This window comes from Amaranthus tricolor, chromosome 3 (assembly GCF_026212465.1).
Source record: "Amaranthus tricolor cultivar Red isolate AtriRed21 chromosome 3, ASM2621246v1, whole genome shotgun sequence".
Taxonomy (NCBI): domain Eukaryota; kingdom Viridiplantae; phylum Streptophyta; class Magnoliopsida; order Caryophyllales; family Amaranthaceae; genus Amaranthus; species Amaranthus tricolor.
Window position 1 is genome coordinate 31,666,876 of NC_080049.1, and position 70,395 is coordinate 31,737,270.

The 70,395-nt window shown below is 32.2% G+C and overlaps 8 protein-coding genes, 1 long non-coding RNA gene and 1 other non-coding gene across 18 annotated transcripts in view; 3 read left to right on the top strand and 7 right to left on the bottom strand.

Annotated features, from left to right (window-relative positions):
* Window positions 1–2,437: 2,437 nt before the first annotated feature.
* On the bottom strand, window positions 2,438–5,328 carry LOC130808928 (uncharacterized). Of its 2 annotated transcripts, XR_009040753.1 has the most exons (3): window positions 4,996–5,328; window positions 3,941–4,018; window positions 2,438–2,647 (listed from the first exon to the last, which is right to left on the bottom strand). It is a non-coding gene; the product is annotated as an uncharacterized LOC130808928 (long non-coding RNA). The 2 variants fall into 2 exon arrangements; XR_009040752.1 differs by lacking the exon at window positions 3,941–4,018.
* A 3,239-nt stretch (window positions 5,329–8,567) lies between these two features.
* LOC130808927 (uncharacterized) lies at window positions 8,568–9,206 on the bottom strand. The gene has a single exon (XM_057674489.1). It carries the CDS (start codon window positions 9,072–9,074, stop codon window positions 8,763–8,765), a length of 312 nt encoding a protein of 103 aa, XP_057530472.1. The 5' UTR covers window positions 9,075–9,206; the 3' UTR covers window positions 8,568–8,762.
* A 4,063-nt stretch (window positions 9,207–13,269) lies between these two features.
* LOC130808841 (alpha-ketoglutarate-dependent dioxygenase alkB) lies at window positions 13,270–17,443 on the top strand. Of its 2 annotated transcripts, none has more exons than XM_057674358.1 (8): window positions 13,270–13,456; window positions 14,268–14,385; window positions 14,912–15,063; window positions 15,883–16,229; window positions 16,331–16,469; window positions 16,574–16,640; window positions 16,730–16,851; window positions 16,955–17,443. In XM_057674358.1, exons 2-8 carry the CDS (start codon window positions 14,288–14,290, stop codon window positions 17,092–17,094), a joined length of 1,065 nt encoding a protein of 354 aa, XP_057530341.1. In that variant the 5' UTR covers window positions 13,270–13,456; window positions 14,268–14,287; the 3' UTR covers window positions 17,095–17,443. The 2 variants fall into 2 exon arrangements, with proteins under 2 accessions (XP_057530341.1, XP_057530340.1); XM_057674357.1 differs by having other exon boundaries at window positions 13,271–13,456; window positions 14,273–14,385.
* A 151-nt stretch (window positions 17,444–17,594) lies between these two features.
* On the bottom strand, window positions 17,595–17,675 carry TRNAL-AAG (transfer RNA leucine (anticodon AAG)). Its single transcript has one exon. It is a non-coding gene; the product is annotated as a tRNA-Leu (tRNA).
* A 1,609-nt stretch (window positions 17,676–19,284) lies between these two features.
* Window positions 19,285–31,586, top strand: LOC130807838 (uncharacterized). 3 transcript variants are annotated; one of them, XM_057673191.1, is made up of 5 exons: window positions 19,329–19,681; window positions 20,930–21,030; window positions 21,250–21,363; window positions 31,131–31,214; window positions 31,360–31,586. In XM_057673191.1, exons 1-5 carry the CDS (start codon window positions 19,459–19,461, stop codon window positions 31,414–31,416), a joined length of 579 nt encoding a protein of 192 aa, XP_057529174.1. In that variant the 5' UTR covers window positions 19,329–19,458; the 3' UTR covers window positions 31,417–31,586. The 3 variants fall into 3 exon arrangements, with proteins under 3 accessions (XP_057529175.1, XP_057529174.1, XP_057529173.1); XM_057673190.1 differs by having other exon boundaries at window positions 19,339–19,681; window positions 20,927–21,030; XM_057673192.1 differs by lacking the exons at window positions 31,131–31,214; window positions 31,360–31,586 and adding an exon at window positions 27,901–28,219 and having other exon boundaries at window positions 19,285–19,681; window positions 20,927–21,030.
* An 8,142-nt stretch (window positions 31,587–39,728) lies between these two features.
* Window positions 39,729–41,053, bottom strand: LOC130808889 (probable methyltransferase At1g27930). The gene has a single exon (XM_057674429.1). The coding sequence runs from the start codon at window positions 40,864–40,866 to the stop codon at window positions 39,970–39,972; it is 897 nt and encodes a 298-aa protein (XP_057530412.1). The 5' UTR covers window positions 40,867–41,053; the 3' UTR covers window positions 39,729–39,969.
* A 5,800-nt stretch (window positions 41,054–46,853) lies between these two features.
* Window positions 46,854–48,372, bottom strand: LOC130808144 (probable methyltransferase At1g27930). The gene has a single exon (XM_057673605.1). It carries the CDS (start codon window positions 48,281–48,283, stop codon window positions 47,441–47,443), a length of 843 nt encoding a protein of 280 aa, XP_057529588.1. The 5' UTR covers window positions 48,284–48,372; the 3' UTR covers window positions 46,854–47,440.
* Window positions 48,373–52,881: 4,509 nt separating this feature from the next.
* LOC130808137 (ranBP2-type zinc finger protein At1g67325-like) lies at window positions 52,882–60,296 on the top strand. 2 transcript variants are annotated; one of them, XM_057673596.1, is made up of 10 exons: window positions 52,882–53,041; window positions 53,300–53,345; window positions 54,449–54,564; window positions 55,002–55,266; window positions 56,289–56,365; window positions 56,468–56,513; window positions 56,617–56,726; window positions 56,896–56,920; window positions 57,005–57,156; window positions 57,401–60,296. In XM_057673596.1, the coding sequence occupies exons 1-10, from the start codon at window positions 53,033–53,035 to the stop codon at window positions 57,401–57,403; spliced, it is 849 nt and encodes a 282-aa protein (XP_057529579.1). In that variant the 5' UTR covers window positions 52,882–53,032; the 3' UTR covers window positions 57,404–60,296. The 2 variants fall into 2 exon arrangements, with proteins under 2 accessions (XP_057529579.1, XP_057529578.1); XM_057673595.1 differs by having other exon boundaries at window positions 57,005–60,296.
* A 1,023-nt stretch (window positions 60,297–61,319) lies between these two features.
* Window positions 61,320–66,278, bottom strand: LOC130808718 (squamosa promoter-binding-like protein 3). Of its 4 annotated transcripts, none has more exons than XM_057674186.1 (5): window positions 64,505–66,116; window positions 63,624–64,337; window positions 63,326–63,462; window positions 62,369–62,623; window positions 61,320–62,128 (listed from the first exon to the last, which is right to left on the bottom strand). In XM_057674186.1, exons 2-5 carry the CDS (start codon window positions 64,247–64,249, stop codon window positions 61,821–61,823), a joined length of 1,326 nt encoding a protein of 441 aa, XP_057530169.1. In that variant the 5' UTR covers window positions 64,250–64,337; window positions 64,505–66,116; the 3' UTR covers window positions 61,320–61,820. The 4 variants fall into 4 exon arrangements, with proteins under 4 accessions (XP_057530169.1, XP_057530168.1, XP_057530170.1 ...); XM_057674187.1 differs by lacking the exon at window positions 64,505–66,116 and adding an exon at window positions 66,142–66,278 and having other exon boundaries at window positions 61,402–62,128; XM_057674184.1 differs by having other exon boundaries at window positions 61,404–62,128; window positions 64,988–66,116.
* Window positions 66,279–69,543: 3,265 nt separating this feature from the next.
* LOC130808548 (uncharacterized) overlaps window positions 69,544–70,395 on the bottom strand; it is a 1,171-nt gene continuing 319 nt past the window's right edge. The window contains exons 2-5 of the mRNA XM_057674009.1: window positions 70,276–70,395; window positions 70,018–70,195; window positions 69,838–69,975; window positions 69,544–69,743 (exon numbers count right to left, since the gene is read on the bottom strand). The exon at window positions 70,276–70,395 is cut by the window's right edge and continues 79 nt beyond it. Coding sequence (XP_057529992.1) covers window positions 69,544–69,743; window positions 69,838–69,975; window positions 70,018–70,195; window positions 70,276–70,395 — 636 coding nt within the window. The remainder of the gene's footprint in view (window positions 69,744–69,837; window positions 69,976–70,017; window positions 70,196–70,275) is intronic.

The window sequence follows — 70,395 nt, forward strand, 5'->3', positions numbered from 1 at the left end:
AGAGTCTGGATAGGGGTTTTCTTCTTCCTGAAAAATGCGGACAAATCATACCCATTCCCCTAAGGAGAAAGTAAAGAGAGATCAGCGCAGTCAAGAAACCTTCCAATTGATACCTGCGCCCATTAGAGGTCGAACCCAAAACGTTCTACTTTACAAGTAGACGCTCTAAAAGATAAATATGTTTTCCCTTTATGCCATGTGACATTACTAACATTATTGTTAGTGAATCATATAAATTTACGTATGTTAATTTTTTTTACTGTTTTTATTTATGTTTTTTCACACTTCATTATAACATCACTTATTAAAATACAAAAAATAAACTTACGCAAAAATTCATATCTTTCTACACAAAATGACAATTAATTACATAATTAAAATCAATATGAACTTGTTTGTGCTCAAACTATGTTATCACATAGGCTTATGTGTGTAGGCTCCGTGACAAATTTGTCATACAATCCAACCATCAAACAAGATACTCAAATGGTGAAGTTTAAAAGATAATTCTCTTGACAATATCCTTTTTGATAACTAAATATATACATACTCAAATAATAAATGTAAGTGTTAGTTTGGTCGATTAATATAATTACATTGCAAATTTAATTTCTACCTTAATATTTCCAAAATACCCCTTTAGTAAAATGATTACTACTTGATTTAGTAGCTTATTTGATTTCTTTTTGATAATTTAGCATTTTTCATAATGTTAGTGGAAAGATTTAGTGATTAGGGCTATGGCCTATGGCTTTGCATAATAATATTATCTAAATTATGTGATTTGATTTTTAAAAATGGTATTTTTAATTGCATATTCGATTTTTGAATCGGATATAGAATTTGGTGTCAAATTATAGAGGAATCGAATATTTAAATATCCAATTTTTCAATTATTTTTTTATTTATTTTTGATAGAAAACTCAAATTAGCTTTTTGAACATGCTATTATTTTCAATTCTCAACTCCAACTAATTTTAGATAACTTATCAATTGTTAATTTATTTTGGCTTTTAAACATCTAACTATATTGCAAAAATGATTTATATTTCAAACTACAAAAATTAATTTTGATTAAAGAAAGAACGAAAAGTTGGCATGCAATCCAGAGTAAACCAGATATCAGACATGCGATTTGGAGTAAAACAGATATTCAGATTTCGAATATCTGATTTAATCGGATGGAAATCGTAACATGGTTTTCACTATCCGAAAATTCGAATTTTTGGATCTATTCAGTATCCATTTTGAACACCCCTAATTAGGGCCGATCGGGTAGTTCAAAAGAAATATATTCCATAAATTCGTTTTTAGATGGTTTTATCGTGAAACATATCTAAAAACGGTTAAATAGTTCAATCAAATAAACTAAAATATTTACTTTCAAACTTAAAATACTCTATTTTAAATTTTTAATATTATGCACATTATTTCAAATATCAAATTAATAATATGAATATTAAAATATTTATTAAGCTCTTTATATAAATTTATTTCATTGTGTCACATAAGAGTTGCTCTTAAAATTTAGGTGACTACGAAGAAGGGTGCAAATGAGTTGGGCTTCAGAGCCCAAATAAGGAAAAGTTGTTTTACTCAATTATACGATATAGCCAACATACGCAAGATTTAGTGTAATGCCACTGGTGAGTAGGCCCAAAAAGATGATGGGCTATAGTGAAGAAAGCCTAAACATAATGTCACTTAATACAAATTGTTGTATGATACTGTCTCACCAAAATACACGTCTTATACATAGGTTAAATAGCTCATTTAATATATATTATTGAGATTGTCTCATCGAGATCCGTTCTCTCACAAGTATATCGCTCACTTTAATCATTCACGAATTCTAATTTAGGATGATTTTTTGTTACACTGTGATAAATTGAATTGAATAACTCAACTAAATTGATAATAACATTTAAATTCTTTTTTTTTAAATGCTTATTTTTAAATTTCGGCTCCTCGTATATTATTTTATCGTTTAGTAAAAAGTAAAAATAGCAATCAAAATTACCACTTGTGTAGTGTTAAAAAGCTGAGATTACAATGTAACACCCCTGAATTTTCAACCCCTTAAACGAAATCAAAATCGTGAAGGACGGGAGGAAATTCGGGTGTTACATTAAAAAAAAGGAAAATAATTTAGATAAACGTTAAATATTAACTTTAAAAAGGTGAGTGGAAATTTCGGCAGCATCTCTACTAAAACTCGAACATGTGGTAGAGCAATTAGCACAATAAAAACATTAAACTAATCTAAGACATCATTGCCTTTAAAATCTCACGCCACGGCGGAATGATTCATCGCCGGCTTCTCAAATCAACATGCCAAGCATGGATCGCTGTTCTAATGTCAACGCTTGCGTTTTAAAATGACTTAACTCTTTAAAAACCATACAAAGTTCTAAACTACGCAGCAGAAAGACAAAGATACAAAGGAGTACACAAGGCCTCATAACAAAATGTATACAACCAAAGTTTACAAAAGATAAACAAGAGCTACAAAATCGAAAGATAACGGTATGACACGGGTTATGCTTCGCCCTCATCACTCTCCCCCAATGCAATGCAATGTGAAAGAAGCTCCAATACCTGCCACGCCTGTGTATGATCCTCCTGCTGCTCGACATCAGACCTAAGGCTAATGTGTCATAGCAGAACAATCATAGTAATTAAACGTAAACACAAACACGTACACGTCAGTAACTAGCATCAAATATAATAAGGCCAACTCATAGGTAACATTATGTTATACAACAACATAAGATGATTTCATAAGACACAAGCACAGATAGTAACCGTTTATTGTTCACCTATACTTCTTAATCTCATTACGTCCTTTCCAACCGGAACCATGTGTTCTTGGGTAGAATACAAGTCTTCACACTCCTCTTCTCAAAACATAAACTCTTGTAAAACACGCGTAGTATCAACTCAACTAAGGCATTAAGAGACTACCTAACACATGACCTTATAGGACTTGTCTATCTTAAAGTAAGTGTGATCATAGTTAATCTTTGGGACTGGTAACTCCCTTGAGGTAACTTAACTTAGGTGCACTTCTCATAGCATAAACTACTCTATCATTAAATAAATTTCCTATCAATGAGTAAACGTTCTATCAATGTGTAAGCTTTCTATCAATGAATGAACCTTCTATCATTAAATAACTTTTGATCAATGAATAAACTTTCTATCATTGAATAACTTCCTATCAGTGGATCTTTTCTTTACTTCATGGCATAGTGACACGGACAAGGGCGTTATCGGCCACCCGGCGCCCATGGCAAAGTACGAGCTCATACCCTCTCCAGCTGACCCTCTCGGATCCTACATTCGGGAAAAACTAACACATTGGGGTACTAATCCAGTGAAGAGGCCACCATATTGGGGTTTACAAGGCCCGCATGGTAACACCTCGGTCAAGGGGCGGTATCGGCCACCCGGCGCCCAATGACAAAAGTATGCTCATACCCCCCATACGGTGATCCTGTCGGATCTCACCTAGGGGACTATTAAATCAATCGGACATAATCTAGTTGAGTTACGCCAACTAATTATAATCTAATACTTTATCAAATGGGAATAACTCCCGCTTTTGACTATTAATGAGTGCCCTGAGATAGCAGAACGCCAGAACCTACTGAGTCACTCAAACAAAATATGAAGTTCACCTATAAAAGAAGTCATTCTAACTCCAAGTAAGGCATAATCCAATTCTTAAATAAATAAGGAGGTGCTCCTTGCCTTCTACTAACACTCTCATCTCTAAACTATTCTAAGCGCAAGGATTTCATAGTCAATAGCTCTTCATATAAAGTGTATTCACTAGTACCTCATAGTTTCGATACAATGCATATTATCACAATAAACAATAAACAATGATCTCTTAAAGGAAAATTGTATATAAGGGTTAATTACTGCGTATACGTACCTGTAAGCGTCACTGCACGACCAAAAGTTACAAAATTCACCCAACTAAGGTTCTACTTTCCTCTTATGAACTGAAAACCTAAACAAGTTAGGAATAAAACTAATAAATCCCCTCAACTACTTTGTCATACCAACTAAATACCAAATTAACCACTATCTCCTATTCAACATGAGTTTTTCGATTACTCTAGCACGTACACAACTCATTCAATACAAGTCAAAATCATTAACTCAACACAACATAAGTCTTTTCATCAATTTAAAAGTAAAATTATATGTGAATTGTTCCTTTTCATCAACTAATATTGAGTATATTGGTTTGCGTTACTAAAAATAACTAATCACAACTAAGTCTTACAACTTTTAATATAACACTAATATAACGATAAGGCAAATCTTAGAGTTATCAAATCTCGATAATCATTTGTTACATTCTCCAAGCTAGAGAGAACTATAATCAAAACAACATGACGAGTAAATTTGGCAACCCTCGACGATAAGTTGACATTATGCTCTTGGCTTTACTAAAATTATACATGTATAACTTCAATGACGACCTACTAAGAGTACTTGCAATTCACAACAATCAAGTCACAACAATTAGCAACTATTACTCCCAATTAACAACCTAAACCATAACTATAGTCAACTACAATTAAAATGATTACTAATTATCACAACCATAATCAACCAAGTCTTAAAACAACTTATCAGGTTATTCAATTAATCACCACACCACCAAAGTAGCATACAACACATACACAACTAGTAATCTCATTTCTAAATCAAACTCTAATTATTTTATGTTCAAAGATAACACTATTTCTGTTACCCATGATAAGATTAAACCAAACTAATACACAATCAACACACAACCCATAATTTCTAATCACACTTCAAATCCTAAATCATAAATATGTTTAATTCATCAATCAAACTCTTACCCACAAAAAATTCAATGAAAATAACACAAAAATCAACATCACACTCATAAACTTTATAAAACTTTTAATTGAAAACAAGAAGAATCAAATGGAAGAAGAGAAGATGGCTTACAAAATTAAAACTAGCAAAAAGGGGAAAGAGGTAAGTTAAGGTTGTGGTAGTGGTGGCACGAGACCAAATCGATTGGAGAGAGGACTCCAAAACTGGCCACTGTGGCTGGCGGCACGCGCAACAAATGCAACACCCTAAGCTACTGCTGCGGTGGCTGTTTGGAGGGGAAAGAAGCAGCTGCATCACAAGGAGGAGAGAGGGAAGACCAGTGGTGTTGTGGGAGACCGGTTGCTGCCGCAGCTGGGCTACTTGTTGGTGGTTTCGTGGCTCAGCAGTGAGGGAGAGGGGAGAGAAGAGATAAGAGAGAAGACAGGAGGAGGAGGCATGATGTTTTTGAATGGAACAAGGAGTAATACTCACTTAAATCCTAACCCATCCTATATATTTTATTTTTTTACTTACTTATTTATTTATTTCTCTAGATTCATCTTCTTGCGAGGCCCAACTAAGAACTCACCTTCGTATGCTCACACATATTTTAATAAAATTATAATTTTGATTCAAACCTCTTTATTTTAGAAGTTGTAACTATATTTTTAATATAAATATATGTTAACATAAAAAAAATTGAATATGAAAGAAATTTATTAAAACTAATTCAAAAATAATTTAATATAATTATAAAATCTCCAAAAGTTATTAAAATATTAAATAATGACGTGATAAAAATCTCGAGGTGTTACATACAACTAAATTGACACATGATGAATATGAATAAAGATAGATCAAATTACGATCATAAAGAATAATATTTTGAGTGGTAGGATCAAAACATAAATGACAATCATATAAACTAACGATTAGATTCAATAAACTTATTCTTAATTATAATTATTTTTTTCCCTTATACACATGTTTGAATATGTTTCATAACTGCTATTAATAAATTAAAATACTTTGATTAATATGGAATTTAAAACTAAATATTTAATTTTTTTTTCATTGTATTGCTTTTTAATGTTTTTATATTATTCATTTTAAGGAATTTTTTTTATGTTATAATTATTTTTTATTGCACACTATTTCACTTGTTTATAGTGTTAGAAAACTTTTATATTTTTCATTTTAAACTTTTGAAAATTGAGCAATCATAAATTGGGATAAAAAATTTTACTTTATTTGTATAATCGGATGTTCCTAATGATTTGATCCTACCCAGGAGGATTCCAAATAGGATTGTAATCCTAATAACCTTGTCTAGGATTGGTAATACATTGTAATCCTAATAAACTATTTTTCACTATTTTTTTTAACTTAAAATTTAGCTTTTTGGCTAGATTAATTATCATTTAACAAACATTTTGTATTATATTTGATCAACTAAAAAATTAAAAACTAAAAGTCAATTAAATGCTAATAAAAAAATAACTAATTGCCAATCAACCAAACAAATTGATTCTTTGGCAAACTTTGCAGTAATTTTATATTATTAGCTTATTCAATACACAATTATAATATTAATCAATAAGCAATTTTTTTTCTTGTTATTATAATGAATCTAGTTTTTTATTGGAAGTTTGTGTTGTCAGCAGCCTCAACTACGATCAATATTGGCTGAAGCCAAATTGTTAATAGACGTAAGACATTAGACACTCAATTTTAAGCATACAAAAATCCCTTTCTGGGTAGTCTAATTGAATTCACCCTACCTTAGAGGCTAGATTCAATAAACAATCTATTATGTTGATCTTCATGCTAGTTTAAATATATTTTATTATTTAAACTCTTCCTTATCTTAAAAAAAAACATATCTATAGCATTTTTAATAATGATTCATAATTAATAATCACAAAAAATTTTGTCTAAACTTCTATGAAAATTAGCATGTCATCTCACAAATATGTTTTTCTTACGAATTTCATTATCATTTAATATCACTCTTTAAAATAGTTAAGGGAAAATAATAAATTTTGCAAAAGAAAAAATTATGAACCGTGAGAAAGAACAATCTTTACAAGATATTTTCCATGCATCATACTATTAAAAATTTCATTACGTTTATCATTTTTGAATATTGTATATAAAACACATACTTGAGCTGTTTAAAATAAGTTTGATGATCCGATCTTGTAACTAAACCCGACTTTAAAATGAATTCAAAATTATGTAAAGTCAACATGAACACAAGAATCAATGTGAATCGACTCATAACACCTAAACTAAAATCGACCTAGTGACTTATACGAGTGATACTAGTAAGTAAGATTGTGGTTATATAAGGATTAGAAGTTTTAAGATTCAAAGCACTCCAAGTCTCCAAGTTTGAACACTTGAATTAAGTCAACCATAAGCAAGAATAGGTCCTCAAGATCAAAATTCACGAGCTATTCATACTACTCATTTCGACAAGAGTTGATTAAGTAAAACATGTTTAAACACAACACACATAATGACATAATAGAGGAGTAAGGGTCGAGACTCAAAATCTCAAGTCCAAAAGAAGGAGCTCTACCCAACAATTTCTTTAGAAGTTTCTTCAACTTTCCAAAAGTTCCCTTAAACTATGATCTAGAGAAACAATTCAATTTTAAATGTACTACTTTTTTTTAATTCGCACATCAACATCGAAATTTCAAAAAAAAAATAGAGGATTTTTGGTATATGAAAACAGAATTTAGGAAAAAGAAAGTGGAATTGAGATTGAGATTGTTCATTGAGAATTTATATAAATACTTCAAATCCCTTATTTGGTATGAAATTGTGAATATGTATTGAAAATAAAATATAAATTTATAATTTTACTCTTGTTAGAAATAAGAAAAGCTTACTAAATTCCAATTCCCATCTTCGAATACTTGTCCTCCTAGATATTAAATCTTTAGAAATTTATAGCATATAATTCAATTTCCAATCACTTAATTCGAATCCCAAACCCACTTACCAAATATGAGTTTTTATGAATTTCAGAATTAAATTCTCATTCTCATCTCATAATCACAATTTCCACATACCAAACGCCTTACAGCATACTTTATTTATTTCTATTATGATTGAAAATCTTTTAGACGTAATGTAGTTAATGCAAAGGAATAGAGAGAACATTAACATGCATTTGCAACATGTCAAAATATGTCGATTAACATTCCACGCTATTATTTATATTAGATTAGCACACAATATAAATATAATCAATTACGAGTTTAATTTCAATAACAATGCTAACAAATAAAAAAAGTACTTTAACACAATTGACAAATCCAATTAAGAATTCAAATCCAAATACACTTTTAATTATATTTGATACTCTGCCAAACAGCATTTTCCTCCTAAACAAGCATCCAAAATGTCTAATTGGTTACAATTAAACAAAAGGTACTATATGACATATGAATATGGATGGGTCTATACTCTATATTCATCATTTGTTATAAATGAACATGTAACATCTTTAACCTTATTATTTTCATCATTTTAATACATTTTTTAATTGAAAATTGATGAAAAAAAAATTAGGTGATAATCGAATTTAAGATTTTTTACGAATCAGTACAAAACCTGATTTTCTTTACATTAGTGGTTAAAATTAAGCTATGAATTGACATTTATAATTAATTAATTTCATCCTAATTAGATTAACAAACTAACAAATCTATAAAATTCCATTCTTAATTCTCTCTTTAAGTATGAGCAACATATATTACAAATTTAAGGAAAGACTATATATATCATGGAGCTAAATATGTACTTATATTATTAATTATTATATATAAATTACAAACTGGGAAAATTAATTCCAAATTTGTAGCAACAAAATGGAGTAAGTCTAATTAAAAGGAGCGGCCATTACTATTATTAGTAGGAGGAGGACGAGCTGTGACCCGAACCGGAAGAGGGCGACCCGTACCGGATCCACCACAACTAGAGCAAGCCATCCGACCCGACCCGGCACACGACCGACAACCGGAATCACCATCAGACCACCGTGAACAAAAGCAGGATACCCGACCCGAACCGTTGCAAGTTGGACACCTAGGGAAAGGGCCAGCCATGGGCTTCTGGTCCATTACCGACCTAACTATAGCCGCCCCGGCTAAGACACTTAGCCCGGTGGCTAATTGGGTTAGAACTAATGGGCCCATTTAGGTGGAGATTGAGGAATATGGGAATTGGGAAGGTAAGAGAGAAATGATATGGAGAATTGGAGATTGGAAGATTTTGTTAATCTTTTTTTGTGGGTATTATAGTTTGATTTTTTTTTGAGTGAAAGTGGTGAGAGAGTTGAACACGTAGACAAAGTTTAATATGTGAATGGAAATGCAAATAATCAACAAGAGATTGATTGAGAAATAGTCTATGATCAAATTTATAAAGCAAAATTGAGCTTTTTATGTATTTTCCCTGGTAGGAGTACTTTGATTTTGCTACAAAAGAATAAGGTTGTCTCTCTCAATTTTGCATTGTTATTATAGTATATATTATGCTTTTAAGTAATTTTAGTAATTTTTTTTTATTTTGGTAAAGTCATTTTAAATGTCTTTATTTTTCTTTTATTTTGGATTTTTGTATATATTTATTTTTTAATGACTCATTTTCTTTTGGTTAATTATATTTTTTGTAAAGTTATCATAAATGTCTTATTTTTCTTTAATATTTAAGTGTTCCTAATCACTTTCTTAATATTTATGCAAATTAAGAAAGAGTAATTAAAAAACAAAAAAATCATGAAGAAAATATAAGAATGTGATTTAAAGAAAAATAAAATTGTGAATATAAATAAGTATTTTTGACAAATGCTTTTTAAGCATTTTTAGTTTGTTGGTCTTTTCAAAATTCTAAAAAAAATAGTGTTGATAAATGAGTTTACAGAAAATGAAATTGTATCGGAGAATAAGATAAAAAAGTGAATAATAGAAATAAATGGTTAAAATTGAGAGAGCACATAAATTTGGGGATGAGATTAAAAGATAGAGTGAGATTATTGTTAGAAAAAGAAAGGGTGCAAAATGCTAAGGATAAACAAAAATAAAAAGTGTTGCAAATTGAGATTAACAGAAAAGGTTACTTTTAAGAGAAACTAAAAAAATTACTACACATAACTTTTCCGTTGTTATTTGTCTTTTTATGCTACTTTCTCTTTAATAAATAACTAAAAATCAAGAAGTAATTAATTTCTCAAATGTTTTTTTTATACAAATAGTTTAATAGCAAATAAAAAAGTCAATCCTATTAAGTGGTCAATTAAGTTATGAACGAGACAATTAATTACCATTTGTCAAATAATCTCTTTTATTTATATAAGAGTTAATGTAAAATCACCAACAAAAATACAACTATATATAATAACGTTAAAATGACAATCCTAACAAAATAAAAACAAATGAAAACATAAAAAATAAAGCAAAATAAACTAAAATAAAATAAATAAATAAAGTTGAGTATTTATTTTTAAGTCTATCTCTTGTTGAAATGTGATTGGAGAGATTACTTGGAAGGCTCCTACACCACTATATGGAAGATGTAACTATTTGTTTTTTTCATTGGCCATAATTTGTTGTCTTTTTTAGATGGACTTCACCTTATCCATCCAATTTGTATTTTTCTTTTTTGTTTGTTTTTATTTATTTATATTGATACATTATTTTAATGTGTGTGGGCGGTTTTATGTATGTCCATATGAACCAAATGAAGATTGTTTAGGTATGTTCTCTTACAAATTTTCTTAGGATTAGGATTTTCAAAGATATCATTCCCTCTTGTCCCCAACATGTTACCACACTAATAATTTATATAAGTATTATAATTTTGATGATATTAATTAAATTATGTGGATAAGATTAAAAGTAAGAGAAAATATATAGATAAGAATTAAAAAAAATCACGTATATACTATCTAAAATAAAAATGTTGCAAAGTTAAAAAAATAGATTAAAAATGAAATACTAATTCTTAAATAAGACGGTCTCACGGTGAGACCATCTCTATTGGGTTGGCCCAATATACATTTGTTGTCTTAAAATGATTACTTATAACGTTAAAGTGATTACTTATAATTTTAATATAATTACTTTTTATTAGAATATTTACTTATAACTATTATAAATATTACTATGTGGAAATTCATTAAAATATATCAACAATTTAAGCTAATTTTATTTTGTCAAGTACTCAGTGATTGAAAAAGCGTCATTTAAAATCAAGGGATCTTTCTTTAGTATATTGTATGATATGATATGATGAATTTACTATCTTTGTCTCACATAGTTTGTGCACATTTTCAAATATATTAGTCGATTTCCTAACGCATCTTATTGTACGTAATTAAAAATTATAAAAAGTTGATATTAATAAATTGCATTATAATGAATCAATTAAGATCACAATTGACTATGATTTAATTTATATATTTGAAAAATGATTTAAATTATGAGTGTTATGAATAATGTTAAAAACTAAACTGGGTAAATGAATGGAGTACATTATAAGTATAGTTGAATTTGAAGAATTAGAATTGTTAAAAACTAAATATGGTACAAGAGTTTAAGGTATCTTAAGGAGAAATTTTATTTAAAAGATAAGTTGAAAATTGAGAAGAAATTGATTTTATATTCGAACGTTGAAAGGAGAGAGAAGTTTTGTGTTTTGGGTTCTTCAATAATATATTTTTCTTATCTTACAAGTACTCTTTATTTTCTTTGTATAAGTTGTTTGATTTACAAAGCAAAATAAACATACACCTTGTGTATCTACTCCATTACATATGTTGGAGTATTTATAGTCTATTCAATTTTTGATAAAATAAATTTTTGTATCACGGATAATCAACTATTATTACATACATATATTTAACATATAATGATTATTAAATAGCTTATGCTTGGCACGAGTAATCAACAATTATGTTCTAATGATGTGTATATTGTTATTTATTATTTAATTTTCATTGTTATTCATAGTTTTCTTTCTTAACTTTTATTTAATTTGTTTGCAACGATTATATTATTCGTGCATAATAATTTCTAAATTATGTTTCATGCTTTAGCACGGGTAATCACCTAATTGAATGTTAATGAGTAATGGGTGAAGGTCATTGGTGACGGTATGAGATGCCAAACAATGCAATTTGAGCATTATTGCTTTGAGCGGCTCTCGAGGGACATTAATCGATTGCGTTTCCGTCACAACGTCGTTGTTACATTCATATGTAGTATTTCGTATCGTTTATGTTTGACGTTTTTGAATGTCTTTTGTTTACACGTAATTAAAAATTAAAATTTAATAATTACAATTGCACTTTTGATTTCAATACATTTTTTTTACACGTAGAAAATAAAAAGTAAAACAATTTTAAATGTAAATGTAACAATTAATTCTTATTAGAGGTAGTACATAAAAGTACATACTTAAATTTCATATAGTGATTCTTAGTGTGTTTGTTTGAAGTGGTTGATGATGATTTCATAACTAAAGTTGTTCAACAATTTAAATTTAAATCGAATTAAAAAGGAATTCGAAAAATTAATCTCTAAAGAATTAAGAGCAAATTGATTCTAATTTGGACCAAGATTATACTAGACTTCTTGTAATAATGATAGAAATTTGAACTAAATTAGGTGGACTTGTTTTAACAAAAATTGTTTATTAAAGATTTAATCAAAAAGTTTTTATATAATGGTTTAAATAAAGAAAACACTTAGCTTGAAATAACTACATTACTTATCAAAAATTACTTATTTTCAAGCATTTCACAGAAAAATGTCCAATTTAATTTGGTCAGAGATTAGTACGAAAATAGTAGGAAATGAAGGGTGTGAAATTTTTCTCCCTTTCCCATTTTGTATTTCACGAAAATTTTGACTAATATAATGATAGTTGACAATTTAGTCGGGAAAATTCCGACTATTTAAATGTGCAGTAAGAAAAGCAGTGGGACTTTTCGACTAACATGTTTAATAGGATTATAGTCAAAAATGCCTCATTTTTACATATTCCCAAACCATCTTCTCTTTATATTTTCCTAAATATTTACGAGTCCTAAATCCTTTCATATATCTTCGTTTCGAATTTTATAACTCGGGTTATGCTTACTCATCAATTGAAACATTCACATTTCTACTACCCTTGTCTTCCGATTATAATCATTCCTTAAATGTCAAATTCTAATCCATATTGTAAAATTAATTTAATAATCTGATATAACTTATAACACACCTTGATCACACAATATACACAATAACTGCTTTTCATTTTTTACCCCCCACACATTAGCTTTATGGATCTCATGTTATTAATTATTTCCACTACTCTAAAAATACGAACTCATGTATCTAATAGTATTTTTTTTATATTCTAAATTAACATATTAAACCATTGAAAACTCATTGAAAACTCACAAGTCACAATTAATTTTAACATAGACAATGCACTCGTAGTTTTTAGATTCGATTTTGGAGTGCAGAAAACAGTTTTCTGCACGCACCCTCACCGTGGTTACATATCTCTCGCTCAATTTGCTACTCCCAAGGTCAGTTACCATGTTTTTTACTTGTTTAATTCTTGATTTTGATGATTCGACTACTACATGGTTTTTGGGTTGGTTATCAAGGCATTTTAAAGAGTAATTGTTAGCTAAATTGGGGGACGACAAGTGATTTTTTCTGGTTAGGGTTTTAATTTTTCCCCAATTCAGGGTTTTTGATCATAACCATAGCTATCATCAAATTAGGTTGATGATTTTCGTTTTCAGTTAGTAAATTTGTTTGAATTTTGAGGATTTTGAGCAAGAACTAAATGAATTATTTCATGACATGCTTCAGGAAAATTGAAAAAAGGAAAACGTTGGGGTTTTATTAGTTAATTAGCAGTACAGATGAATATGATTATCTTGTTGATATCATATCAAAGATCAATAATTTCTGAATTAGTTAATGAATCATTGTGTTAGTATGTCAAATGAACCACATCGCGTGCTAATAAAGAATTTTTTTCTGAATGTTAAATCATACTACTTCACTTTTTGTAGAAGTATATTCTAATTGTGTAGATAACTAGATATGAACAGTGTCATACTTTGGAAAAGAGGGATGCAATAGGTTTTTATTGTCCTGCTATTTCCAAAGTATAATTTGATAACAGAACCTGATGTGCGGATACTTCCTCTGTTCCATTATACTAGCTGCATTTTACTTTTACGCAATTCAATGTATTATTTTGATCATTTATATATTGAACTGTGCACATCTAATAATTATAAAGCTAAGTATTTTAGAATGGAGGAAGTATATGCTATGTTCATAACTATATGATTTGAATATATGATATAACTTTCTTAAAAGTGTAGGCAATTTGGAATTAAATGTACGGCGGCGATGGAATCACTGACGATCCTGACAGAACTGCATTTAGAAGAGCAGAGAAGAAATACAAGCTCTATTATGATCAAAACACGAAAAGGTAATTTATCTTTTCTAAGATTGTCAAGGAACCGACTAAGCTAAAAGTTCTTGATAGTTTAAGCTCTGATGTATATTATATATTCTATTTGTCTCCCTCACATTAGTTTTTTTTAAGGCTAGAAGTATGAATGCAACAGATACCCTACTCATATTTATCGTGAAAATTTTCTATTGAAATTAAGGGTGGAAAAGTATTACACTTGTGATCTTTTGTCACTTTAGCTTCTAATACCATGTCAAGGAATCAATACATCCCAAGATATGCTATATACTTTATTAGACTCCTTACACGAGAGCCTCTTTGGGCTAAAAGTATCAATGCGACAGAGACCAACTCATATCTAATGCCAAAAATTCCACTTAAAATTAGGGGTTATGAAATATGAATTTGTGATCCTTAGTCATGTTAGCTTCTATACCTTGTCAAGGAATCAACACATCCCCAAGATATATTATTAACAGCTATGCGTATATTTTTTAGTGTTCGAAGAATTAATATTTACACTTCATTTTGTTTTGTCTAGGAGGAAGCAAATTAGACCTGTAGATTTGTCCGAGGTGGTCGATTTCAAGTCAATCCTGGAGACTTATAATCAAACAGGTGAAACCCCAAATTGTGTTCATGTACTCAAAGGGGAGTTTGATTGTCCAGTGATTCATGTTGACAATCGCCCAGGTAAAAATTGTGTCTTGTTTGTAAGATGGTGCAAGTTCTTGCTGATTTTTTTAATTTATTAGCGGTAAAGCAGTAGCATGTTAGCTAAATCTGAAGTTTAGAAGTTGTTGCAATGTACTGGAGTACTAGCATTAGTTAATTGTATAAAATTGTTATTGTTGAAGTTAATGGTGCTAAAATCATTAGTTCATTGTTTAAAATTGTTAATTTTGGCTTTAGGATTTTAGGATTGTTTGAAATTGGGTTTAGGTATATTGAAATCGGGTTTTGGGTTGAAGATGAAGATGATGGTGTATTGAAGTTGAAGATGAAGATGGACATGGGTTGAAGATGAAGGTGGTTTAATTTGAAGATAAAAATGGAGAAATAGAGGAGAGGATATAGAAGTTCTAATTTTTGTGGTATTTGGATGGTCAAAAGGAGGAATATGGCCACCTCGTAATGGTTTTATTGGAAGTGTTCTTTGGTCGTATTTAAAAGATGTTTGGTATTGGTTATGGATATGGTTAATGAAAAAACCCAACTTGATTAGGTAGTCAATGACTAAAAATCCTGTTTTGGAATATAGCATTTGAAACTTTGTTGCCTTTTCTGCTGTAGGCTTTTACTTCACTCTTGGAGCATTGAGTGTTGAGCAACAATGTCAATGTATTATATAGAATGTTTTCTTCTTTGGTGGTTGTATTTGAAAAAAGGTTTGGTATTGGTTATGAACTTATGATTTATGAAAAAACCCAACTTGGTTAAGGTTTTAGTCAATGACTAAAAATCCTATTTTGAGATATAGTACTTGAAACTTTGTTGCCTTTTCTGCTGTAGGCTTTTACTTCATTCCTGGAGCTTTAAGTGTTGAGCAACAATGTCGATGGATAAAGGAAAGCTTGGTGAGCTTTCCCCAGCCCCCCAACAGGACTAATCATAATGCTCATTATGGTCCTGTACAAGATTTGTTTACTGCAGCGGGAGAAGGAAAAATTCTTGTTCAAAAGGAGGATTCACTAAAAGAATCAGAGCCGTTAAGCAATGCAAACGAGCCACGATGGAAATTCTGTGATAAAACAGTAAATGTTTCGTTGAAGGGATATGGTGGCAATTCAATCTTGGCTTCAGTGCTGCTGAGAAAATTGCGGTGGAGTACGCTTGGGTTGCAGTTTGATTGGTCAAAGGTGATTCATACCATTCAATTTAGCTGACATGGCGCATTAGATGATCTTTTTTAGTTTAAATTTGCGAAGGGTTATGTTTAACGGATAATTTCATTGTCCAGCGAAATTATGACGTGTCTCTACCACATAACAAAATTCCTGATGCACTTTGTCAACTGGCTAAAAAGTTGGCATTGCCTGCTTTGCCTGCTGGAGATGAGTTTAAGCCAGAGGCTGCTATCGTAAACTATTTTGCATCAGGTATCAAGAAATACATTTGATGTTTTCCCATCTTGTTATTTACATGACTTGTTTCGTCAACTCATCATTTGTAAGACGTTCTTTTTTGATCTTCCACTTATCAGGTGATACCCTTGGCGGACATCTCGATGACATGGAATTAGATTGGACTAAGCCTATAGTAAGCATGAGGTCCAATGTCACATCCTTATTGCTTATATTTTTCTTATGAAAAGGCTTCATGATGGCAGCAAGTTGAATCACCATTTTGTGTTTTTCAGTTTGGGCTGTAAAGGAATTTTTCTTCTTGGTGGGAACTCTCGAGATGATGAACCCTTAGCAATGTTCCTACGTAGTGGTGATGTTGTACTAATGGCTGGAAAAGCTAGGGAATGCTTTCATGGTAAGCATGGAATAATATGTTCCCTTATATATACTGCTGTATGACTAATTTTTCATTCATTTTACTACGACAACTGAATCATTGTTCACTGTAAATATCACAGGGGTTCCCCGGATATTCACAGACATGGAACACTCTGAAATTTCACTCTTGGAGAAACATTTATCAACTGCAACCGATCAGTGTTTTTTGGATTACATTAGAACGTCAAGAATCAACATCAACATTAGACAAGTCTTTTAAGTTTAATCCAGGGATCACTGTCTATTCATCTCCGTTGAAGTAATTTTTTTATGCTCTCATCTTCGATCTTTATATATGGAAGATCTTTTTTGAACCAAAGACGTATACATCGAGAGTACATCAACTCGCTCATCTGCGTAAGCTTCATTGTAATAGTTTAGTGAGCGGCGTTTTTTCAGTCAAAGAGCTCATTAGCTGAGTGCAACACTTGCAAGATAGCAGTAGGCTTCACTTGCTTCTTGTTTTGGTACTTACATGTGCTAGTAATTTTATCTGGAAATTTTGTAAACAGAAGTTTGATTTTTGTTTAGTGATGAAAAGTTCATTAAATACAAGTATATTAATTTGATTCTTTTTGTGAGGGAAAGGGACAACAATGAGTCCTCATGTCTTTAAATTATGTTGCTGTAAAAAGTATGCTGTATATTTTCCTAATTCTTACATGTATTGAAAGAAGACAAAATCTGCATAGCAATTTAAAAAAAAAAAAACAAAAAATGTGTTGAGAGTGGGATTTGAACCCACGCCCTTTCGGACCAGAACCTTAATCTGGCGCCTTAGACCAACTCGGCCATCTCAACTTGTGATGCTTTTGGTTGGTTTTACATTTTAATAAATATAATTTTATTTTCATTTACCTTTTCTTTTAAAGAGAACAAAGAGAAGTAAAGGAGAAATAACATAATGGAAAGTTGCAATAGAATACGTTTAAAAAAATGAAATTAATTTTATTTTTATTGTGTTTTGAAGTACTTTATTATTTTTATTAATTATGTAAGATTTTTTTTTATAAAAAGATAATGTATTTGAAAATAAAGTATAAAGTAAGCGGTAAGTGCATAAGGGAGTGTATATTTTGATTTTCGTTTATTGGTCTCTCAAATTTCAAAAAAATTGTTAAGTCAAACAAGCATACTTAATTTTATGGGAAATTTCATATGGTAAGATCGAACTTTTATGAAACGCTAGTAGTAGCACTTTTGTAATATTTTCCCACATGGTAGCATCCAGTTTATGCCTTATCTAACTGCCGTAGTATTTTCCGTTAAATTCTTGTCAATTTTCATTTATCTCACCGTTTTGACGTTTTTGCCCTTATCAAGTATTGGTTGTTGTTTTTATAATTTGCCCTAAACTATTTTTCTGCTCTCAAATGTTTAATTTACTATTTTGATGTTTAATTTACCGTTTTATTCATTAGAGCTCTCAAATATTGTAACAATTTTATTTTCATTCAAATTATTGTCTTTATAATTTACCATAATGAAGTACATATGTATTAGTGCTAGAAATGTATCTTTTGAACTTTATAATCCTAGTTAAGTACATTAAGTGAACATTATGGCTTACGTAATATAGCTTAAGGCACCTTTGTTAAAAATGCCAATAATTTGAATGAAAACAAAAATTATTACATCATTTGAGAGCGTTAATGAATTAAACGGTGAATTAAATGTCAAAATGATGATTGAACATTTGAGAGCATAAAAATGGTATAGGTTATAAAGATAACAACCAACACTCAATAAGGGTAGAAACGTCAAAATAGTAAAATAAACGAAAATTGACAAGAATTTAACGAAAAATGCTACGGCGGTTAGATAAAACATAAATTAGATGCTACCATGTGCATAAAGTGGATGCTACCATGTAGAAAAATCTTACAAAAGTGCTACTACTGGCATTTCATGAAAGTTCGATGCTACCATATGAAATTACCCTAAGTTTATTAATTATTTTCGTAAACAACTAGCTTAAACAACCAATAAAAATAATTAATACTATAACTAATTAAACAAATTAACTAAAGAAGTCAAAAACCATGGCGAATTTGCAAATACCCCCAAGTAATAAAGTAAACTTTGTTTTATTAAAAAAACTCGCCAATTTAATAAAAAGTATTTTTTCCGTTCCAATTTACTTGCAATGTTTGCTATTTCACATAGTCTAATATACTAATTTAATTTTAAATATCTCTAATTATAAATAATAAAAAATTATAAAAATTTAATATTAATATTGTTTACATGAATCAAACAAGATCACTGTACTTTAATCTATAAATTAAAAACTAATCACAAATTAAAAGTGATAAATAATTAGTGTCTTTTTTATGAATTTTCCAACTAATTTGAAATAATCTATTCAAAAGTGACTTAATAAATTATAAGGAAAGTGGGGAATTGTCATTCTTATGTTTGGATAATCTGGGAGATATTTTTCAGCATTGCACATATAAATTTGTAAGAGAAAAGGAAATCCAGATTCAAGATCAGCCTCATAAAAAAAGCCAAAAAAAAAAAAAGTGAAGAGAAGCAAGCAAGAGAAAGAGAATATCACTGAAAGAGGCAAAACGTCGAATACATGGCGTGCAGGATAGTCTTACGAACGGTTTTCTCTACGGAACCATGGCTGCTACCATCTTCTTCGAACCGATTTCCTCCCATTAGGCCGTCCCAGGCTCATCATCAGCTGAAAATGGGTTCGGGTTTTCGGGATAACGAGACCCATTTCTTCCACAGGCTTAGTTGCTCTGCTCAGGATGACCAAGGTCCCCCGCAAGAAGCTGTTCTCAAAGCCATTTCTGGTATCAAAGTTATCTTTTTAATTTCTGGGTATTTGATTTCTTGAGGTTGGTAGTTAAAATTTTGATTTGATTATTTGTTTGTGAATTGTGATGGAATATAAAAGTTTGATGTTTATATGTTTGTGGGTTAAATTATGCCGGTATATATGGTAAATTTGATTGTTTTTCATGATACAGGTTGTTAATTGAAGAAATATGGAGAAATCCATGGATATTTTAAATGAAATAGTTGATTTAATCCTTGATTATATTCCTTGGTTTGACACTTATGTCTATGTTAAGGTAGCAAATCTTAAAAATCCCTTTGTAGTTACAAAATCATAGTAAGGTGATTATGTAAATGTAGTTTTTTATAGTGGTTTTATAGGGAAAGCCCCATCCTAATGTCCATGGGAACAGAACTTAATTCCAAACATGCCTTATAAATTTCGACTTCCACCTATTACTTCCTTTCCAAGTGGATACAAAGAGAATTAAATTTTATGAAGGAAAGGAGATGTTTGGGGTTGCACAAGCATACCATGGATATTTGACATGAAACATTCAAAACAAAACGAAAATGTATCTCGATTACCACCATTTATTATCCACTACAAAACGGGTTGTGAAGTTTTTGTGTGAAAAATCGATGCCATTAGGCCAAGTAATACAGTGATATTTTCTGGTATGATTGGGGCTAAATGGAATGCAAGACAATTCAATTAGTTTGAATTGTTTAAGTATGAAGCAAACTTGCCAATATGGTCTATCTGAAATCATTTGTGATGTCATTTAGAGTGTGTTTGGATTGAAAGAAATGAAGGGAAAGGAAGGGGAGGGATTTGGAGAGATGTGAAATCACTTGTTTGGATAACAAAATGGGAGGGAATGGAAGGGATTTGGAGGGGAGGTGTTTGGAGGGAAAATACGGAAAAGTTTTGTTAAGAATACAATCTCTCCAAAGGTGGAAAGATTTGGAGGGAAAACACTTGTTTTCCTTCCCTTTCCCTTCTAAACAAACAAGATACACTCCCTCCTTACCCCTCCCCTTCCTTTCCCGTCCTTCCCTTCCCCTTCCTTTCCTTTCTTCTTCTTCCAATTTTGCTATCCAAACATAGTGTTAGTTGGAGGGAACTGGTTTAATGATAGTATTGTGTGGTGTGGGAACTGGCTAGCTTTTCTCCATATTTGTCATATTTTATTTGTAAATTATTGATTGATTGCCTAAAACTTATTAGAGTATGTCTGTCTTCGTTTTTGTTTCAGAAGTTTCAAAGACGGAAGGAAGGGTCGGACAAACTACAAATGTTGTCATTGGAGGGACAGTAACTGATGACTCTACCAATGAATGGCTGGATTTGGACCAAAAGGCATGTTTTGTTTGTTTTTTCTTTGATTTCTTTTTTATTTCATCTGAATATTAAGAAAATTGGGGCCATCCGTTATCGTGAGTCGTGACCATTAATTGTTGTCATGATGAGGGTTGGAGTTGCTTGCTTTGTGTACTTGTTATGCTTGTGGAGTTGAAACATCCTCAGACCACGTTGGGGCTGACTTTGCAATAATATATTTTCTTTCTTTAACTATAGGTGAACTCATACCCTACAGTAAGAGGATTTACAGCTATTGGAACTGGTGGCGAGGATTTTGTTCATTCAATGGTCGTAGCTGTTGAGTCGGTCCTTCAGCAACCCATCCCCGAGGTAAGTCTTATGAATCAGTACCACACTTTTAGCTGTTAATTGACAGTTTAGTAGTTATGTGAGAACATTGTTGTCTTATAATACTTTATGCATTTTATGTCTCGTTCATGTACATCTAGAGTAATATGTAACAGTGTAGAATATGTGATATCATATTGAGGCTATCATATTGGTCCTCCTGAAGGTATAACCATATAATGAATCGATATATCTCATTTTCGTGCAATTGCCAAAGGTGGAGTTAGCATCATATATTCTGATAGGCTGCTTTTTTCTTGGTGATATTTGTTGAAACTGCACACACCCCATTCTAAAACCAAGGAGTAGTCCATCAAACTTATATATTTGTCAACCTCTCTTTATTAAGTTGATGTGGGATCGCATGTGAGTTATTATTCAATATTTAGAGTATGTGCCTTTTTTTAGGAGGCTTGATATTTTTGACCCATACAATGTCCGAGGGTCTGGCTTATTGGGATCTTTTTGAGCTTGCTAATATTTGCTCTTAGCGGTTTGAAAGTCTAGAGATATTAAACCATGTATTTTAATGAGAGCAAGGTTGAAGCCATTCTTGACTGGTGGTTCTTTTCGTGCTTCTCTTAGATGCTTGGATTTCATTGTATTCATAATTCGGAGAATTTTAGAGATGTTCAGCCATATGCTAAAAAACTCCTTCTTCCAGTCGTTTCTCATGTTAGGTAGTTCTGGAGCCAATCTATCAATTATTTTCATCTATCCAATGACTGAAGTATTATAAGCACAAAAGGTTCAACAACTTTAAACCAACCCTAAAAACCCGCATTTGGGGCTCTTATTGAAACTTAGATATGAAGACTTGATCTAGAATTTACCAATTAAAGCACGTTCACATGTTGAGACTTGATAAATGTCAAAATCCAAATCAATTGTAAGTAAATTAAGTTACTGGATATTCTTTAACTGAAAATTTCTGTCAGTGGTTTCCTGTGATTATTGTTTGTTCCAGATTTTTCTTAGTTCCGTTACCTATTATAGTGTTGAGTTATGCTAGTTCTCTCTTTTTCCTTATTTGTACTCCCTTTGGCGCACCTCGTTTATCAACTACTAAGCATTACTTCGCTAAGTGGTAGATTTGTTTCATGGCTGAGTAGTGAGTACTCATGAATCATCAATCATAGCTAAAAAAAATTTTTTGAAAAAAGAATTGTTACTAATGTATATATGCATCAAGTAGATTTCATCCCAGAAATCCAGTCCGCTTGATGACCCCCTTTTGGTAAATGATTGGTTGTTGGTAGCTACATATCTAAGTGGTGTTCCCAACCTCTATTTGGGCAAACCCTACAAATTTTTTTTTATACAACTCAAACCTTTTATGTACCTCAAATCATCTCTTTGGCGGAATTTCTATCAAATAAGCTTTTGATCCAATTACGCTTGGGTAGACGCGTGAAATTGGATTTGAAACGAAGATGAAGGATATTCCAAGGCTGATATGCAGCGTCTTGACAAGAGCTGGACTGCCAGGTCTCCTCTCAACACAACCCCGATGCTTTCCTTTGATCAATCAATGGAATGCTCAGTGTTCTTGGATAGAGTGAAGTGTAATCTTGAAGGCTGATCAAGGGTTTACACATTCACGAAGGGCAAACTGGCCCTAAGTAACCCAATTGCAAAGGCAATTGAAGGAAAATTCACTCAAGGAATTTTTCTGAATTTTATTAAAAATCAACTTGTCTTTTACAATGAATGATTCCCCTATATATAGGACTAATTTACATGATCAAAGCAAGGAAGAATCATAAGTTTATGCAACTAACATAACGGTCGTATTGCCTCGTGGTTTACACGTGCATATTAAAAGAAAAAACAAAACAGAAACTAAAATACTCTACAATATTTTCAGACTAAAACGGGCGACTGGATGACCTTGGGCTCACATTTTGAATGACTTCCCATGCTTGGTATTGGACACAGAGTCTTGATGGAGAGATCCTTGTATGAAGATTCCATTTCTACCCTTTCTTCCTCCTAGGATACGAGTATCCGTTCTGGAAAGCTCACGAAAGGAGGGCTGGTCAGCTGTCTTTAGGTGCAGAATTCTGACAGTTCATCTTGCAACTGTGTGACCTTCAACCTCTTTTCTTGGTGTCTTCCTGTGATTGTTAGAAGGAGTTTAGGGTCTTGATAGAAAGGTCCATGTAGTGAGATTCCATTTCTATCTTCCACGTCTTCCAAGATACAAGGGTTAGCTCTGGACAGTCCTTGCAAGGTCACCTGGTCGAAGGTTTTTCAAGGGATGTCTGTTTGCTCTGTTTCTGTTCTCTGTTGTTGTTTGCTGTTCTATGGTGCTATTTGCTGTGGAATGTGTTGTCGGTCCTTGCTTGTGTTGTTTATGTTCTTGATTGTGATGCTCATGATGGTTCTCATCTACATACATGTCTTCAAGGTCAGCTTGTATTGAACCATGTGCTTAAATGTGATTGAAAGATGAACATGACTTGGGAGATGCATGTGCATATGGTTGAACAACACACGTCCATTCTTCCCCTTATTGCCAAGCTACCAAGATCTGAACCAATATGGTTCAATCCCTCCTTCTTGGAAAAAGAATTGTCCTCAATTCTTGACCCTCTCTTTGCATGCTTGAGCTATCTAAAGGTGACACAAAGCTGTTCATTCGTGCAGCCCACTGGTGCTACTTGATCTGACCTGAGCACATACCCACTGTAATGGCACACTGATTCTGCACCTACCGTTTATGGCTGTCAGAATACAAGCCTTATTGATCTGCTTCTGAATTCTAGTGTTGGGCTGTTCTGCACAACCAACTTTGCTTGCTGTATTATTGCTGTTGATCCCATTATTCAACCAAAGTTTTATTACTCGTCATTTATTTACACTAACATGCTTGAATTAAATTAGGAATCAGGTTCCTCATGACCATTACACATGTAAGGAAGAATGCTCTTGCCCTTACTTGCATAATGAACCACACCCATATATTAAACAAGCTTACCAAGAAGATTAGCTTGCTTGTATTACCAAGGCGACACTCTACTTGCTGCATTTTCCCCTTTTTAGAAAAAGTTCTTCCTCGAATTTTTGTAGGTTGAACCTCTACAAATCTACTAACATGAACAAACTCCACAAAGTGTGTTTGTTTATCCACATGATCAATGTGAACAACATGATCAATGTGAACAAACTTTCCCTCCGTAGCTTGCACAACATGTGAACTAGTCCTCAAACTTGAAGGATAATTCACCACTTCTAAGGGTTGAATAAAAGAATCAACATCCTCAACATTAGTTGCCTCAACGGTTTCTTCAAGATCATCAACAACCTCTACACATGATGCTTCAACAATCACTTCACTATCTTCCACAATGGACGGTTCTTGATTGTGATCAAAAGAAGAAAACAATGGTGTGCTTTGTGTATCAACATGCTTGGAAATGATCTCAAATCTAATCCTAACCGGATCAACATCAGGATTAAACTCATGAACAATTACCATTTTAGAATCCCCATGTTGCTCTTGCAATTGTTGTTGAAATCTCAGCTTTTCTTCATGAAGTTCAAGCCTCCTCTTCAAGCTTTGCTTTTGACTCCTAACATCTAGACCTGTCAAACAGGTCGGACGGGTCGGGTCGTATAAAAATATTTTCGGGTTCGGGTTGAACGGGTTTAAAAAATTACGGTTTCGGGTTTAGACTACCTCGTTTAAGACCCTAAGTTGTCGGGTTCGGGTTGACCCAACGGGTTTTGCACTTTTTTGAAAAAATAATTTACGTCAATGATAATATATTAATATGTACCTATTACGATAATATTTTAGTATGTACCTATTACGATAAAATTGTAACTTATATAGAGTACATATCAAAAGTTGCATGAAACAGAAAATAAAATTAGTTCAACAAAGTATGACAATTACAATTTAATAAACTTGGTCATAGTCTACTATTTGATAATCTAATAAGACAACATTTACTAAAAATCATCATCTTCAAGAATTTCAATTCCGCTCTCTTCTACGCCGATAACTTGAGGTTCTTTGTTTGGATCCCGCAAAATCGGAATTTCAACACCGTCTTCAAGAGAATTGTTATCTTCACACAAATAAAAAACGAACTATTTAATTAGCTATGAATCTCTTTATTTCTCAAAATGCAAAAAAAGAAAGACAATTTACCATTTTCAACATCATATCCATATAGCCAACTTCGGGTTGTGACCAAAGTCTCGGCACTCTCCGGTAGTAAGGAAGCTCTCCATTTTGTTAGTATCCTACTTCCCAAGCTAAAACTCGACTCGGAAGCAACAGTAGTAATTGGAATACTTAACAAATCTCTTGCCATACTTGCAACTTGTGGAAACCTTTTAGCATTATCCTTCCACCAACCAAGAACATCCAAATCCGACAAAGGATCCAATTTATGCTCACCTAAGTAGTCATCTAGTTGTGTTCTACCTTGAGAAGAAGAATTCTCATAAGATGAAAACGCCTACAAAACAAGAGAACTTCTATTAATAATTATTGAATAACAAATTTAAGTACAACATAATATCAAAAGGTTAAGAATGAAAACTTACAGTAAGACTTGCATTCCCGCTTCCAACTCTAGTACAATCAAGGGGAGAAATATCAACTTGTGAATACTCTTCAAATAGCTTGAAGAGACTTTCTTTCACTTTCTCAGTCTTATATTCAGCACTTCTACCATCTAATTGCACAAAACAAAACTTCACATATTGAAGTTTTAAGCGAGGATCTAAAATGGCAGCCATGGAAAGAATCATGCTATAGTTTTCCCAATACTTATCAAATTTAGCCTTCATGCCCTTCGCCATATTGCTTATCGACTCATCCTCAATATTACAATAACTCAATATGAGAGACTCAATTGACCAGACATTCATCAAATACAAGTTTGCTGTTGGATAATTCCTTCCCGAAAATTGCTTGGTAATAAGGTCAAATGGCCTAAGTAGATCACAAATTTTTGCAAGTCTAGACCATTCTTCCTCAGTTAAAGTAGAAGTTGATGTATCCGATCTTCCTAACCTAGAGAAAACAACTTTGTATACCAAAGCCCTTTGAATCATCATGAATGTAGAATTCCACCTCGTTGGACAATCCAACAAAAGACCTGTAGAACAATCCAAACCAACTCCAGAAACACATTCAGCAAATTTCATTTTCCTAGCTTCCGAAGAAGTCCAATGTCTAACCAATTGCCTAATTTTACTCAAAGAATCACTAACACATTTCAATCCATCTTGAACAATCAAGTTCAACACATGAGCACCACAACGAACATGAAAATATTCACCATCACATGGCAAGCTACCAAAAACAGAAAGACTATCTGCCAACAAGTCTTGCATATTATCATTGCATCTAGCATTATCTAAAGTAATGGAAAATATTTTCTTATGTATTCCCCATTTTTTCAGATTATCAAGAATAGTATCATGTAACACTTGAGCATTATGAGGAGGAGGAACATGACAGAAATTAAGTATCTTGTTGTGCAACTTCCAATTCTCATCTATGTAATGAGCAGTTAAAGAAAGGTATCCTTGACCAACAATTGAGGACCACATATCCGATGTCAAGCAAATCTTTCCAGGGATAACATGTAATGCCTTTTTTAATTGTTTTCTCTCCCTTTGATGAATTTTAATAGTCCAATTCCTAGCTGTATTTCGACATATTGGTTTACAATTTTCATTTAAATATGTATGGATATCCCTATTCCCTTCATGCTCAGCAAAAGTGTAACTATATCCATGCCTAATGATAGCCAAAGCAACCTTTTGTTTGTACTCAATAGGATTGTATTTCAAAACAGGCTTAGCTTTTTTATCTAAGAGCATTTGACGAATATCACAATTATCACGAGCTTGACAAGATTCAGTGTGACGTCTAAAATTAGTAGTACCATACATTGAGTCGGCAAAGATAGGTCCTTTATTACAATACTTACAGTAAGCTCTTGGCCTCTTATCAGCGAATTCATCACCATCGAAAGTATTGTAATGGTCCCAACAATCTGATGTCCATTTTCTCTTGCGAGTTCCGAATGTTGGAGTAGCTTCTTGCCCAATGTTAGGAGTCTCAACATTTGTTCCATAACTTCCATCTGTTCCAGGATTGTTACTATCATCATTTGGCTCAACTCCTACAAAACAATGTAGATTACAGGTTCATTATATTAGCATTTGGGTCTAAAAGTGTCATCATTTGCCTTTGAAGTTTGATTTATGCAGATGTTGATCAATTTTAATTGTTTAGCAGAAGTTTTCAACATTTATTGAACTTCCTTTCAACTTGTCCTCATTGATAATATAAACTCCATTATTGTTTTTCTATAATCGATCTTATAATATATCCCATTAATTTTATCAACACATGTTCATGTTTCTATTATTAGGAGGCTTTAACAACATTTTTGAACAAAAGTTATGTGAAGACATATCATTAACTGCAAATTTTCTCACTATTATTTTGGCAGTATTTTCCTGATGGAATTTTCTCTTTAATGATAGCTAACAACAAGGATGAGGGAGATGGAAACGAGGAAAGCGATACAGAGGAACTTGCTGAAGCAGAGGAAGAGGAGGAGTCTGACTTGGACTTAGCTTGGAAAATGCTTGATCTTGCTAGGGCCATTTCGGAAAAGCACTCTAGGGAGACAATGGACAATCCAAGAACAATCCAAATTCCAAACTTTAAACTTGAAAAGCAGAGCAATAATCAAGAACAATCCAGATTCCAGAACAATCCAGAACAACTTAAAAAGCAGACAATGAAATTTAAACAAACAACAATTAAATTTAAGCAAACAACAAACAACAATCCAGAAAATACAGAGACTATTATCAAACAACAAAAACCAAGCACCAAAATATAATTAAATTTAAACAATTTCTTCGACATTGTTAAAACCTCGAAGAAACTGGAACCTACACGCCCAGAAATTCGCGAGGAATTCGAAGAAAACAGCGATTCATACTGAAATTGCCAGAATCCGAATACGCAAACTAAAATTAACTACAAATCAACAAGTAAACAAATGAAATTGGTACTTCAAATTACCTTCTTGAGGAGTGGGAGATGATGAAGAAGAAAAGAATTGTCCAAGAGGTGATGGTGAACAGTCTGAACACCCTTTTCGTGGGAACGGAGGGCGGCGGCGGCTACTACTTGAAGCTCGACGTCCCATAGATTTAGGGCTGATGATGACTGGGAACGGAGATGATGACTGAGGATGAAGAAGAACTCTGAAGAAGGAACGATCGCCTGAGGAGTGAGGTGTGACTTGTGAGGATGAAGAACAACGCAGATTAGGGCCGGCTGGATGAAATGAATGAAGCGCCTTTCTTTCCTCTTTTAATTTTTAAATTTTAAGGGTTAAACCCGACGGGTCAGACCCGACCCGACCCGTTTTTGACCCATTTTTTGCGGGTTTAAAAAAGCGGGTTAAACGGGTCACTTTTTAAAAATATTTGTTCAAAACCCGCTTTTTGCGGGTCGGGTTTTTTGGGTTTAGCGGGTCGGGTTCATATTTGACAGGTCTACTAACATCCACCAATTGTTTAAGACAAAGACTCAATTGAGTCCAATCCCTTTGACGGTAACAGTCCACTTTCAACATTTCAAGCCTTTTCTCTGTCACATTCAATGTTGCTAGCTGAAGATTTTCAAGTGTACACTCTAGTTTATCCACGGATTTATGTATGTTCATGTTTTCTATCGTTAATTTCATATTCTAAGGCTCAAGAATCTCTCAAAATTTTAAGTATGAGAGTAAGGATAAGAGTGAAAAGAAGGAAAAACAAAGAAATGAAGTATGGAATTTTTTGTGCACAAAACAGAAAGAAAAACAGAACCAAACAGCCCCAAATTCAGAAATCAGTATGAAATGTTTGCTATTGAAAACCCGAACAAACCAACTCCAAGTATGATGAAACTTGGTGACAACACACCTCAAGATGTCTACAAACACCCCAAATTGGAAATACTCAAATGCGTGGTCTAGTTTGATCACAATTCAAAAATTCCTCCAAACATCCAATCTGAACTGTTTTTGTGACCTTTGGTCTAAAACACTTGCGCATCTTTTTTTCCACAACTCCAATGACTACACGAAAATACTGAATAAAAACTAGACTCAAAAATACCCAAAATGAAAAAAAGAAACAATGAAAAAGACTCAAAAATGAAGGAGACACAATGAAAATACAGAAGACAAATATAAATGAGACTCTCCTGTACTTTGAGAAACAACAATGAAATGGGTCAATCAAGAAACCTATGAAATGTAAGAAATAGGGCACAAATGATATGGTTTAATGAATTTAGGATAGATATTGATAATTTGGTGAAAGATGAGAGCAAAATAAGAGAATCTTGATAGGTTTTCGAAGACAACTTACCAAGGTACTCGGATTTCATCAGTTTTGGGCAGTCTGTAAAGAAAAATTCATATCTCCTTAACCACAACACCAAATCCAAAGATTCCAAGGCCAAAAGTTTCCCAACTCAACCCCAAATACCGTGTAAAAACAGTTTTGAAAACAAATCACAATACGATCCCCAAAACACTACTACTTTCGACCCCAAATGCAGTCAGTTTCTGACAGCTTCTGTTTCTTCTTGTTTTTGCGACTTTTATCTGTTGTTTCTCATCAAAACCGATTGAATTTTGAACCCCAAGGACTTTGATCAAACACTCCCGATGCCTGTTTAGGAGCCTCAGGGAGTCGAAGATTGTCTTTGGTACATGAATTTTTTATTATTATTTGAAAATGCCAAAACAAAAACAGCGTTTACATCTTTATGAACTATAATTAGCTTCACATTTTTGGCCTAAGTTGATAGAGCTGAATTGGTGATTGGTGTTTACATCCTATCAACTAGATTGTGTCCATTTAAAGATTCTCTTTTTTCTTGTATTGATCTTAAGTTCTTAACCTTTTCTTTGAATTTTTTTTATTACGGGGTAAGAAGGGAGCAGAAACTGATATTCCTGTAGGTGGTGAGAATCGAATTTGTCAACGCTGGAAAGTAAAACCATCAAACACTAAGTCAACTCATGAGTCTCATTTCTGTGAACCTTCATACTTTTTGTGAGAGATAATAATGTTCCATTTAAGTATGTCTTTGTATTGGGGAATAATCTCTCTGGACTCAAGAGAATAAATAAGTTATATACGGACATATGGTGTTATGGCTACGATTGGTGTCTGATTGAATGTTGTTCGAGCATTTCTATTACTTTCCCCATTAATCATAGCTTCTAGAGAGCTATCAAGCTCAAGCAAGTTCTAGTTATGTTTCTTTATTATCCCTTTGTTCATCCTGCAATCTAGGAACTTTCCATATGCAAGTCCTATATTACTCGGGATTGGAGTCCTGTTCGACTCAGATACAGATGCGAGTGTGTGTCCGATTTGACTATCTGATGTCTTAGTTTCAATACGAACTTAATTGAAGTTTCAAGTGTCTTACCCAGATCGGAGTATCAACATATTTATTTAGGCAAAATAAAGAGTCCAAAAACATAATCCAAGACAATTGATATTAGTGCAGCCTTTTAGCTCTCCCCGGCCTTTGACTTGTGCACGATACTTAATTGATAACTCTAACTGCGACTATGTATCCTTTTAGTTCTATTACAAGAAATTGTAATTTGAAATCTGTAAGGCAATTTACATTGTTATTCTGCTTTCCTTAAACCTTTATCATCTAAACTTATGGGATTACTTGTTGATAGGGTCAAGTTAAGCAGAAAACATCGTCAAGGGGAAAATACGTTTCTGTAAATATTGGCCCTGTGCAAGTCAGTTCTAGCGAACAGGTTTCTCTCTCGCTTTCTCGCCATTCTGTATAATGAATTTAGATTACTGCATGATTCGGATCTGTAGCAATACCTTCCATTAATGGAATGTAAAACACCGAAAGAGGGCTAATTTGTGTCGTTGTTGTCTAATTAATGTATACAGGTGCAAGCAGTTTACAACGCCATGAGAAGAGACGATCGAATGAAGTATTTCCTCTAGCCTCAATTCTATATTTCTATTCTCTTTTTTAATTTATACTTTTATTTATATAACCCATATCTTTCTCCAGCTCTTGTAAAAAAAAAATAATTAAAAAAAAATAAAAAAAAATGTTATATTACACTATTAAGTGGCTATTGTGTATATTGCTAGTATACTTTTTTTTTCAATTATTTTGCCTCATTTCTTTTTAGTATGGAAATAAGATATTGGATATAGTGGGTTAAAGTATTATGATATTTAGAAATAAAAGAGGATATATTGGGCAAAAATGATGAGGTTACATATATAAAAATTATAAATAAAAATAAAAAAATTTATTATGGCAAATGAAAATGAAAAATGAGTTAAATTAAATAGGAGTAGAATAGAGGTGGTGTTAAAACTTGAAATCTAAGTCCTAACGTGTGCTCTCTTCATTTGTTGATTTTTCATCAAAACTACATATGTGACCAAATTTGACTTCTTTTTTGGAAAATGACTAAATACTTGACCTGTTTTCTTATATTTTAGAAAATTTATGAATTCTATTTAATTTACAAAGTGCATAATCCAAAAGCGTTAGGAGTTGCAAGTTTCACTAAAACAAAATTGAAAAAAAGCTAACACCCCCTTTCAAAAAAACGTCTCAAAAAACGATTGAGATGAAAATAAAAAAATGAGTATAACTGATAATAAATGAGTATATTAAATATTTAAATAAATTTCAAAAATAAATTAAATATATTGACAAAGTAGTTTATTAGACAATTTTAGCTTATTTGATGTAAATAGATTGTTGAATGGTCAAACTAGCAAATACTAATATTTGTTAAACTAGCTTGTTGAAACAGCTTACTATTAAGAATAAGTTGTTTTTGAACAAGCTGATTATAGAAGCGGTTTCAAAATCAATTGGTCAAACCATTTAATAGAATTAGCTGGTCAAATTAGCAATCAACTACAGTTATTAGTCATTTGTCAAACATCTTTAAAAAACATGGTCAAAAATAAGATTGTGACAATTTGATGGACGAAAAAAAAAATAGAGAGAGTACGAAGTACGAACAGTAGAATGTTGAAAAGTATTCAATGAATTGGAGAAAATTTGAACCATTAAGCGAAAAAGAAAATTAACAAAATAAATTAACTTCTAAAAATATTTCAAAAGTAAGCGTGAAAATCTCAAACCTGTGGTTTGGAGCTGTTCGCAGTTACTAACTACGAACAGCTACTTTGTCCTGTTTAGCTGTTCGCAGTTACTAAGTGCGAACAGATAGTTAATATTTTTTTTCCTTAATTTTTGAGTTGTTATTTGTTGTATTTGCATTAGAGACATTAGAATAAGTAATTACAAGTCAATGTATGTTTCAGGAGGCATGATTCATCGCCAAAACTTCGATCATTCGTAAGTGAAAGCTTGGAGGCTATGATAAAGTAATTAAACATATATATTCAACAAAATATATACAAATGTTTGAAATATACAACTGAATAACAATATATATATATATATATATATATATATATATATATATATATATATATATATATATATATATATATATATATATATATATATATATATATATATATATATTCGATCCAAATACACAAAAGTTAAACGTTAACGCTCACGACCCTCATTTACCCTATCCAACTGAGTTGGTCTCCTACGCCTCCTATGATAGTAAGAGCCTAAGAGGTGTTCGGGTGTCGCTCTGGCAGTGGAGGGGATTGGTACAGTGATGGTTGTGATGGCCCAGCCTGCGAGGTCCTTGCAACGTCAACGTCAACGTCAACGGGGTATTAACTCAAGTTAATATGTTATATATATATATATATATAACATATTACCTTGAGTTACAGGTTCTAGTGTTGTGACCTTCACTCCCACAACGACGACAATTAGATCGTTTCTTTCTACCCTCATCCATTTCATTGGGAATTCTCCTAGACTTAGGCCTCCCTTTACCCCAAATTTGATTGGGATCATGTCTAAGTTCAAAGCTCGTGTATTGCGACCATGACCTCTTATCGATCATTGGCATAAAGTAATGTTCGTATGTACTTGCATAACTTTGAGATGTATAGCACGGATCCACGAACCTCTCATATGAAAGGTGTCGTTTGATGCAAACAGCAAGTATATGTGAACAAGGAAGGTGGTATATCTCAAGTTTGTTACATGCGCACTTCATTTGATTCAAGTCTACATGTTGAATCTTACCCCCCCTTGGACGATCCTCTAGTTCCCCTTCCAGTCTTAACTTCAAATACACCACTTCTATAATCAAATGTGATTATGTCATGGAAATTTGCCATCTCAGTATTTCTATTGATAATCCTAGTGGCATGCGTTGTGTACATGTGTCCTCCAAGTAACCATGCGCTACCACGTTCACGTCTTTGATCAAAGTAGTCGTTTACCAGATAGAAGGTGAATTCAACAAGTGTTGTCAAAGGTAAGAAATGTACACCCTTCATCACATAGTTGAAAACTTCAGCTAAGTTCGTGTTAGTAACGCCATATCTATGACCTCCATCATGACACAACGACCACTTAGACATATCATCCACGTCATCAATCCAGAAAATTGCCTCTCGTTTTGCAGTCACAATTGCCTTTAAACCATTCATTACCTTAACTTGTTGTCTTTGCTCAGCTGTTTTACCAAACAACTTCTTCAACTGAAGATTACCCATAGCACGATTGAAGTTGCTAAGCAAATGGCGTAAGCAAAACCTATGATAAGCATTAGGTGGTTGCCACTCCAGCTCTTCCATGGTTGCTAAAATACCCGCGTGTCTATCAGAAATAACGCATAAATCCATCCTCTGTGTGACATGCTTACGAATACAAGCCATGAACCACGACCATGCACTTATATTCTCCTTCTCTACCAAGGCAAAGGCCAATGGGAAGATTCCCTTATCACCATCTTGGGTAATGGCAGTCAATAAGGTATGACGATATTTATCATACAAGTGTGTGCCGTCAATGGCGATAAAAGGTTTACAATAATTGAAGCCTTCAATGCAAGGTTTAAAGGCCCAAAAGACACGTTGGAAGGTCCTAATATTAGGTCTCACATATACATCCGTGTCATTGTCCTTCTTAAAATACCACTCAAGTACTAACCCGGGGTTGGAATTAGGGATGCAGGCGGGGCGGGTCTAATAGGAGACCCGCCCCATCCCCGCCCCATCGGGGCGGGGATGGGTCCCGGTTTGATGGGTCATGGGGCGGGTACGGGTATAAAATTCATACCCACCGCGGGGATGGGGATGGGGATGGGTTTTAGGTGTTACCCGCCCCATCCCCGCCCCGCCCCGCCCCGCCTCACGAAATGTACAAATTTTGAGAATTGGAATACCTTAAATTATTTTTCAAATTTCTGAAAACCTTGAATTATTTTCAAATTTTTTAAAAACTTTAAAAACCCCGGTTTATATTTCTTTTAAAAAAAAGTTTCAAAACCCGGTTTTAGGTGTTATTAGTAGCATTCTGTGCGCAACATACACTGATTTGGCCATTTGAGTGTACTAATTTGTATAGCATACAGTAGCATTCTGATTCCATAAACATTTTGATTTTGTGTACATCAGTAGCGCCATTCTATGCACAACATACACTGATTTGTATAGCATATAGTAGCATCATTCTGATTTCATGAACATTATTTAGATTTATGTGCACTAATATTTATAGCTGATTTGTCCATACATACAGTAGCATATTTGACTCCATATTTGTATATACTCAGTTGAAAAACATTTTGAGGTATTATGATTTTTCATATTGAATTGCGTTAAAATTATTAGTGTTTTGATGTTATAATGAAGAAGAAGAAGGTAAATGAGATTAAGAACGGTTTGTATACTGATTTTAAACATGTATATTTGTTTGAAACTTTGATTATGTGTTCGTTTGGGACTTCGGATATATGTTTGTTTGAATTGAGACTTTGGATATGTGTTTTTCTTTGAGACTTTGGAGTTTGGATATGTATTATGGGTTTTAAGGCCCAAATAATTGAAAATAAATATGTGACACAGATGGGTATTTAAGCGGGGATTTAACGGGTGGTGGGGCGGGTAAAATGGGTATTAGACGGGGATGGATACCCAGATGGGGATGGGGATGGGGATGGTATTAGGTACAAACCCATCGGGGCGGGGACGGGGAAAAAATTATACCCGCCGCGGGGATGGGGATTAATTTACCAGATGGGGATGGGGATGGTAACGTCAATACCCGCCCCGCCCCGCCCCGTTTGCATCCCTAGTTGGAATGTCGCAAAGCTTCTAAAAAGCGTGGAAGGAGTGAGTAAGAACCTTCCCATGTCCTGTAAATGGACAACAAGGCTTGTTGTTTTGCACACCATGCTCGCTTATAATTCACATCCACACCAAAACGATCTTTAACCATCTGCCGTACGAAAGATACCTTAATGGATGGGTCTTTAGCAACACAATTTCTAATGACATTGTTAATGACAGAAGATGTCAGGTGAATGCGTCTATTCGAAACAGTGTCACTACCCAATACAAAAGAACCATGCTTACCCTTATAGGTAACAATACGCCATGAAGATAAATAAGAATCAAACGTAGTCCTAAGTCTCCACGAACAACCCCGCTTGCACTTCAAGGTAAGGAAAGTTTGGTTCGAGGTCTCCATTCTGTACTCCACATTTCTGCGAATATGATACACTCTGATAGCTTCCAACAAAGCTTCCTTGCTATCAAACATCATACCCTTCTCAAACTCTCCGTTTTCGATGTATGTGGACAGAGGGTATAAGGTGTAGGAGGAATGATTATAGGAATGTTGCCTAGGGTCATGTCATTTGCTAGCGCATCCTCATCGACATCCACATCGTCCTCAGAAGGATCGTCAATGAGCTCATTACTCTCATTATCATCATCCCAAGGTTCCATCTCAGCAATTTCTTCTAAGTTAACCACTGAATCAATTGGAACTTGATTCGTAGGGGGTTGAGAAAAAGTACAAGATGCGGAAGGAACGAAAGGATTAGGAGTTTCCTGATTTAATATAGGCATAGGAGTAGGAGTAGGATTAGAAGCAACTACTTTTCCTAATGGTACTTCTTCTACGTATAACTCCAAAGAGGGAATTTGGGTGGACTTTGAATGCTCCCACATAGCATCTATAGCCTCATCATCCTCAACAGGAAAGGCAAGCAATTCTCTACTAATGTCATATTTAAAGCTTATATTTACAGTACTTGTAGTAGGGTCCAATCTAATCTTAGAACATATAAAACGTTTAAAGTGGTTCAAATCCATGTTCCAATTGCAGGCAAACAACTTACGTCTTTCCCCAATATAATGAACTTTGGCACTACGTTCTCGAATACAATCATTCCAAAAACATACTATAATCACGCGAAATGATGCCATTTTCTACATTAATACAAAGAAAATCAACATCATCATCAACTTCATGCCCATACAAGTACATTATATTCATTTGATTATAATCTTTTTTGGTCTAAAAATTATTACTAATAATATTACTTCATTTATAATAATATTATCAACATTGAATTCAACTAATTCAACAACATTACTTCAAAAAACAACATAAAGCTATAAAAACAATTAAAAATTACCTTCAATACTTATAGATGATTAAGAATAGTCTTGATTTAACAACTAGTAACCTACATTTGAAAAAATAAGCAAATTTGATTATAACCCTAAAAAAACTACTTATACACCAAAAAAACGCAAACAAGTTTACCTTTAAGCAAGCTAGAGTATTCCACACTAATTTTAAAGTGTCAAATTGAAAGAGGAATACAAGAATTGATGGATTGAATCAATGGTTTTAGAGGGAGAATGTCGAGTATGAAGGTAGTGTTTTGAAAAATGGGGAAAAAACAAACTGATGCGTGTTTTTGTGCAGCAGGTCTGTTCGCAATTAGTAACTGCGAATAGCTAAACAGGACAAAGTAGTTGTTCGCAGTTAGTAACTGCGAACAACTATTTTGTTCTATTTGGTTGTTCGCAGTTACTAACTGCAAACAACTTCAAATTACAGATTTAGAATTTTCACATTTACTTTTGAAATATTTTTAAAAGTTAATTTATTTTTTAAATTTTATTAAATTTTTTTGCTTAATGATTTCAAATTTGAAACTCTCAATGAGGTAATCTCTGATACACGGACACGCCAATTGGCAGACGTGTCCCGTGTCGGACACGTGTCGGACACGGACACGCGACGGACACGCGAAAATCCGTGTCCGACACGCCAAATGAAGTGTCCAATATTTTAATATTTTTTCGGACACGCGGACACGGCTAGGACACGCAAGGGACACGGCAAGAGTGAAGGACACGTTTTAAAAAAAAAAAATTTAATGTGATTTTTTCTTAAGAGTTCAATTCTTAATTGTGGTTTTTTAATGTGTTTGTAATTTGATTTTTAAATACTCATGTTGTTTATTTGGTACTTATTTGCATTTTATGTGATTTTTATGTTTTTAAAGTGTTTATTTACAAATATCAAATGAAAGATTGTAAAATTATCTTTGATTTGATATATTTATTATATTACCGTTTTCGTGTCCCCGTGTCCGCCATTTTTAAGTTGGCATTTTCCCATACCCGTGTCTTGTCCGTGTCCGTGTCCGTTTTAGTGCAACCTAGGAGGTAATAACGTGCAATGAACGTAAAAAATTGAGTAACAAGTGACAGGAGACACGATTCATATAATCACGGATGACTACATGTATTAAATTTTCGTACTTCAATGTTTTTAACTATTTTAATGTTAACGTTACTAAATGTTGACTAGCACATGTATATTCATACAATGTGATTGTGAATTATGTAAAAATAACAATAATTTTTTTCAAAAAAAAAATTAAAAAACTCATGGTACTTGGATCGATGTATTATACTTTAACCGTTTTATTTTGTAATTTTGTTTGTTTAGAAAATCCGTATACAAAGAAAGAAATCTATACACTATGTTTCAAGAATAATAAAAGACAAAAGTTAAAATTATATCAACGTGAGATATCATCGGCCATTAAATATAATTTTTATGTATTTATATTTGATTTTAAAGTATGTTATTAATAGTAATAATATTTAATACTTTTATAAATGTAATAGTTATTTTTGTTAGCAAAAATTGATGTTATATTTTATTAAAAAAACTCATAATTTCGTATTGTACAAAGGGTAGAACTATTTGCTCTTTTATTCAAAATAAAATTATAAAAGTATAATTATAATTATACTGCGCACAATGCAAAATATGATATAATGTACGTAGCGTATATACTTGTTTAGAGTGAAACGAAATAAAACTATAATGTACAATATATTTTTAAAATTTTAATTTCTTAATTTATACAAATATGTCAGAAAATTTGATAAAGTAATGCATTGCACAGACACTATCTAAAAATTTGATAATGACGTGCATCGCACGAGCACTATCTAGTGTAACCAACAAAATAAAACAGAGGAGGCAGTAGATAAAAAAAATATAAAACATTAATAATATTAATTTGAGTTAAAAATATAGTTTAATGTAAAATTTTCATTTCACTATTAATTTATATATTTATTTAATAGTTGTATATAATCTCTGATGCTACATATTTGATAACTCTTTTTTTTTTTTCTTTTCAATACAAAAAGTTTATTGCTTCAAAATAACTTATAAAATGGTAAATGTGGAAGATTTTGGAAAGAGAAATCTGAAAAATTATTTTAAAGAATATTTAGCTAGCTAAACTATGCTCTTATGAAGCTAGAAATTGTTTTAACATATTGACATGGTTTTTATTTGGAGTTTGGACTCTTACACAAGATATTATTTCTGTAATAACAATATTTAAACATAACTTTTCGTAGTAAATTCTAAAAAATAGAAGAGTAAATGCTTCAACAAATCAACCGTAAGTCCTCCTAAATTACTCTTTTCTTAAATTTTTAAGGTAAAATTGGAGAATTTCCTACATATAAGAGTGAATTGATCCTTGAACAAAATCCTTTTCAATGAAGCGATTTGGTCCATGAATTGAACTCGTTTCATACAAAAAGAAGTAAAAATCATTCACTAAGCCAACCTACAATTTTTAATTTTCTAATATTTCAGCTTAAGTCGTAAAAATTTACAATTCATTTCTCCACCCTAGAGAAAAACACTAATAAATCTAACATAATTTGCAAATTCACATCAATATAATATAACAAACATTCTTAATAAAAATAATAAATCAACACAAAAAACATCCCAACTATTGCTAAAAAGGGAGGAATTTTAACCAAGTATTACACTAATAGAAACCAAATTCATCACAATTCACAAGAAAGTAAATACGAGTAAAACTCTGATTTCATATGATATCAACATACATCAATATTATATCGATACATCTAAAGAGAGCAATTTTAGATGTATACACATCTACTACAACAATTAATTATTTTTCGAGTATACCCACTACTAATTGTGATAATTAGGTAAAAAAATATCACTATTAGATGTATGTATAATATAACAATTATTATTATTTATTTTACCTAGCAAAAATTGGTACTACTACTATTATTTGGAGGTATCTCAAAATGCCATAATCTCCCGGCACTTTCAACCTTATACTTCATACATAAAAACTCGTTAGCAAACTCTTTCTCAACCTTCCTATCCACATCATGTAAAAACACGTGCGTATTTCCCACGCGCTTCCTCCCACGTGCCATAACGGCGGCTGAGAATATGGCAGCCATCCTTCCAGGAGCTTCTGGAAAGTATCCTCTAGGCGCGTCAATCATTATAACATCCCATTCTCTCTCGTACACTTCTTCCGGTAAGTTTTCTAAGGCTAACCGACACTTTCGGTTACCCTTCAAAAACGCCCGCCCAGGAAGACAATCGGGTTCATCCCGATAACCTGTCAAAAGCTCATCAGCCTCTTTCAGATGTGTTCGATACGGCACCGTTTTTGCGTTTAAATATGGGGCATCTTTGAGAACTGTTTTAACCCATTCGGGAGTTTCTTCTAGAAATAAAGTGCGTCCACCTGGGTTTAATGAAGCCCACATCAGAGAATCATAACCCAGCCCGAAAACAAGGAAGTTACACGGAGAAAGAGAACGAAGTACGTTAAAGGATAATGTTATCTCTTGTAGATTTTGTTGTGGGGTTATCTTTGATGTTGCGTAGTGTAAGATCGCTTGAAGTTGGATCGGAGTTGTTGGGCTTTGGACGGAGATTGTGGTGGTGGTGGATATGGGCTTGTGTTTTGCCTGGTCCATGGGGTGACCGGGGAAGGAAATCAAATATGACGGCCAGTCACGGCGGCCAACGGTTAGAAATGCCGACATTAGAAAAGCGCCGGTAATAAAACTGATGAATGCGACGACCATTAGCCGCGGTTTGTCAGTTTGTGATCCAACGACGTCGTCTTGAGACTTCATTTTAAATTTGATTGGTGGCTTTTTTTTTCTCTCTCTAACTTTCCTGATTTATCATGTAGAGATTTAAAAGAAAGAAGATGAAGATGGAAGAAATTAAAAGAGGGATTTTGTTTTCTTTTTTTTTTTTTTTTTTTTTTTTTGCTTATTTATGTTATCAAGAGGAGTGCATGGCGAGATTTTAGTGGTGCCATTATTTATTAACCCTGTGATTTTTTAATAACTTTTATCAATATTTTTATTTTGTTTTATATTTCTACTGTTTCGATTACTTGTATTATTAAGATTTTAATAATATTTAGTTTTTAATTGATAAGTTAAAATATAGTTAAGTGAAATTATATTATTTGTCTTAAATCTCAATTAAAAGATTATTAATATTTATTTTTTATATTTTTGTTATATATAATCAAAGATATTAAGGGTGAAGTTAATGCATTTGAATTCGTAAAACTTTAATATTACAAGTAATTTAAAACATAAAAAGTATATTTTATTTTATAATATTTTTATTTTAGATAATATTCTTAATTTCTTATCATTTTATTTTCTCTTACCCATTTAGTAATTTTTGTTAATTTTTAATTATTTAATGTGGATGTTTATTAGACTGGAAGGGTTTAAAAGAAAATAGGCCAATGAATAATTTCGTGTCGGAAATGAATACATCATATAAGTATACCTAACCAATGGAAAATTCATATTTTGGGGAGGCAGGTGTCCTACGTCATTATAAATTCTCTTAAGACCTAATGACCTGTTTGGTAGATGATAATAAACGGTGGTAATCGGAATGAAAAATTAGTGTAATTTTGGTTGAAAAATCTCTTGGTTACATTGATGGTCATATTTGTCATACTTCAATTATCTCATTTTCTTCATAAAATTCATTCCAACGCATCACCATTGGGAGAGATGGTATAAGGTGGTAATAAAAACAAAAAAAAAAAATTTTTTATCAAAGTTTCATTACCATGGGAATGCTATAGAACTTTTGATAAAATTTTACATTATAAATCATTCTCATTATCACTATTTGATACAACAAATCAAACAGAACATAAATACTTGTATAAAAAGCCAAGTAGTGATTAGTGAATAAGTTGTTATTATACATTAGGTTAGATTTAAATAAAATAGCTTTAAGTGTTGGAGTTGTTGGATTAGATTTTGATTGTATACCATAAGTTAATATAGGGGTGAGCAAAATTGAATATCTGATCCAAAATATATACTCGGATCAGATTTGATATCTGAAATTTGGTATTTTTATTTGGGGTGTTCCAGTGATTTTTCGGGCATTCTTTGCTTTTTTGTGGTTCAATATTCTTTATCAAATAAAATTTCTCAATCTTCAAAAAAAATAATAACATCTTGACATCAATAAAATAGTTGTTTAGTTCTTTCAGTTGTCCATTTCTTTAATTATGTTTTTTGATTTTTGAATTTTCCCAAATCAATTTGAAATCTTATCATGAATCCTAAGGGTATTATTATGGGTTCAAATGATTTAGTACACCTTGAAACAACATATATAATTCATATCAACAAGTCATATAGAGTGCACTTTCCTTTTTAAATAATTATTTTGTAAAAATTATAGCCAAGTATGTGTAGTATATATTATTCATATATATACTGATCTTTTGAAAATTTTTCAAAGAATAATATACGAGTTTTAAATATGTGTTTGATATAAGAGTATATTTAGCATAGGGTTATATGTAATTTGAATTTACGATCTTATTTGACAAAAACGATATTTTCTCCAAATAAGACAATACTCAATTTTATATTATAATTAAAGCTTATTTACTTAAAAAATTAATACATGTAGGAAGTTAAAATTTGTGGAAATCTTTCATTATAAAATTTCTAATTAAGATGTTGACAAATAGTGATTGGTTGACACTTGACATGTAACTCTTTTTAAATTTAATATCTAATATTTTTTGTTTGGTTTGCTAAATTGAATATAATGTAATGCCAAAAATCGAAACTTGTTTTGATACAATAAATGATTTTGTTTTATTGTTGGAATAATCAAGAATTTCAAAGGAAATAAGATAAGTAGGCATTTTCAATGATCAAGAGAATGTGTAGTTGGGTAAGACATTCCCAAAATGTGGCTAAATGAACTTTTCGTGATAATTCCATTACCTACATAAACCTTGAGTATAGTCTATTGAGCATCAACTTTATTTTACATTTCATTGATGTAATAGGACGTTATATAATTTTTTTTATTTTTTTATTTGGAGGGTAAGTTGTAGAATTCATACGTGCAAAAAAAATTAATTTATCATATAAATAATTAGAATCAAACATTCCAACTACTAAACTAACTTTAAATTCTCATACGGATAAATTAATATAGTAGTATATCGGTCAATGAATAAAATTAATAATTTTTTAATAAATATTTACATTAAAGCTCGCCACAAAGCTCGCCGAAAAGAGAAGAGATATTTTTACTTGACTTAAATTAAACATTCTCCTTGTTACCTAATAAAATTCTCACAATAAATGTTCACGTAAAAATTAAGAAAAATAAAATATTTAAATACTATATATTATTTTATTGAATAATAAATTTGATAGACGAAAAGTGATGACAGTAAACATTAAAAATATTAAAAGAAATTAAGTGGAAAAAATATGAGACACACAACTAATAAAAAATATTTTTACAAAGTTAGTGGAAAACATATAGGGACCATAAGAGAAATTAAAATGTTAAATAAAGTTAGTCGAAAATGTATGGGGACCATATTCATTATAAAACATTAAAATGACTAAATGAGAATGAATAAGGTTATTTTTGCAAAATTTGTCATATAAATAAAAGATTCTTTATAGAAACAACAAATAAAACACCATAAAATGACAAATAAAAACTTCTTTAAGAAACGGAGAGAGTCATGTTACAATAATTCCCTTTACTTCTCATTGTCTATCATACTTTTGACCTTTCTTAAAATTTATCGTGTAAATAAGTTTAAATATCAGAAAACGAGTAAAATAATCAATGAGATATGTATCAAAAACAAAAGGTGAACTACTCTTTTATTTTCCGTTGAGTTTGTTATTGAAATTAATAACATATTTCCTTTCTTCTGAAATACTTGTTACATAATGATTATTAATACTCTATCCTCAGTTTATGTGTCTCATTTTCTTTTATGGTCAAGTCATCTTAATTGTCTCATTTCTATTTTTGGTATGGGTTTTTGACTTTTATGCCCTTAATAGCTTTATCCTATTTTCAATTATACCCTCCATTACCCATACTAATTCTCCTCTCTTACATTAAAAATTCATAATATCACTCCCTTTCCTACCCTTAGGGTCCCACTTTTGACTCTCCTTAAAATCCGTGAAAAGTCAAATGGGACTCCTAAGGTGAATAGGAGGGAGTATTATTTATCATTTAAGCTTATTACATATATTACGGTTTATATGTAAGAAAAATTTAGTCAAGTGAGATTTTTTTTAAATCATTCATAATATTAACTTTTTACAATTTTAAATCTATATGATTTCATATATAAATAATCAAAATAACATAATACTCCCTCCGAACCATTATAGATGTCCCATTTCCTTATTTGGTAAAGTCTTTTTAGTTGTCCAATTTCTATTTTTGTCAATTTTTTTTTACCTAAGTATCCTTAGTTCACACAAGTAATTACAAATATACCCCTATATACCTTACTTACTCAACTACCCTTCACTACTTACCCTTCACTATTTACCCTTTTTAATGGACCCCACATCATTCTTAATAACCGTGCCCAAGCAAATAGGACATCTATAATGGTTCGAAGGGAGTATTAAAATGCGTTAAAAGTCAAATATAATAAGCATATATAATATAATAATAGAAAATTATAAATACCACTCTTATCTAGTTGCTACGTGGTGCAGTATAAGTGGTTGTCCCAGATCTCCTATTTAAGCGTGTGGGCCCACTTCACGTTCGTATGTTTTGTTTGTTCAACCAAATCGAAGAAGCCATTGACATGTGCCGGCCAACGGCTCAACGCGCTTCAAAAAAAATTCCTTTACCGTACAATTTCCCGTTCATCAGCTACGTGTCCTTTTGTTGCAATCATGAAAGAACAGACAGTATTTTATTTGACTACCTTTTTAACGCATTTCATGTTAATTTTGTTGCCCACTTTGCTCAATATTAAAGTATTTGAGGTGTTTGATTAGCAATATTAAAGTGTGATAATAAGAATGATTTATCGTTTGAAATTTTATCAAAAAATTTATGTTATTTTTATGGTTATAAAACTTTGATAAAAAAAATTTGTTTACAAATTTTTATTATCACCTAATAATACCTCTTTCAATGATAATGCATTCGAATGAATTTCACGAAGAAAATAAGATAATTGTAGGACAAACATGACTATCAATGTAGCTAAGAAATTTTTAATCAAAATCACACTAATTTTCATTCTCATTCATATCCTACCCAGTGTATCCCGTTCATAGAAAAACTATATATAGGGTCTGAGGAGGAAGGACGGTGGCAACTCATACCCATGAAGGAGAGTGCGGCCAAAGAAGTACCCCGGCTCGAGAAAGATAAAGAAACGTAACTATACAGGAAAGATAATTTAAAAGCCTATAAATAAAATAAATAAGTAAAACCAACTACAAAATAAAAGAAAAAGTAAACGAGACGAGAGAAGCAAGATGACAAAAACACCAAAAGACAATCTAAGAGGACATCAGTATTCTAAAACATGGATATGGCGCCTTCAATTACCCTTATCCTTAGTCAGGCCCTCGGACATGTTTAACTCAAATAAGTCAACTTTTATTTGCTCATCCCAAGTTCTCCTGGGTCTTCCTCGACTCCTCCTACCCTCTACTATAATGCTTTCTACCCTCCTTACAAGGGCGGCAAAAATCTTTCTCTGCACACGTCCAAACTATTTTTTCAGAAATAGGGGTTAACTCTATTTTGTCCCTAAACTCTTAGTTCCTAATTTTCATTTTCATTACTATCGTTTATTACCATTTACCAAACAAAACGTTAAAATAATAGGTGTATACTACTAGTATTATCCTAAGATATGGTTTATTTGACATAGGAAGTAAATTCATATGGAATTTTCTATTTTCTAAAAATTCGAAAAATTATGTATCTCACAAAATATATTTTTAATATCATAGGAATTTCAAGTAACACGGTGGGACCGTGGGAGTATAAAATAAAAATTTACACTTTCTTATAATTCTAAATTCATATGATTATCTTTTTTTTGTCAAGCATAAACATTCAAAATATCAAATTTCCGTTAAGAATAAATTCTCATGGTATTTAGGAGCAAAAAATCACTAATTCATTATGTGATTTTGAATTATTTAGCATAATATTATTTTATCACAAATTTTTTTGAGAGACGATTTTTTTTAGAGATCATCTCCAATTGGGCCGGCCATTATATATTTTTAAACTGTTGTAAGTAAGCATTAACAATGATATAAGTAGACATTTAAGATATTGAAAGTAGACATTTAAGATATTAAAAGTAAACATTAAGGATAAGATAAGTAAGCATTAAGAATAATGTAAGTAGGTATCAAGCATACGGTAAGTAGACATTAATAATTAATGAGTTGAATTTGAAATAAGTCACTCCAAGAGACAGTCTCTCAAGAGACTAGCTGTTATTTTATTTATCCACTATAAAATATTATCAAAACACATAAAATAATAGACAAATTCACTTTGTTCACTTTAACGTATCGATTTTCTATATTTTTTTATCATTCATAAAATTTAAATTTTTTATCTTGTTTTTCGATCAACAACTAAATTATTTCTTAATTTTTATCTTAATTATCTATATAGCAAACATAGGTGGACAAGACACTAATAACGTAAATATAGTAAAAGCCAATAACTAAAATTTAAATTTGACTCATATTATATATAAAAAAATTCAATGTATATCATTTATCATTTCAAATTGCCAAAATAAATTTTTATAACTTATTTATATTTAGAGTTTGTCCATTTAATAAATAAAAAATTTCATATACAATGGTCAAATAGGTAGACTCAAAAGAACGTTATATGTATTAGTTAGTGATTGTTTTTGAGAGCGTTTCCTTCGCTTTTGTGACTACTGACTACTGGATATGATTTTCACTAATTACAGAATAAATTACTCCTAATTTATTTTCCCTCCTATCTCTAGAAATCCCCAAGTCCCAAAGCAAATAAAAAAAAATGATTAAAAACGCATGGATCTAAACAGATCATACTATAACTCAAAATATTGAAAAAAAAAAGATAAATAAAATTATCAAAAATTAATATTCCATAACTTATACTCTCTCCGAACCAATTTAGATGTCTTATTTGCTTGGGCACGATTATTTAAGGATAGTGTGGAGTTCATTAAAAAAAGTAAGTAGTAAAGGGTAAGTAGTGAAGAATAGTTAGGTAAGTAAGGTATATGAGGGTATATTTATACTTGTGTGAACTAAAGATATTCAGGTAAAAAATTGATAAAAATAAAAATAAAACAACTAAAAAAATTTTATATCCTCCCTAACAAAATTTGAAGTTACCACCGTTATCAAAATCTCTAACCGGTGGGATCTCAAAATGCCACAATTTCCCAGCACCACCAACTTTATATTTCATACACAAAAACTCTTTAGCAAACATTTCTTCTACTTTCCTATCAACATCATGCAAAAATACATGTGTATTTCCATCTCTTTTCCTTTGACGGGCCATCACGGCGGCGGAAAATACCGCCGCCATTCTCCCTGGGTGATCCGGCCCGTACCCTCTCGGCGCGTCGATCATAATCACATCCCATTCTCTCTCATACACTTCTTCCGGTAGACTTTCCAATGCTAATACACAGTGCTTATTACCCTTTAGAAATGCTCTATTTGGGCGACAATCTGGATCTTGCAGGTAACTTTCCAGTAACCGGTCAGAATCTTTGAGTTTTGTTCGATACGACACCGTTTGAGCGTTAAGAAATGGCGCGTTTTTCAGAACTTTGGTAACCCACTCTTTGGACTCTTCTAGAAAGACGGTTGTCCCATTTGGGTTAAGTGCGGCCCACATTAGGGAATCGTATCCCAGCCCAAATACTAAAAAGTTACACGGGCTTAAAAATTGTAGGACATTATACGACACCGTTACTTCAGCTAGGGTTTGTTGTGGCACAACTTTGGATGTGGCGTAGTGAAGGATTGCCTTGAGTTGGATAGGTGTGGTGGTGGCCGGGTTGGTCCACTGGATCGTGGGGCCCATGAAGGATGACGCGATTAATGCGCCTACAATGAACCCGAATAATCCACCCACGGCGGTTGACCATGTTTTATCGGAGCTTAAGCGAGAAAATGCAAGAAATTTTTTGTTATTACCCTTCATATTTATTTAGATGTATATTGTGATTTGTGTATGTATATCTATAATTTTGAATGTATGGTTGTTTATATATACTAGAAATGTGAGATTTATGATGGTTTGACTAATAATTTAAAATAACTAAATGTTAATTATTGTTGTTAATAAATAATTAAAGGACAGTTGGAACTTGGAACATGTCAAAAGATTCTTGTCAAGTATGCTTTTAGATTTTTGTTAAATTGTTTGTCACTATGTGTAATTAAACAATTTAAGATGGTGACAAGTGGAATTGAAATATTTGGTTGTGTGGTAAAAAATAATACATAAATGAATATTTTTGGTGTTATATCTTGTTTGGTTCATTTTATTTTGGTTCATTTTATAATGGAAGTGGTACTAATTGAAATGTGTAAGAGCATAGATTTTTGGGAAGTCATTAAATTTAATGAATATATTTAGCAAGACAACAATAATATTTTTTCAATTGATGTATTTTTAAAATTAAAATTTAGGAGCGGATGGGTTTTGTAAATTGAAATTGTGTTTATGTAAATTAGTAGTTAGAGTTAATACCACATTTTCATATCTTAGGTGAATTAGTGTGAGTGTATGAAGATGAATTTGGAAGTGGTGAAAAAATTTCGTAGCTTTTTAAGTTATGTTAAACAAGAAAATGAGATCTAGCTAAGATATTTCCAAAATTCAAAAGATAGGAGAAGATCACTATCGGTCTTGAGCTTATTTCGGTTAGCTACCTGCTCAGTGCCGTTAGAAATAAGAGGTCTCAAATATTAAATGGTGCTATTCAGGTTCGATTATGAGCAATATTTTTTAAATGATTTGTTTGTAAATTTATTTATATTTGAAGTAATTTTAAAATATATGTTATAGTACATTTTGTCTTGACTTATCTTTCTTGAAGTGGATATAATTTTATCTTTTGATATAATGAAAAATCAAATTTTAAATGACATCGCAAAAATAAATAGGACCTCCAAATATTTAATCCGCCTTTGAGAAGATGGGTTTTATAATACAATAATTTGTTTATGTAAAGTAGTAGTTAGAGTTTATGTCACATTTTTCATTTTTTAAATAAAGTCTATCTATGTGAAATAGAGTGTAACTACAAAACATGTATGAGGATGAATTTGTAGGAGATGATTGAATTTTTTAATATATTTAGTTAGACAATAAAAAAGATTTTTTAGCTAAATATTTGCAAAATTCAAATTTAGGAAAAGGTATTTTTTATAAGTCAATCTTGTGTTTAGAGAGTCATAAGCTATAAGGATTGAGATTGTAATGCTAAAATTTTTAACTGGTGAACTTCATTTTTATCAAAATTGATGCTACTTGATATTGAAACTGTAATTGATCATCTTAAACTTATAATCAGTTACTTTAAGATGCTAAGAATTTATAGGACCGTCTCTAAGTTATCTTGGGCCCTAAGCGAAGCATGAAGTTGGAGCCCTTTGGAAAAATAAAATTAAATAACAAATATAACAAAAATATAAACTCAAATTCAATACCTTTATGTATAAATATATAAATATAACCAATAAGCTTTAGAAAAACTTAACAATAGGAAAATATAACTATTTAAAATTTAATGTACTAATTATAGCATATTTAATACTCACTTTATCTACTCGAAAAAAAACTCTCTTTATAATCTCTACACTTTTTTGACAAAAAAAAAAGAAGTTGTAGTCATTAATTAAAAACAAAGAAAATGTAAAATATAATTCCTTCAATGCTTCATACACACTGTTATACAGAAAAAATTTGTTGCATTACTAATTCCAATTATACTAATAAAATTAGTAAGATTATGAATGGAGAAAGAATGAGATCTGGAAGAGCAATAAATTAATTAATTATATTTTAAGAAGAGAAAAATAATAAGTATTTAGACAATTTTTAGACAATAGTGATAAATTAACAAAGTTGAATTTTTTCTTATCTTTTTTGCATATTAATGTCTTGGATATGATTCTATATTATCCTAAATTACTTAAAAAAAAAAAAAGGGTTGGTGATCAAAATTAACAAAAACAAATTTTACAAATATTTCAAATTATAAAAACTTAGGATTTTTGGTTAAAGAGTGCATTCATAAATATGGCGGATATGGCCTTACCCTTGATGAACACTTAAACTAAACCCATAAACCCAATCTTCAACCATCATAAACAAGATTCAATCTTTTTGCAACCTTCAAAGAAAACACACAACAAGATTATTACTTTTGATCTGTACTAAAATTTTAGAAGAGAAAGAAATTAATTTTGGTAAATAAAATTTTATCATAGTTATTAGTGGAGTAATAGTAATAATTAACACATTAATAATTACTGGTTATTGACCAAGAGCAATGGCGATTAGTGAATAAGGGGAAAGTTGTACTCCGAGAAGCAATAAAAGATGTAGGCATAGTAATGACGATACATAGTTGGTTTGAAGCTATCATCAATCTTCAATCTTTTGGTTGATGTTAAGTCTTTGAGTTTGTCCGTTTTAAACTTTTTGAATATGATTAGAATAAATTTTTGTTCTCTCCCTACAGGATAATTGTTCTATCCATTCATTGAGTTAATTCTACCCATATATTGGGTTTTGATCTCTCTCTTTGTGAGAGTTTGGAGTTATGAAGTTCGGTTTGTAATTGATTTGTTGGTAGAGATTAATGTGATAATGCAGCAAACACCAAAATTGCAATTACCATCAACTATGTCAAATTCAATTATATCTCAAGACTACAATAGATTAAAAGACCCTCTCATAGAAGACTGTGTCAAATAGCGATGTGAAAAAGGATATTCAGAATTGTCAGATCTCATATGCAACGATCGTAGTTTTGTTAATTTTGAATTATCTTTGATTAAAGTTGTTATGTACTTGCTAATTTTTATCTCTAATGTAGATGTCGTATGACTCTTTATTAACGAATTATGTATTATAAAAAAAAAATAATAATAATGGCACTACATTAATTTACCTTTTCAACTTTGTTTAACCTGTTTTTGCAATTATGTAATCTTTTTTACTTGGGGCCCGTGTAGTTTTCATTTACTATGAGAGTTACTAATTTTTTCGGACCCCTTTCTTACCGAATTTCAGCATGTTTATTTGGGGCCTTAGGCGGTTACTCCTTGTGTCTATTCTCAGGGCCGGGTATTCGGTTAGTCGGGTACCCATTTTAATGGTCCGTTTTTCGGCTCGATTTATCCTCGGATAAATCGGATCGGGACACCGAGTACCCGGTTTCATTTGTGGCATTTTCTAACATAATTTGTGGAATCGATACAACATTCTTTTGATAATAATTTTGCAATTTATTTTCAAATGGCAATTGGTTCAAAATTTATTGAAATTTTATTTTCAAATGGTACAAAATTTGTAGAATTGGTATAAAATTAATTAGCAATTTATTTTCAAATAAAGAATAGACGAAGCAATAATGAAAATTCAAAATGAAAGGAAACTAAAAAGTGAGACATAAAGGTTGACAATATTTGCTTTGTATTTGCCACTAGAATTATACATAATCAGTAACAAAATTTACAATACAATGTATGCGTGAACCATTTAAAAAAAGAAAATTCCCCTAAACGGGTGAACGGATACCCGTTGTAATTTTGTTTGCGACTTATTACCTGATCCGAAACTTAAAATTTTTTTAAAAAATGACCCGCAATTTAAAATGTGGGTCAGCGGATTGACGGGTCGGGTCAAGCGGGTTGCGTATTTTTGAACAGGCCTAATAAAAAGTGATCACTTTAAAATTATAATTGAGCACTACAGGATTATAATTAATCATTTTAAGATTGTAACTACTACCTATGCCCATTGAATCTGCATCCTTTTCCATTTTGGACTTTTGGTTCATCCCACTTAGTTTGTATCATTTTTATTTTTGAATAATGGTCCACCACTACTTTTAATTTCATCCATACATTTTAACACTTCTTTTATTTTATCCACATATTTTATTCTCTCTTTTAATTTATTACCACTTTCTTAAAATATAATCCACTTCCCCTTTGATGCAAATTAAAAAGGAGAGACGGTTAATTATTTTAAGGTTATGGATAATCACTTTAAATTGTAAGTGTACATTAGATCATTGTTAATAAAAATTGTCTCATCATACAACCTATCTTGTATGAGACCGTCTCACGGTAAGACGACTTCAAAGTAAGAAGCGCATAAGCTAAAAGTTTCTATTATCGAGCTATTTGATTAAAGTACGGGACATATCTCAAACACAAATTCTTGTGAGAGACGGTCTCTTTGAGAGACCATCTCTAATTTGGCCGGCTCATTATATATTTTTCAAAATATTGTAAGTATGCATTAAGAATGATGTAAGTAGGCATTCAAGATATTGAAAGTAAGTATTAAGAATACAATAAGTAAACGTTAAGGATAATGTAAGTAGACAATACGGTAAGTAGGTATTAATCTTTAATAGGTTAGACTTAAAATTTATCTATTAAAGAAACGATCTTTCAAGAGACTAATTATATCTTAAAATTAGACCGTTTCATAAAAAAATGTGTGCTCACCCATAAGATTATCACCTTAAAATTTTATTTTTAAAAATAATCTATCAAAGAGTTCTCTCACACACGAGAGTATGAATATAATGATTAATAATCCCTTTGTTATTTCCCCCCGTTTCCAATTTTCACATTGTGACTGCCAACCCTAATTTTTTCCGAGAATCCACATTCTTCGATCCCAATCCTTTTTACGATCAACATGTCTCAGGTTGCTCCTCTTTCTCCTTTCCTTTTCAGATTTTCTATTGATGCAGATTGTCGAGTTTATTTTGTCGCAATTAATGTTTTTGTTAAATTCGAGAATTTTCGTTTTTATTTCTCGACTAAACTTAGGGTTTTCAATTACTTTTAGCCTTTATGTTTACTGATTAAAATTATTAAATTTTTGATATTTTTGCTTCTAATATCTGATTTGAGGTTTTTCAAATTTTGAAATTTCGAGTTAATATTTTGTGGGTGATTTCAGGTGGATCACAAAAATCCTTCCAACGCGAAGCGTGCTAGAACAGATGGTATGCTATTATTTTTACCTTTTTTCTTGTTTTTATGGTTCCTCTTGATTAATTTATTCAGTGAAGTTAGGTTAAATAATAATGTTTTAATACATTTTTTCGTTTATGATTAATTATGCTTCATAAATTTCTGATTCTCTAGTTCGCAATTTAAAAAGATAATTTGCACCTATTTTGTGGGGATTTAACTGTATATACGTCTGCATATTTTCGTGGCTAGTAACTTAGTATTAGGAATCCTTTAGGCGCACGGCCTCGTTAGAGAAGAGGTGTGTAGACATTCCAATATCAACAAAAAAGTAGGAGGAAAACTATCCACCGATTCTTTTGAGTTTCTTTTTTTGTATTCTTTAAATGGATTAACTTTTAGCAATATATTTTTTTTTGGAAAAATTTAGTTGGGGATTGTCTGATAAATGAGAATGAGAATTATGAAACCAGGAGGTGGGATTTGGATGAGTGTTTTGGTAGGGAATTTACTAAAAGAAGCTCTCATTCTTCTGTTTGGCAAAGTTATTGGAAGTTCATTTTTCATGTATCAAACAAAAATATTTCTAGTCTCTCCTTCCCTATTCCCATGAAACAAACAACCCCATGGTGTGTTAGGATATCTGATAGATGGGAATGCTTTGTGGAAGTTGCTTCACAAAGCATCCACAACTTTTTTCGAAAGCTTTAGGTTATAGGCATCTTGGTGTTTTTGCCTTATTTAAATTTTAGTTTAAAAAAGCGTACTTAGATGCGCTCAATTGGAGATATACATTTTTTATTTTTGTGTGTTGCGACTTTAATGAACTTTACTTAATCATAATGAACTTAATTTGTGTTTTTGAATTGAACTTCTAATGGCTGAATATAGCTTAGTTATTTTAACTTATTTTAATAAGTTCATAACCTTTCACTTATTTTTTATGAACTTAATTTATTTTTTTTAGTAAATAAAACCAATTCTAATGTCTGAACGTAAATTTTTTTTTCTTGATCTTTTTATAAGTTCAAAACCTCTACAAAGATTTATACTTTTGATGATTTATAGCTTCTGGTTTTTTTAATTGATTTTTTTGAAGTAATTATTGATCATCTTCTCTATTTTGAATATGCAGGTGGTCGTAGGGAAGATGACTGGACTTGCCCTGGTTGTGGCAATGTCAATTTTTCTTTTAGAACAACCTGCAACATGCGCAATTGTACACAGCCCAGACCTGCTGATCACAATGCGGTATGATATGCTATTATATCGGATTTTGTGTGCCACAACTATATTTCTGTTTTATTACTTGAATTTATTATCTTGTTAAGATGCTCCCAGAGTAATTTTTTTTATCATGAATATATTTTTTTTTTCTGTTTTTCCATTTTCTTAAATTGTAAGTTCTTGATTGGTTACTCCCTCTTTATAGCAGGAAAATAAATTTGGAAAATTGTATAATGCCTTTAGTTCAGAACCTTTTTCTTGTAAACTACTATTAGGTATCACTTGAATTATAATTGTTTGAATCCCCTTTCTTAAAAGCTGAAAAAGAGTTTTGGGTACATGGAAACTACTACATAGTGGATCTTGAATTGTGATAGTTACATCTGTTTTTGATTCTTTTCTTAGTTTGTCATTTGTTAGTTTTGGTGCTAATTTTTGTTCTTTCTAATTTGATCCGACAGAAACCTGCATTGAGGCCAATGCAACCACAATTGCCTTATGCTTCTAATTCTCCATATGGTGGATCAGGACCACCACCTTCTTCAATGTACGTGGGAGTGCCACCTTATGGTTCTTCTGTTTTTAATGGATCATCAATTCCTCCTTATGATCCCTATCCTGGGGGGTCACCATACCAATATAATTATGGAAACCGAGGCAGCCCCTACCGACCAATGCCAATATCTGGTCCACCACCTTATTCTGGCGGATCAATGATCGGAAATGGTATTTTCTCTCTTCATTTCTCTTCACCATCCCCTCCCCGAGATTAGTTTTATGATTGAGCAAATATGCCTTCGCTCTTCATTCCTGTTGGTGCTCTTGTAAAGTACTGTTATTCGTGTGCTTGCTGTGCTCCTTCTCCACACTTGCACTCAGTTGGTAAACATGTAGTTTGCTTTGTATCTAATTGTCACCTATCTTTCCAACTTTTGCGATCTTTATTTTGGTTACCTAGTAGCCCAAACGTTGCTTTACATGGATTTTTTTAACTTGTTATGAATTCATGTTTGTCACTGTTTATGCGTTGGCTTTAAAATTTCTGAGTTGTATTGGTTATTGGATTGCTCTTGAGAAGCAACTTCCCAATAATTTCTTATTTCCAGGGAGCTCTACTTCCTTGGAAGCAGAGATACTTTTTCCTAAGCCATATGTTGGATGACTGATTTTCGTTGGTTACTTAGACCATATTATCAATGGCCGAGGCTTTTGGTGTTTTGAATTGTTTAATGATGGTTTTGGACAACTTTTGAAAGCTCCTTGTGTTCCCTAACACAAGGTATATACCCCCCTTTTCTCTTTCTCTCCTATTTTTATTTATTTTTCTCATGTTCTCTCATCACTTATGCTGCCTCTATTATTTTTAATAAGAACACCAACGTCAAGGTGATTTTTAACTATCCTCTTATGAATTCGGTGGGAAGAACTTCCCCAACTTCCTTTGGATTTCGGCCAAATCATATCAGATTATCACTTTCCAGAAACTATCCCCTATTAATGTTTGACATGTATATTGAACAAGTGGTTAAATGTTGCACGTTGAAAGGTTTTTGAAATATCATTGCTTGCCATTTTCTTCAATGATGTCTCGACTGTATCTGAACATATTTGGTTGACATTTAATTGTTGAAGGATGTTTGGTTTAAGCTATAAATGTGTGTTCTATCTTTTGCAAATTGGCCTTCCATTTTTAATTCTTATTTCATGAGCATTTTGATTCATTGAGTAACAGTGTCTCTGGATTTTAGGTGGAATGTATGGTGTGCCTCCACCAATGATGGACCGTTATGGCATGGCCATGCAACCTATAGCTCCCCCTCCAATGGTATACCTTTATTACAGTTATTATGGTTAATTTTTTTGAGGTCCCTATGCTTTATCATTGTTGCATGAACTTGAGTCTTGATTGATATGTATATTTTTCCAGGGCCCAAGGCCAGGATTTTTTCCAGATGACAAGTCCCAGAAAAAAGGTTGATATCTTTGAGTTTAGTTATTAAAGTTTTTAATTGAAAGTGTTTTGTTTTCTTATCTTTCTGGCAAGTACTAACATAGTTTTGTGTTATTTCTTTTAAGATTTGAAGCATGAGAATGATTGGGCATGCCCTAAATGTGGAAATATGAATTTCTCTTTTAGAACAGTTTGCAATATGAGGAAGTGCGGCACCCCAAAGCCTGGTGCCCAGGTTATATTTTCTTCCTTTAAGTTATTTTGCACCTTATATCTCAGTTGGCACTCTTTTTAATCCATTCTCTTTCATAGTGTATCTGTACAATACTACATTAGTTTGTGTCTTTGAGGAATCTGATATACTCTCTTTTCCTTCTCTCTTTCTGCATCTGGATAAAAATTAGGTTCCGAAACAGGAGAAAAATTCAAGTAAGTGTATTGCATGATGTTTGTCAGTTTCTACTTTTTATTTATCATGATTAATTAATCTCCTTTTTCTTTGACGAATCACAGAGCAAAAGACGCCCGATGGAAGCTGGAAGTGTGAAGAATGTGGCAATATTAACTATCCTTTTAGGACTAAGTGCAATAGGCAGAACTGTGGTGCTGATAAGCCATCTGAAGAAACGAAATCTCCATCAACAGCTGTAGATGGAAATGAGCAGGTCTGTGGTGTGGCATACTATTGTGTGTCATACTGGTTTATTATCTCGTCACATGTGCTTTATATATTTTTGACTTCTATCATCTTCCTACGCATGATAACCTTCACCTTTGATAATGGTTTTTGGTTTCAAAAGGTGCCCGTTGTGGGATTTTCACTAAATTTCCTAAAGTTTGTCTCTATTTCGTTTCTTTGGTATTTTTTTTAGCAAACATTTATTGATTTGCAATTATCTACTGTTCCAGTGAGTTCTAGGACATGTCTGGTTGTTGGGAAGGTCCAGAGTTGTCTTCCAGCATGCTCAATATCGATGTTTGAAAGTCAGTCATGTCGTCTTCATATTGCAGAGAGATCTCTACCTTCTCCTGATCTGTGTTGAGTTATTGTATTATCTGCTGTGATGTCTTTTGTGGATCCCTTCTATAATGTCCAGCCAAGTCTGGCGAAATTTCACCTGTGGCTTTGTTCCCTAAATTAGGTATTTGTTACTCTGAGGTTAACTTAATCCGTCTAGAGGTTATGTCATCCAAGTTTTTCATATTAACGGAAATTAGAAACTGGAGGCTGTATTATTAGTAATTATTGAGTGCAATTGTCTACGCAGCTTATGGTCGTTGGGTGTCCAGGTTTTTTCTTGGTTCATCTAATAAGTGATTCTTGAATGTAAGTGTTGTTGAGTTACCTTGATGGGTGTCATCCTTTGCCAGTGGTCTATGTGGTTGGCATGTGTTTTGCGCCAAAATATTTGTAGGCTTCTAAAGCCTTTCTGGTCGTGTAACCATTGGTCAATGCCTCATTGGTGATTTTCGAATTGTTGTCTTTTTAGCCGAGTAAGGAGCACATACATGTTCGAGTTTGAATTCATTTATGGTAGGGTGTTCATTGGGATGATTGGTCTAAAGCGTGGTCGTTATCTATTTTTGATCTGTTTTCAACAATTGGATTGATCCTGGTTATCTTTATCCTTACCTCCCCAAACTTTTGATTTTGATCTTTGATCAATCGACAATATTGTTTGCCATGTGATATTATTTTCTGTTTTTTTAGCTTTTGTGGCAATTCTTTGTCTTTGGTTTCAGATCATATGAATCATCGTAAAATGACTTGTTAAATTTTGTGCACTTTTATAATTGTCTTATGTTGATGATTTTGCTATTAAGAATCAAATGAATACAAACTCTATGTTATCACATGGGAAAGTTGGCATGATTTTGCATTTCCAAATCTCGCTGTAATAGGAACAAACTAATAGATATGGGTTGTAGAAAGTTTTGACAAGTACTATGCTGTTTGTGAAAAAGGAAGTAATCAATCTATTGGGATTTTTATTACAGCATGAACTTCACTTCTGCCAATTTTTCTTGGCCTTGTCATTTGTCAAATAGGTCGGTTTGACAGTTGTTATGTGCTCATATTAGTTAAGGTTTGTGTTATAGAACAAACTTGAGAAAATTCACCCTAATGACTATAGCTTAGTAGATGATAGAGCCCATTTACTCCACAATCAGTTGTTTATGGGCTTAAATCAATTCCAATCACAGTTTTTCTTGACATTGTTTCTTTTACATCATTATCAAAATTTATTGTTCATTATATGATGCATGCCGTTAAAAGTCAGAAGCCGTAAATTCAATTTATTTTGGTTGTAATTTATGTCTATCGCCCGAATGTCCAACTAATTTCTGGGGCCGCTGATGGACGCAACAGCTGTTATTTGACACAGTTGGTACAATTCATTGTCATTGCATTGGATTTGTAATAGACATGGTAATTGTGCCGACTTGTAATTCTGCGTTTCAGGCTTAGTGGGATTGTGTCGGGCCTTGTTGTAGAATTTTCTAAATTATTTATAATATGGTGGGGTTAATGGATTGGGCCGATGGGCTTGTCTATGGATGATCTTACAAATTTGTGGTCTTGGCACGCCCACTTGATATAGCAGATCATGCCGTGTCTTACTGCAGATTGTGTTGGGCATGTATCGGCCCAACGTGTGGTCATGTCTAATTAGTAGTTTAGTACTATAATAATGATGTCAGTGTAGTTATATACCTTTTTTTTTTGTTTTAATGACTACGCTTAAACAGTGTCCATTAACCATTATAAATCAATTAATTTTATTTTACAATTGTTTCCGAATGTGTATAGATAAATGTAGCCAAATGATGTTTTATTTGATTCGTCTTGATGTATATTTTCTTTATATCAATAACTGTGCTTTTAGTAGCGTGAAACTGAAAGTGTAGTGATCCAAAAAAAACACTTGCAATAAGATAAAAATTTAAAAAATTACCGTGCAAGGTTTTTATGCATTTTGTTGTTTTATCAATTTTTTTTCCATTTATACTCCAAATCTTCTAATATCAAAAGTGTTCTTATCATCAAAAGTTTTTAACTCAACTCTATTGTTCCTTGACGTACTACGTTCTTTTATCTTTTTATTAATTTTTCATCTTTTCTTATTGAAAAATATTTATATTATGCTCTTTTATCTTGGACATTAAGTCATTAATAAATGTAATTGGTTAATTTCGATCAGAATTATTTCACGATCAATCGTGATGAAAAACTATTTAAATACATGAAAATTCTATCATCTATAACATTTACTTTGTTATGTTATCTTGGTTGATTTGTAGTAATCTTCATAGAGAATCTTATTCACATTTAAGTAATTAGGTGAATCTAGATATAGCGTCCATAACAAACAAATTTTATAACTATTACTCTTATGAGAAATTATTTTTCAATAAAACGATTTCAAATAAGGAGTCTGTATGAGATGAGTTATTTAAAATACCAGTATTGTTTGTTTGGGAGCGTTGTGTTTGTTGCCAGATTGATTTACAGAAAATGAAACTTGCATAAATTGATGTGAATAAGTGCGGCGTATTTTGTTCACCTTTCTATGAATTTGCTGCATGTCCTCGATGCGAGGTTTTTGTATGCAATCTGGTGAATAGAAAGGAACTTGGGAGTGGACGTCCAGACGATGTACACTACTGCACGCCGGCGGCAAATGGACTCATAGGTTGTATTTATTTTCTTGTATAGCATATTTTTTATGATTAGAGTTGGTTTTGACAAGTGTAAGATGTCCAACTGAGAAATTTTAATATTGATTCTACTTTTGCTTTTGGGTATTGTCCTCGATGCTATGTGAGATTTGCATTTTTTATGCTCTTTTATTTCATTAAGTTTGATACGATAAGTTACTATTGAGCCAAAAAAATTGGAATATAAGTTATCACCAAGGGTAATTGATAAGTCTTAGAAGTGAAGGTGAAAGTTATGTACTTAAATGGATGAACAAAATAAAATATAAAAAGAGAAATTGAAGACAAAAGAAGGAAAAGAAAGAGTATAAAAGTACTCCCTCTAATTCATAACATTTACTCTCTCTATTCTTACTATTTGTTATCCATTTGAGATTTGATAATTTAATTATAATGTGAGTTTTTATTTGAAATTGTAGTATTACATAAATTTATATAAAGTTTTTAAAAGAAAATTTCATCGTCTTAATGAGACATAGAGTTTAAAGTTTAATGAGACTGAAAGATTAGTTTACTGCCATCTATGGACAATTGGACAAGCCATTTCTGTGGATGTGTTGCATTAACAATGCATATTTTTAACAACTCAATTGACCGATTTAGCATCTAAATAGGGAGTGTTTTTTCTTTTCCTCCAAAAAAAGTATCCAAATTTATAGTCTAAAAATTAAAATGATATGAGAATTTGTTTACAATGAAATTAAAAGAATAAAATGCAGCATTATCTAAGTGCCAATTGAAAGGATCTAAAAAAGAAAAGAAAATGGGATAATTTAATAGGGACAAAGTAGTAATAGATTGATCTTCTACTCCTTTCAGAAAAAAAAAAGAAGTTTGATCTTCTATGGATTGAAATTTCAAATAATTTTGGCTATCAAGCAATAAATATGTGACCTTTTATTGAACAATTTTAATTTTTTTTATTTATTTTGTATAGTTTTTCTTAAATTTTCTTCATTATATTTAGTATTTTTAAAAATAAATATTTTTATTCACTATTGAAAGTTGGGACAAATTATACAGTTTTTAGTTGCTAAATTTAGCTTTGGAATTCCAATGTACACAAGTGCAAGGTTTGAAATTCAAATGTACATGATCTTAAATTTTTCAACAAAGTTATTTTTGATAAACCCTAAACTAGATAAAAAATGTAAATTACATCTAATTTAGGAAAATTTTTTTCCTTCATAATAAAAAATAGAAAAAATCATATACAAAAAAAAGACAAAAAGATTACTACAACAATTATCTAAATAAGCTACTCTTCTGTCTCTTTGCCTTTGATATACCACGCAATTTAAATGATAGTTTTTTTGGTATAAAGGTAACAAATTAAAAGAAACACATGGAGTATAATAACTTCAAGTCTACGACTAAAATTGTCGAAACCAAGTGTCTTTGATATTGTTTAGAAACCCGATAATTGTCTGCTAATCATATTAGCAAGTTTTAAGAGTAGATGTCAAAGCATGATAAGCAAACATGAACGTACAACACATATCATTCCTAACCACTTAAAACTTCATACACTTAATGGTTTAGGATGAGCAAAAGGCCTTAACACTTCATATAATTAGTCACCTAAAACTGCTCGGCTATCAGCTGCAAACTAGTAAAGATAGAAGCTAGACTCGTTCGGGGCTTTGAACAGTTGGAAAGTTGAGGTCTGTGAGCCAGGACCAGAACCGGCTGCCTGATCAGCTGGCAAGAACTCCGAAGAAATCTGAGGGCCACCGAGAGGCACCGCATCCATGGTAAGCAATCGCTGAGTCAAGGAGTTATGGTTTGTATGCATAGGATAGTTAAGTACAGACGGTTCTGGGTCGCAAGAACCCCACGAGTTTATTGACAGAAGAGAGAGAGCACGGACATCTTGAGCTGCAGCCATGTTTGATGGTGCCATTGAGACTGGTAAACCTACAACCGTTCATCAAGCATTATCAGAGGTGAATATAGAATGTTTGTATAGGGTCGTTACTCGTTAGTGATAAATTTGTAAAGAACCAACAGTTAGAGCACTTATCACTAAATGTGTAAAGAACCAACTCGCTTGTCATGTTTATGTGTTACATGGTACACAATTCAATATTAATATCCTCTCCTGAAATAGGAGCACCCTTCAAGAAAATACAGCAGACACAGAATTATTAACTATACCTCGCTGAAAGACATCTGAAGAAGCACCTTTAGATGGCATCAAGGGAGTCGGAACATGTGAGGTTTTGTTGGTCATTGGGTTTTGCAATCCATTGTGGGTAGAATGTGGCTCATCAGCACCCCCCGATTTCATGGAAGTAAGAAAACCTGATTTTGCAAGCGGAACTTTGGAATCGTTTGCACTATCCCAGGTACCATGCCTAGTTTGAAGCATTGGTACCTGGTCAAAAGCAAAATTCAGCTGGTTCCTGCCCTCTGCACAATCAACCACAAGAAACAATACATCGATGTGAACCTACTAAGGCAAGTTCAGAAGGTCCTATTACGCCTACCTCATCTACCAACAAAGTTTACCGAAAACACATTCCAAGTTGAACAGCGGATATCTAAAGCTACAGAAACAAACACTGAACCCAAGTCAAGTCCGACCTCTTGTCTTAGGAACAGTGTCACGTAATTCATTAATCTCTTTGCAAATCGTGAAACGGAAAAAGTGAATTATGGTCGGTTTTGGTCGATTCTTGTACAAATTTGAGCGAATCGGGAATTCAAAAAGCGAATTAGCTAGCAAATCAGGTTACACTGCTCAGGAAGGTCAAGACAAGAATATCAATGGAGCTAAAATAAGGCAATGAGCACAGGGTCTTATACAGGGCAAAGGGTTAGAAAATCTTCTACACTTTCTTTTTTTCCTAGCAAATCCAACAGTCTAACATCTAGGGATGCTAAAAGGGCCACCTGTGTTTATTCAAGAGTAGGAATTAGGAACTACCATCTGGCCATACGGACAATCAAAAAAGACATAAAACAGGCAAAAAAAGAAGTCTCTACTGATCTCCGTCAAGGGAAATACTCAAACAAGGAACTGTTCAGATATTGAATCATGAAATAGAAGAGCTAAATCACATGATCGCACATACCCCCACCCCCAACAAAAAAGGGGGTCTCGAGCCATACCATGTAAAGAAGATGACAGTCTCATAGAGTTGAATTGGATGACTTCCGGCTTTGGCTTCCGGCGACGAGCATTGTGATCAGACAGACGCCTGCGGCAGCTTCTCTTCTTTTGGTCAAACTCCGAAAGGGTATGGAACCTTCAATAACAGGAAAGGTAATGTAAGTCAAACAGAATAACAATGAACATAATTACATAAACATAAGCTCCAAGAAACTTGCACTTTGTAACAAGATCTACAAGACTACAACCCCCCAAAAATAAAGTGTTCTTAATTTGATAATTTCCATGGATGCTTACCTGCTGCACTGTTGACAAAACCTTCGCTCGAGTCCATTTATAACCACCTTCGGACTTTTAGAATGATTTTCACAGACTCTATGCTTCCGGTGGTAATCTTTAGCCGATGAAAGATCAAGATTGCATCCTTCAACTTGGCAGCATGGACTCTCCACACCAACGGATGAAGATTTGTTCTTCTTAGCAAAGGACTCAGGAGGAACAGAAGTCCGAGCAGTGTTCCTCACATTGTTGGCCCCGGAAACATCTTCAAAATAAGTCCGCTTCCCAAGCTCCAAGGCGATCAAAGATTCACCCGAAGCAGCTGAACTTTCGATTGTTGGAGAAGTTCTTGCTGTCCCAGAATTATTAACCAATGAAAATTGGTTTCCTTTGATCTGCACCGATGAATCAAAAGAAGCAGATTTTGAGCTTTTCGAAGAGGACGCATATCCTAACTCAGACCCAGTACCACCATCACTTCGACCACCAGAGGAATAGAAAGACCCGCCTTCGAATCCTTCTATTCCTTCAATATCAGACTCCACAAGCTGCAATTTCTTGGGTGCTTCAGAACCTTTTGGGTTTAACATGACCCAGTTTTCCCAGTCCCACAAGAAGGGACTTTTTGCATTCAATTCCATCATCGATATTGCGCTCAACAATAGATTAACCCAGAAGCTCCAAACAACACTCGATCTCTACACTATCAATTGCTATAATATCATCAAAAACCTGATTGAAGCAACAAAAAATACCAACAAGATCTTCAAAATTTAGTACCATGTCTCAAAAACAGCTAAAAGGGTAAGAGATCAACAAGCAAGAAATTAAAGAAACAGAACAAATGATTCATATTTCAATGATTCAACTAAGTTCCAATCAATCAAATTATCACATACCTTTAATTATAAAGAACAATGGCCAGAGACAGTCAAAAGATATGCAGCAAAAATCCCACATGATACCTCAAGTTATACCAAAACACTAAATCATCATGACTTGCAACTCAAATTAAGCTTTTCTTGTGTAAACACACAATAACATTTTTTTTCAACCCAAGTACTAAAGCTTTGAAGATGAAAACTACCCATGAAAGTCAATAAAAAACAATCAATAGTACAAGAATACCAATCATTTTCTACACCTTTTTTTTTCTTTCACTAAGTTCTCAAGCAAAGTACAATAAAGGATGAATTTTATCCCCTCCTAAGAAAAACCCAATCTTGTTGTTTCACAAGAGCCAGCCATAAACATACTTTCACTAGGAAAAGGTTTTTATATACAATTTGGCAAGTATTTGTACTGTATTAAGACCATTTATGGAAAAAGATGGAATATTTACCATTACTAATTAACCCCATTTGGAAAGTAACCTTTCTTACCTCTTGATATTACAATAGAGTGGCTTAGAGTGTTACATACTTGTTCAAAACATCCAACCACACCCACAAGGCCACAACCATTCCCTAATCCCTTTTTTTCTCTCTCTACAATTATTTGTAGTCACCACCCTAAAATGAATTGAAAGCTTTTACCTTTCCCCCATTAGACTTTTACTACCAACAAAATAAACCCATAATCCTTTTTTTTTTAACTTTACAATTAAATAAAGATGCCCACCAAATCATCATAAATCCAAAATGACCCTATCATTGCCAAAACCCTAATTGATTCTAAAGCTCAATTGATAGACCAAAATATCAAACTTAGGTAATCAGGTATCGGTTGGAGTATATACCACTTTTTTGGAATAAGGTACTAAGTTGAATCTACCCTATACCTAAAAATATTACACCCCATTTTCCCTTTTTTAATTGAAAAGTGTCAAATTCAAGAGACCTTGTTTATAGCAATACTCAATTGTTTTAGCCTCTTCTTGAAAGACCCAAATGTCAAATTTAAAGAATGGGAAAAGTGGATTCCTTAAAAACAAAAATTTAAAACTTTGATCTTTCCCATAATCCCAACATATAAAAAATACAAGTCAAAAGTCAAGTTCCCAGCTTTTGGAGAGAACAAAAACCACTACACGTTCATGGAAATGGTGAATACAATTTTTTACAAAAACCCAAAATTTGGGTTTTTGCCTCTTGCTAACTTCAAGAGCTTTTTCAATGGGGGTTCTTTATTAACTCAATAAAATAGCATAACGAAGCAGCGAAACGACACCGTTTTCTTGACCCTCTTCGAAAAATGATCACACAAAAACCCATGAATCACATTCACTAAAACCCTTTAAAAATCACTCCAAGAATGCAAAAATAGCTACTTTTTTGGACATAAACAAAAATGTAAAATCACCCAGTACTAGAAATGAATTCTATTTTTAGCCCAAGTGAGAAATTATATGTATATATGCACTAAAATACACAATGGACAAAACAAGCAGAATAACAAAGAGTAATCAAATAGTGAAAAATAAAGTAAACTAAAAAGTATATATACAAGTAATTAACAATATTATGGGAATAAATAATAATAATATACAAATCAGAGACCCCGAAAATCGAAAAAATCCGGAGAGTGAAATTCTAACCTTTTAGCCAACTCTTTCTAACTATAGGAATCTCAATAATTTAGGGTAGTAGAGCTACAAGGAAAATTACTAAATATAAATTTAAAAGTTTTATTTAATGGGTTGTATACAGTAGGAGTACTCCTTATTAGAGTAAGTTTGTGTATAAAACCCCACTTTCACGAATTCCTATATAAGTCCATGAGAAAGACAGAGAGGAAGACAGGTGAAAAAGCATTATTGGTTGGGGGATTTTTGTAAGGACAGCTACTAATCATACCTCAAATGTGGGAAAAAAAAAATTATGCTCCGGATGAATTTTGAAAAATTAATTCTTTCAAGAAAAAAATTTGCTGCGGAGGAATTAGAATGAAAAAAAATATTGTGGAAAAATTAAAATTGGGATCGAAATATGTGAATAAGAACAAAAGAGAGACGTAAAAATAGTGCATAGACATGGTAAATATTATTTTTACGTCCACAAATCTAATAATCTGCGGAAGTTTGACAAAAGGATTTATAGAGCAATTTTAGTTTATTTTAATATGAATGGAAAGTTGAATGTGTGGTCCGGTCAATTCTAATTTTTGGTAAATTAGCTAGTTGAAACAGCTTATTAATATTTATTGATATGAATGAGTTGTTTTTAACATAACACTGAGTCTAAAATCAGCTGGTCAAATCAGTTAATAAAATCGGTTGGTTTAATCAGTCACCGTAATCAGCTATCAGCCACGAGTTATCAGTTGTTTGTCAAACATCCCCAAGTTTTCTTAATAATTATACTTGATTGTTTTTGTCAATTAAAAATATTTATTATTTTAATAACTTTTAAGTAGGGATGGTCATGGGGTGGGTTTGGAGTGGGTCCAACCAGACCCGGACTTGGACCCTTTTAATTTTTAGAGATCCAAACCCGGGTCCGAACCTTAAGGGTTCAAAATTTTTAGACCCAGACCCTCCGGATCTGATGGGTCTAGGGTCTTTAATGGGTCTAAAAAATTCTCTTTGATTTGTTAAATTTAAACCTTTTGTAAGTCATTATATTTTTCGTATATTTGTAAGAGAGTTGTTATCATATTTTCAAATATTTAATACTAATTTAACATTTAAAGCCACATAGCGTCTTCCATATACACTTAAATTCTATTACAAACACTAGTTCGAATCCATCAAATAAGGGTAATTCGGTTAGCACTCAACAAGTAATATATATATATATATATATATATATATATATATATAATATATATGAAAAGAAAATAAGTGTTGGGGCAGAAGTCACACGCTAAAGACAAATAAAAATAGACAATTTAATATTTATAAGGGTTCGAGTTCGGGTGTGCCGTTGAATATCCTACCAAATCTTTATATACTTCATATTTTTGTTACCGAAATTATATCAAATGAATAATCCCAAAATATTTCTGAACTATTTGGCATTATCTTTTTCAACGAAGGATGTGTTCTTTTACTCAATATCGTGTTCTATCCGTGTAAATGATGCAATTGCTTTCTATTAATCAAACATCTATTTACGAATTTTAAAATATTTAATTGTTTATTAATTGTCTTCAAAGTAATATATTACGAAAATTATAGACAGTGACAATTGCGAGACTAGATAGCTTAATTGGCGGATAAAAATTAAATAAAATTATCATACAATGATTTGTGAAAAATATGAAAATTGTATCTTATATTCTTTACCAAGAATAAAAGTGTTTGAAAAATAAATATTAACTTTAAGTTGGCCAAATCATATGGCAACAACTACTAACGGCTCTAGTCAATAATTATTTGTCAAATAGAACTTTATATTTTCTTAGTTATGTAACATTAACTATTTCACCATACACGAGTAGAATAATTATAGTGCATAAGAAAACATATATTATAATGAGTTTAATTTTTTTCCATATCTAATTCTAAATATATTTTAAATTGATTTTTACTTTCAAATATATAAATGAAATGTTTTTTTGATAGAGTATATATTTTATGGGGTTACAACCATTTATGTACAATCACTTGACAAAAAGCTTAAGGGTCCTTTATGTCAAGCACAGTATTTAACGTTAGTATGAGGAAGTCGTATGTTCCATATGTAATACTACCCACTGGGGGGACGTAACAAAGTTTGAAGAGGGTGCAATTCCAAAAATAAAAATAAATATTTAGATTATTTTTTTAAAGACTTTTTATGATACATCAAAAAATGAGGACAAAAAATAGTATTAGAATTGGAGGCAGCGATAATCAAACTCAAGCTCTACATGGAAAAAATAGTATCATATCACACAATTCAATAAAAAGACTGTAAAATTTCACATAGCATTCTCATAGTGGTTTGTCGTATTGAATAATTTTTACCAATGTTAATTTCAACTCATTCCTTAATATATGAGCAGTATATGTTCTTTAAAATTTTCTTGAAATATTATATTTAATTTGAATTTAAAAGTTACATAAAATATCCAAAAAAAAGATTCTTAGGATATATATTCGCTTTTTTATGTTGAAGTATCAATTAACTAAAAAAGTTTTTTCATTAAAATTTTAATTTCTAACATATTTCATCAATAAACAAAAGTCATATCATATTATACAATCTAATAAAAAAAACTGTAAAATTCCACATGATATTCTTGTGGCTCAATGAATAAAGCATCTGCACGTGAAGCAGAAGGTTTGAGGTTCAACCCCTAATGGGCACAGGTATCAGTTGGGGGGTTTCTTGACTACGCGCATCTGCATCTTTCAGGAAAAAAAAAAACCCCCACCCGGACCCTGCCTTGTGCGGGATACTGGGAGTGTCCTTTACTTTTTTATTCTCATAGTGGTTTGCCATATAGAATAACTTTAACCAAAGTCAATGTTAAATTATTCCTTAATATATGAGTAGTATATCATAATAAGATATGTCTTTTTAAATTTTTTTGGCAAATAAAGATTTTATAATTTACCAAATCAAAAAACGATACAATTGAAAGAGTAAACCAAGTGAGAAAAGCATCAGTATGGAACAAGGTCTCACCTTCGAGGAAGGGTATCCCAAACCTACTCTTCATATGTAACACAAAGAGCCCAACAGCACAAAAACAACAAGGAAACTTAGAACATCTACTAAGCAGTCAATCAACTAAAGATATATACAAAGGTGCTATCATGTATAGCCATTGGATGAAGACTAAGAAGCCTAGCCCGCACATCAGCTTGAACTCGGTGACTGAGCTGTGAAGGCAATCTCACAAAACCATCCCAAAGAGCTTCATTCATAGCTCTAAAAATGTAGTAAATAGTGGATGAAAAAATAGCACACAACGTATTCCGCTGAAGGGTATAACCTTTGAGCTTTCGAAAGTCCATGCGACGAAAAGGTTTAAACCGAACTCCTGACCAACTCTTGATCTACTGTAAGCACTACTGACTGAAAGTACACTCAAAGAAAAGATGAGTATTGGATTCAGACCGAATGCCGCAAAGGGGACAGAGGTCATTATAAAGCACACCAATGTGGAATAATTCATCTAGGGTTTTAGCTTTTGAAGAGCGTCTATCCAGCAAATAAAACGAGTCTTTGGAATTGAAAGCATGTTCCAAATAATGTTGACCCAGCCAACCTTAATATGAGAGTCTATACAAGCCATGTAAGTAGTAAGTATGAATAATGATCCTTATTATAAACCCAAGGTAAGAGTTAATCTTTCACCGCACAAATTTTCTTCAATGTCCAGCTAGCTGTGATTGGTGCATTGAAGATCTCCCATCGGCCTCCTTTAGTATAGACACCATGAACCCACTTAACCCACAAGGACTCCCTCAAATGAGAAATATGCCAAGCTATCCCCACAGCTGCAACATTCTAAACTTGAATGTTCCTAATTCCCAAACCACCAGCCTTTTTCGGTTTACAAATAGTATCCCAATTAACATGACCAGGCTTGTGAGAGTCATGCGTACCCAACCATAAAAAGGAGCGGCAGATAGAATTAACAAGATGAATAACAAGACAAGGAAGGATAAACATTTGACACCAATACGTTGAGATCCCCATTAACACTGAATTAATAAGCTGAAGTCGAGCAGCGTAAGACAAATGCTTAGCAGTGCAAGCTCGAATCCTCTATGTCATTTTATCCACAATCTGCTCACAGTCAACCATGCTAAGACATTTGGAAGATAAAGGAACCCCAAGATACTTAAAAGGAAGGAACCATAAGTAAACCGAGACAAATCCCTGAGCTCCGCTTTAATATCACTAAGAACTCCTGT

What these genes read in the sequence shown, in the direction of transcription:
- LOC130808889 (XM_057674429.1), bottom strand. Translation starts at nt 40,866, where the DNA reads ATGAAGTCTCAAGACGACGTCGTTGGATCACAAACTGACAAACCGCGG.
- LOC130808137 (XM_057673595.1), top strand. An exon ending in GACCTGCTGATCACAATGCG is followed by an intron (nt 54,565 to 55,001) that starts GTATGATATGCT and finishes TTGATCCGACAG; the next exon opens with AAACCTGCATTGAGGCCAAT. An exon ending in TGACAAGTCCCAGAAAAAAG is followed by an intron (nt 56,514 to 56,616) that starts GTTGATATCTTT and finishes ATTTCTTTTAAG; the next exon opens with ATTTGAAGCATGAGAATGAT.
- LOC130808718 (XM_057674186.1), bottom strand. Translation starts at nt 64,249, where the DNA reads ATGATGGAATTGAATGCAAAAAGTCCCTTCTTGTGGGACTGGGAAAAC. An exon ending in ACTGTCATCTTCTTTACATG is followed by an intron (nt 62,624 to 63,325) that starts GTATGGCTCGAG and finishes TTGATTGTGCAG; the next exon opens with AGGGCAGGAACCAGCTGAAT. An exon ending in TTCAGATGTCTTTCAGCGAG is followed by an intron (nt 62,129 to 62,368) that starts GTATAGTTAATA and finishes GAACGGTTGTAG; the next exon opens with GTTTACCAGTCTCAATGGCA.
- LOC130808927 (XM_057674489.1), bottom strand. Translation starts at nt 9,074, where the DNA reads ATGGGCCCATTAGTTCTAACCCAATTAGCCACCGGGCTAAGTGTCTTA.
- LOC130808144 (XM_057673605.1), bottom strand. Translation starts at nt 48,283, where the DNA reads ATGAAGGGTAATAACAAAAAATTTCTTGCATTTTCTCGCTTAAGCTCC.
- LOC130808841 (XM_057674358.1), top strand. Translation starts at nt 14,288, where the DNA reads ATGTACGGCGGCGATGGAATCACTGACGATCCTGACAGAACTGCATTT. An exon ending in TATGATCAAAACACGAAAAG is followed by an intron (nt 14,386 to 14,911) that starts GTAATTTATCTT and finishes TGTTTTGTCTAG; the next exon opens with GAGGAAGCAAATTAGACCTG. An exon ending in TGCAGTTTGATTGGTCAAAG is followed by an intron (nt 16,230 to 16,330) that starts GTGATTCATACC and finishes TTCATTGTCCAG; the next exon opens with CGAAATTATGACGTGTCTCT.
- LOC130807838 (XM_057673190.1), top strand. Translation starts at nt 19,459, where the DNA reads ATGGCGTGCAGGATAGTCTTACGAACGGTTTTCTCTACGGAACCATGG. An exon ending in TTCAGCAACCCATCCCCGAG is followed by an intron (nt 21,364 to 31,130) that starts GTAAGTCTTATG and finishes ACTTGTTGATAG; the next exon opens with GGTCAAGTTAAGCAGAAAAC. An exon ending in AAGTCAGTTCTAGCGAACAG is followed by an intron (nt 31,215 to 31,359) that starts GTTTCTCTCTCG and finishes TAATGTATACAG; the next exon opens with GTGCAAGCAGTTTACAACGC.